Source organism: Equus asinus, chromosome 1 (genome assembly GCF_041296235.1).
Source record: "Equus asinus isolate D_3611 breed Donkey chromosome 1, EquAss-T2T_v2, whole genome shotgun sequence".
Taxonomy (NCBI): Eukaryota; Metazoa; Chordata; class Mammalia; order Perissodactyla; family Equidae; genus Equus; species Equus asinus.
The window spans coordinates 173,364,721-173,435,319 of NC_091790.1; the positions used below are offsets into that span (position 1 = coordinate 173,364,721).

Sequence of the window (70,599 nt, forward strand, 5' to 3'; positions counted from 1 at the left end):
ATTTCTAGTCAAAATCCTAGAGTGTTTTCAGGGTAGATTTTAAGAAAGCTAAAATTTAAATTAAATAAAAATTTTTAAAATTGTCTGCGTATTTATCTTTTTTTAGACACCATAATAAATAGAAAATGATATATTTCAATATCTCATGAGACTCCTAGCTTTTTTTTTAAACCTGAATTCTCAAATGCAGAGAATTAGCTTAGGAAAATAACTGTAGGGGTTCGGCTTCAAAATTTACCCTTACTAAGCATTACAAAGTGTTCTCAATGTTTTTGCACGTTGTAATGCCTGTTCATGAACCTGAGAAAACATCTTTGTTTTACTGAAATTCCATTAAACCAGACCTACAGAGCTGAAACCATAAGAGAAAATACACTATGGAACAAATCCTAAAGCACTTACATGGCGGATTCCAGTAAAAAAATAGAACTGGTGAAAGTGAAATAACAAGGGTAAAATAGAGCCAATTTAGAAAGCAAATTAAGTATATTGGTGACTACAACCAAAAAACTCATGAAGAAATCCCCCTATTTCCATACTCTGTAAATCTGGATTGTCCAAGACAGTAGCCACTAGCCACATGCGGCTATTTCGATTTAAATTAATCTTACACTAAATAAAATTTCTTTCCTCAGTCTCACTAGCTACATTTCAAGCACCAAGTCTTGGACAGCGCAGGTATGGGGCATCTGCTTCATCACAGAAGCTCCATTAAGTGCTACTAGAAACCAGCAAAATCTTATTTTAGTTTTTTCTTATAACTTGTTAGAACAGATTTTTTTCCCAGCAAAAGAATAAGCATACTCCTCTAATTAACAACTGTTTTATTTGCTAGTTTATTGAGTGAACATATTCCAAGCTTCAAAATAGAGTTGGCATACACATGCATTGCTTTGAAAAGTTATCTCATAAGATGCTAGAGTTAGAAAGGACCTAGAGACCCATAAGATAGCCCGTTACTCTCATTTTACCAATGAGGGCACTCAGACAGAATCAAAGAGGAAAGCAACCCTCACAAAGCCACAGGAGCTGTTGGCTCCATGGCTAGAACCCAGCCTCCTGACTTCAAGTCCTTTTTGGCAATTTGAAAACCCAGGAGTAAGTTGTATCTACCCTGAGACTACACCGTAATCTGAATAAATCTTACAAGGTATACAAAGAAAATAAATGGAATGAAAAAATGGAGATTCTCTTAACATACTTTGTGAAATATTTAGCAGTACTCAAAATTAAGTTTCAAATCACTAGATTTGAAAAGCTAAACCTGTTGAACACAGAGTTTTTATGTATTTGATAAAAAAGTATCTATCTTCCCAAATTCATTGCAAAATTATATTACATGGTAAAGTAGCTTTGCTTGACTTTGTTGTCCCTGTGGATTGGAGCGATGTAATCAGTCAGTCCCTACTTCTGATCTGTGTTCTAAGAAGGGAATAATATTTACTTTTCATGAGTTTAAATTGATTGTTGTTAATTATTTGGGGACACTTTTTAATTGTTCTTCTCTTCATTTGAGAAAAAAAAATATTCGATGCTTAACTATAAAGAGACAGAGTAGCATTATACTCGATCTTGTGGTGTCTGCTTCATATCTGAAAGGTGACATAGCCCCAGTGCAAATACAAAAGCCCTTCCTTGAGATAATTTAAGGGAAAAGACACAAATGTAAGGCAAGAAATAGAGGTTTAATCCCATCTGGCAGAAGACACTATAGCAGGTTGAAGACTAGGGAGACAAGGGCAGGATTTAGGCAGAGGAAGGAGAGAGTTCATGGCACAGCAGATTAGGAGACGGGTTCTGACATGAAGGGCGCAGGGCAGAAAAGGCTGTCAGCCCAAAAGGCAGCTCAGGGGCTAAAGGGCAAAGTCAAGAGGGAAGCCGGGCAAGAGAAGGAACAGGAAGGAGTGTGGATAGAGATAAGGGCTACAATCTAGCCACCCATGACTCTGCTCCTCCCTCTGAAGATGAGACCTTGATATGAGGGAAATTAGGGGACAACCTCAAGGGAAGAGGTGGTAGAATTAGAAGACCTTGAAAGGAAAATGAATCCATTGGAATTCTGGAGAAAATGGGAAGGATGAGATTAAAGAAATCAGAGTTCAGAGCACAAGTGAAATTCAGATGAAAATATTCCAACCAAAACAAAATGTGCATATGGTATCATTTTAGCATTTGAGAAGAAAAGGAATTCCACAGGCAGTGATAAAGTCGATTTTACTTGATAAGTTTTGGAGCAGATCATGCCGCTCGTGCTCCTATTTTCCTATTTATGGACATCCTGGAAACATCGGGGTCGCCTCAAGCGTATCACACAAAACGCCAGACTTACCATGTTCCAGCGGCCTGACAGCCTGTAAGATTCCCCTAGGGCCACTGTCAGGTACTGCAAGAAACAGGCCATGCAGTTCAAAAGAGCAAATGGATAGTTTTCCCTTGGGGAGCCACCCTTTCAATGCCTTGTCGCCTTTCTTAGGAGCCCATCTAAAGGCCTGATGATCATCTAAATCTTCCCTTCCATAGCCCTTACCCTCCACATATTACAACATTCCACCAAATCTTATTCCCTTAGGATATCAAGCTTCTAGTCTAACGAGGAAAAAAAATATATGCTAATAGAAAGTTTGGGGTGCCTTTACAATACGTACACTTAGGACTACACTTAGGGCTGGCCCTACATCACAAGAGAAAACTAACAATTACATTAAGTACATTTATAAAGCGAGGAAACTCTGTTTTCTTCATACCTTTCTTCTTGTATTTATAGGAATCAGGTTTCCAATGTTCTCAGACTGAGCCCCTTTGGCATTGCATTTAAAAACAATCTCATAAAACTGAGGGAAACCCTGCTGTTTTATGTCTGTGTTCCTAGATCTAGGAAAAGGAAAATAATGGTTAAAAGAATACAGTCATAGCATGAGCAGAAAGGATTATTTTTCCAGAGCTTCTAAATCCCATGGAGTTATAGTGTGCCGCAGAAGTGCCTTAGAGCCTTTTATGGAGGGAGGACAAACGCTGGCAAGGGGGAAGCTCAGTGTGCATGGCTTAGGGCCCCAATCGCCTAGCTTCATTCTTCCTTTATCTGTTTTATGCACTGGAGTTCATATAAAAATATATTTTTTAACAGCTCTACTGATAAATGTTTAACACTAGCTTTCCAGAGAGTACAAAAAGCCCTGATATGTAGTGTTTGCCACTTTCCGTGGTGTCTATACTCCCAGTATGGCCGATCTCAAGCTGCCAAAACGAAATCTCTGAATGCAAAGTTGGGAAGAAATGCACACAGTCAATTCTCATGAGTTGGTGAGAGCCAGTTCCAGCAAACTTCTGCACAGCTCAAATCCATCACACATGCCAAACCACCAACAATCTCGGGCTAAATTACCCAGATCAATGTTTAAATCTCATATGCAAAAATTTGACTTGAGACCCTCTTCATCGTGACTCAAATGTTTCATAGGTAACAAACAAGTGTTCCATTAGACATGGAAATGCTAAAATCACATATTTAGGATGTCCAGCTTCAACAGGAGTTTAGAATTTATCAGTCCAACCATACTTCTATGCCTAAATCTCTACTATAATTTATCTTTCAGCTTGTGAGTAAATACCCCCAATGACAGAAAATTTACTATGTTTCAGATCACCCATTACATCTTTAGTTATTAAACACCCTTTCTTAAAATAAATCACGTATCTATCACCTTGACGCTCTATTCATTGTTCATCATCAACCACATGGAGCCAAGAAGAACAAGTCAAATTAAACTTCCACATTAACAGTCTCTCAGCTGGGATTCTAACATGTCCATGAGTCATCTCTCTCCAGTCCAAGCACCCCTAGTTTCCTTGACTGTTTTCATGACATAATTTCAAGCCCTGTCACCACCCCAGTCACTGTCTTCTGAGCTTGCTTCAACTTGCTTGTCTCTCTGCTTCTCCAGGCTTGTGATGAGTATCACAGGCATCATGTGACCAATTCAGAGTAAATCAGGACCAACCCCTTCTGTTTATTTACTTTATACCTGGCTGCTACATTATCATCCTTTTGACACAAAACACTTTCTCACACATGTCATTGCTAAGGCATGTCTGCCTGAAACAATCCCCTTAGAATCAGGTTCTTAAACCCAAGCACAGATTTTTACATTTATCACCATCTCCTTTAATCTTGTGAGATTTGGCTCATCACTCCTTCCTGTCAGTACTTTTTTGGTTTCTGATTCTCTCATCCAATGTATCCCTATTTATTTTCCTGAGATCCAAGCAAGGGAAAAATCACATGGTACCACCGGAAACTTCTCTTCCAGGGGATATCAATCTATTAATCAACATCATTTCCGTATCTTTGTTCTAATTCCCTTTTGGAGAGTTAAAAATTACAGACCAAGTTAGTCCCCTTTGTAGGTTTCTAAATGACCTTCAGCTGGTCATTATTACTAGCACATGAGAGATCTCAAACAACCTGCAAAGGGGATTGACCTTAAAGCATGTGCCCCTTACACCAGAGGGACACTCTTCTTCCAGTCACACACTCAGAAAAAGAAAGGATTGGGGAGAGTGGACAGGTTTCCTGCTGCCTGGTCTCCACCTAAGCTTGCATGTGTGTGCGTGTGTGTGTGTGCGTGTGTGTGTGAATTGTTCTTCCTGGTACTTGAGCTCTGTAATTATAAGAGGAAACTAGAAAACAGCCCCAGATCATGAAATCATCTATTCATGCTGCAAGGCAGTGTCTGTCACGCCAACATTATTCTAACACCTTTCATGCACCACAACTTTTCATTTGAATACTTAGAAGACTTCTTTGAGGTCAATGCCAAAATAAAAGAGTAACTGCTGAGATAAGTCATCAATTTGCACTATCTCAGGGGAGTCACGTTGGGACAGGAGCTCAAACAAAGGTAGAAGGTTGAATTCCCATTAGTATCAATTACATGCTATATAACAAAGATAGTCCACTAGTAGGGTGGTTATGAAAAGCTCTAAAACTACCCAAGGGTTTCAGACAGAGAATTCAAAAGTATGAGTGGATTTTCTGGCATATGAGGCACTGATTCTGGAGTGGAACTGCTCCCAGGTCAAGGAAACTCTTGAATGCAGAGGTTGGGGACAGGTAAACTCGGAGGCTAGTCTGAGCCCTTAGGTTCAAGTGCTTTGATCATAGGGAGCCCTTCAGCTCCTGGTAGCCCGATAAATACTAACTGTGGCATATGCTGAGAACTTGGGTGCTCCTTGTGGGATACCTAATTGTTTTCCTGTCCCTGAAGGTAATAATACTTTGCCACCTAAGTGGAAAAACAGAAAAAGAAAAAGAAAAAAACCTCAAGCTTAACTTTGTGCCTATCTAGTTCTTCGAAGGTAGAAGTTGAATGATGAACTAAAGGCTGAGTATCCCTCAAATGGATACATTCCAAAACTTACAGGAGGTGACCTTGTTCCTGGATAAAAGAAGGAAGTGAGTATGGCCCTTTGGGTGTTCAATCAGGGAGATTTGGGGAAATTCAGTCTAGGAAATGTGGCTGGTCCCAAAGAAGTGCTTGTCAGGGCCAGTGCCAGTCAGGAAAGGCAGAGAGAAACACATCTGAAATTCCCCTGGAAGTTGGAACTACAAAATGGCCATGGGTTTCTGTTGATTGTGTAGCAAAGGGGAGATAAGAGAAAGATTTAAAAAATGAATGGAAAGATTTTATTGAGTTTTCATAACTATTTTAATTTTACTAAACTCATAAAATAATTATTTTTAAACCACTTTACTAATGGCTTACTAAGTCTCAGAAAATTAAGAGATCACAAGTAGCAAATAAAGGAGTCAGAATTCAAACATCAGGCTTGTCTGACTCCAAAATCCATGCTTTCCCCTGTAAGAAAGAAGAAAGAGATGAGAGAAAAAGAAGAATGGGAAGGAAACATAACGTTGAGTTCCTAATACAAGCCAAGTACTATGCTTGGCACTTACATATATATTTATTTTTACTTTGTAGTCTTTACAGCAACAGATATAATTGATATTTTTGTTCTGCTTTACATCTGTAACTGTGGTTTCTTGTATAAGTGTGAGGGTCCCATAGCACATTAACCCCCTCCTATCACTTTTCATCCACCCCTAGACTCCCTTCCCCGATATGCTCAAGGTTTTCCGCCAGTATCTAAAGTATTCAAAGGCCCAGAACTTTCTTTGGAGCTACAATTCAAGAGAGCCATTTTAAGGCTGAGGAATTTCATAATTGACACTAGAAGCCCACTGCTCTAGAGGAAACCAGTGCTGCAGGAGCTCCCTCAAAAATGAGAGGCCACCGAACCAGAGAGGGCAACCAGAAGAGCTTCTCCTCCACTGCCAGAGGGCATCGTTACTGTTTTGTCCATGGTTGTATTTCTGCCACCACCATGCTCCACATCCCTTAGCTGTCAAGGAAGAGGAAAAGATATCTGTCCCCCTCGCCCCTGGTGCAAAGATCAGCCACAGGGACACCAAGCCAAAGTAGCCCAGGCTCCACCTCGCAGCCCTTTCCAGTAGTCCACATGGAAATCTCGCCAAAGCAAAAGCAAGCTCCCTTTGCTTCCCCCAGGCAGTGACTGTGACCAGCCCAGGAGCCCCTCTTTCTACACTCATCATTATTTTATTCTGGGAGTCCTATCACCTATCCCTATCCCCGGGCCTTGCTCAAGTCAACACCAGTCCACCCTGATAAGTTTGCTGACTTGAATCATACGAAGATTGGAATTGAGGGGCAGGAAGTAATCGTGGCCCCTATCGGCCCAGAAGTCTTCTGGGTTCCTTCTGTAAAACTACAAAATTACCTACTCTATTTCCAAAGAGTTAATTATTCACTTCATAGGGAAAGAAAAAAAGTTTACCCTCCATTTTGCTAGACTCTCTATACACAGATGAAGAAACTGAAGCTCAAGAAAGTTGTTAAATAACAAAGAAGGAAGAGGAGAAGGAAAAAAGAGAAAACATACCCAAGATCTTTCAGCTAGTTAGTGGGACAGCAAATTCAAACCCATGTGTGATTCCACTATGGCATGTGCCTGAAAGAAAACAGTTCTCTAAGATTCACAATGTGGAACATCCTTTCTTGGGGTGCTCCCCCGAGAACCCAGCTGCCATGCTGTGAGAAGCCCAAGCCACATGGAGAAGCCACTGGTAAGCACTGTAGTCCACAGTCCCAGCTGAGCCCAGCCTCCCAGTCTTCTGAGCCTGGGTACCAGGTGTGGACCCTCCATACGATTCCAGTCCCCTGTGATTCCAGTCACCTCAGCTGTTTGCATCTTCCCAGCAGAGGTCCCAGACGCCAAAGAACAGAGAAGCCATCCCTGCTTGTACCCTGTCTGAATTCCCAACCACAGAATCAGTGAGTACAATAAGATGGTTGCTGACCCCCTCCAGCGCCCAAAGTTTGGTGTGACCTCTTTGCAGCAATAGATAACCTCGGGAAGTTCATCAGAGAGCTTAGGAGATCAAAGACCCTAGAAAGCAAAGTTTTTGGTTATCCTAAACAAACAGCATGAAAATGAAAGTGCATTCTGTCACAAGTCATCCAAGTGCAAGTGTCTCATGTTATAATTTTTGGCTGAGGGACTCAATATACACATTACTAGGTTATTGTGAACTGAGTATTGTTCATGCTGGGCCAGGAAAACTTTTACTGGTGACAGTGGAACATTTGGATATGGAATTCTCTGCCATGGAAAATATTAAAAACATTCTTTAGTGAAAAACACTGATCATCTGGAAAAAGCTTTATCGGTATCTTACTTACTGATGCTTTTCATTTTCTTATGAGGCAAAAATAGTTTTCTCCTAAGTGTAGGTTACATTCGGAACTTTGAAGAAATGGTCCCCACTGTGCAGGATAACTGTACAAGAGATGAGACACTGCCCAAATTGTGGAAAAGATTAGATAAGGCTATGAAATGCAAGACAAAGACTCAAAAATATGGGATTGACTTTCATATTTTCTGTTTCTTTAACATATATGGTGTGTCAAGTATCATATATGTGTTGTGTGTGTATGAATTAATCTCTATGTAACAAAATAAACCTCTATTAAATTTCTTGGTTCTGTGGAACTAAAGCATAAGGATAAAATTTTAGATATCCCTATTTTCATCATTTTTTCTGTCATAATAGCAAGCAGTTAAAGTCAAGTAGGACGTATAACCTTTTACGTGTATTTATAGACTTGTAACCATACACATTTATTTATAGACTATCTCAGTTCATTTGCGCTGCTATAATAATACAATAGACAGGGTAGCTTATAATAACAGAAATTTATTTCTTACAGTTCTGGAGATTGGGAAGTCCAAGATCAAGGCAGCAGTAGATCTGGTGTCAGGTGAGAGCCCGTTTCCTTGATAGAAGGCCATCTTGTCACTGTGTCCTCATATGGTAGAAGGGGCAAGGCAGCTCTCCGGGGTCTCTATTATAAGGGTACTCATCCTATTCCTGGGGGCTCCTGTCTCATGACCTAATCACGTTCCCTAAAGGCCCCACCTCCAGACACCCTCCCACTGGGGCTTAGGTTTCATCACACAAATTTTAGGAGAACAAATTCAGTCTATAGCATAGGCTGTCTACTATCCACAGTAAAACATTTATCCGCGTATTTATTTATTGAGAAAACATATATAGAACACCAACTATGTGTCAGACATGGTTCTAGATCCTGGAAATGACAGAAGTGGACAGAAGAGATAATATCCCTTCTCTCATTAAGCTCACATTGTGGTGGGGGGGAGTTAAATGATGAACAAGCAAATAAATAATATCTATGGCCTCTGAGGATTCAAAGGAAGAAAAGGGTTAGATACAGAGAACTTTTGAAACATGGAGTCACCCAGCAAAGTGAAGTAGGGGTTTTTTCTTCAGCTGTCCGGAATATCACCTCCCTTCCCCTGAGCAGTTTGGCCTCCCTTTAAGGGAAACCCCACAGCTGGAAGCACTGCCAGCCTCTCACCATGGAAACCAAGGAGCAAGAGCCTCTCTCTCCTCCCCCTGCTGTAGCAGAGTAGGCATATGACTGAGATGTGGCCAATCAGGACTTTGATTCTTGATTCACAGATTCCTCACAGGTCTCAATGGTGGCAGGCTAACCAGACCATGCCTGCAAAGAGGAACTTCAGTGGCAGGCCCGGTGGCGCAGAGGTTAAGTGTATATGTTCCGCTTCAGCAGCCTGGGGTCTGCTGGTTCAGATCCTGGGTGCGCATATGGCACCGCTTGGCAAGCCATGCTGTGGTAGGCGTCCCACATATAAAGTAGAGGAAGTTGGGCATGGGTGTTAGCTCAGGGCCAGTCTTCCTCAGAAAAAAAGAGGAGGATTAGCAGCAGTTAGCTCAGGGCTAATCTTCCTCAAAAAAAAAAAAAAAAAGAACGTTCATGTGTAATAGTTAATTTTATGTGTTAACTTGGCTAGGCCATAGTAGTCAGATATTGGGTCAAACATTATTCTAGATGTTTCTGTGAAGGTATTTTTTAAATGAGATTAACATTTAAACTGGTAGACTTTGAGGAAAGCAAGTTACTCTCCATAATGTGGGTGGGCTTCATCCAATCAGTGGAAGGGCCTTAATAGAAAAAAGACTGACCTCCCCTGAGAAAGAGGGAACTCTGCCAGCAGACTGCCGTGGGATTCAAGGTACAACATTAACTTCCCAAGGTCTCCAGCCTGCCAGTTCACCCTGCATATTTTGTATTTGCTATCTCCCACAATCATGTGAGTCCATCCCTTAAAATAAATCTCTTGGATAGGTAGATAGATAGATAGAGATACACCTCTCTCTCTCTCTCTCTCTCTCTCTGTATATATATGTATCTATATATAGATATATAAATACACCACAGATTTACATAAGTATACATATAAATACACTACATGCTGATTATACACACACACACACACACACACACTCCTATATATCCTATTGGTTCCGTTTCTCTGGAGAACTCTGATTAATGTGCCATAGTTTTTTCAACCTCCAAATTCCTCGCTTCTTCCTCTTCCAAGCCTAGCCCTTTAGTCCTGTGTTATTCTGCAGGTTGACACCTCCACCCCTCCAATACTGATATAATGATAGACTCAATTAAAAAAATTGCCATAGATCAGTCACACAGACTGGCATCATAAAAATATAACCTAAACCTTACAAAATCCACCCTTCTCAGCTCATACATAGGTCCCGTGAATGTCCTTCTGCTCATGGTCGACAGAGGAGCCTGCAACCATGCGCCTTGGCTAAGACAGGAAGACCTTTTGCTTAATATCTTTGTTTTTTCTTCCCTGAAGCTTTTCCCGGACTCCTCCCGCCTCCAGTAAATCACATACCTACTCAGAACATTTTTGGCATCCTTCAGTAATTCTGGGTTGATTTACATGTTCTGATTAAAGCATTCCTTGTCTCCCCAGCTAGGTTCTTCAGAGCAGAGACCATGCTTTACACTCCCTCATGCCACCCACGGCGACCCTTCAGGGCCCTGACTGTGATGGCTGCTGGGTAACTGTCTCCTGAGGTGATGGAGGCACGATGCCTCCATGAAAGAGCAACTTGCAGCTTGAGAATTCCTACCTGTAGTAGCAGGGGCTGATTTGATTTACAGAGCGTCTTTCTCCCAATGAATTCTAAACATCTGAGCACATTACTTCATGTATGCAAGACAATTTTTTGGCACTTGTTTATAAACAGAAGTCCAATAAAGACAAAACATTGCAGGGACTTTTCCACCGACAGAGTCAGAAAAAGGTAATCTGAGAAAAAGGCTACAACTGTTCTTATTTTCAGTAAGTTGTGTTTTTATGATGCTAATCTGTGTGGTTGATCTATAGCGTTTTTCTTTAATTGGGACTATTATTTTGTCAATATTTGAGATGAAGATAAAAAGGAAACTGGAATGTCTGTCTGCCCACATATCCCTGACTGACTGACAGGGAGAGATAAAGAGAAGGGGAAAAGCACAGAAGGTAGGAGGGGCATTCGAAACTGTTCAGATCTGTTCAGAATGCCAGGAGAGAGCAGAATCAAAGCAACCAGAGGAGATAGGGTGCATCACCCCTCTTGCCCCAACTCCGTGTATTGCTGTGCAATAAAGCAATCGGGCAAAGGATTGAGGTGAGCGGTAAAGGTTTACAAGCTAAACACAGCTAAGATGTGATATTTGGCACGTTAAATGAAGAGATCTTCTTCCATTCCTCTTAAGCAGCATGGTGGTTTTAAAGCATTCCTAACTAGGCAAAAATGTTTCCAAGGCAGCTCCCATTTTCAGCTGGAAGTTAAGTTTAATAGTCACAAAATAAGAGGTTGCAGATATGAACCTGTATTTTTCGAAGTCTTCCGAGTTAGTAAGGGCAAGTCGAAACAAAACAGGAAGCAGAGTTAGGAGACTTTAATTTAAATTCTTGAAGTGTAAATTGCTCTCTGCTATGGGCACCCAACACAAATTTTAATTAATAAATTATTAATTATATGGCCAAAAAGATGAAAGGATCTAGTTCGTGAATATTGCTAGGGCAGAACTTAAGTAACAATGGCACGATGGGCTTATGTAGACTCAAGAAAGGAGCATTCAGCCCCCATTGTTTCAAACTCTCTTCTTTGAATTTATTACAAGAGACCATTAACCGCCAAGCTCAGATGCAAAAGGCAATGAGACAATAAAGGTAAAATTTAAGGCAGCTGAAAGGGAACTTGGCTTCCAGTGTAACTTTCCCATTAAATTACCATCATTACAGACTCATTTTCACGATGGCCCAAGTTACTGGCTTTTAGTATGAGACTCTAATAGGCAATGCAGGAAAATTCTTGTTCCGCTACAGAGCTGCAAACACAGTGATTACACAACTTCAATGCCTTGTACACACCGAGAACAACCATAAAACCCCATCATGAACAGCTCTCTGCATGTGGTGCCTAATAAGTGCTATAATGTGAGTTTCTATAGCTGCTTAGAACACGGCCCAAATGAGGCCCTTAAATGAAATCTAGCTCTTAAAAGTGCCACTTTCAATTCTTATCTAGGAAGTAGAGTTTATACCTGAGCTGCAGATATGTAAGGGCCACTGGGGCCTTGCACAAGTCACTTCACCTCTTGAGCTGCAGTGTTCTCCGGTGCAAAATGAAGACAGTGGTGATGATAATAATCACAACAAAAAAGATAATGATAATATCCAACACCTGTATATTCATCACTATCCACCACGCACTATTCTGAGCAATTCCTCATTAATACTCAGAGCAACCCTATGAGGCAGGTACTGGTATCAACCCCCTACCCCACCCACCCACCCTATGGCCTTAGGTCTCAGCCCAACGTAACCTCACCCCTTATAAATACCTGGAGCTGATCTCAAGTGTTGCCGGCTAAGGGAATAGGCCTTAAAATCTAAGATAGAACATAGCACCAAGACTCTACAAGCAGCATGTATGTCTGTGGTATAATAAGAAACATGTAATTTGGTCTTTGCCCTTGGTTTCTGGCACAGAGTTCCTAAAACCTTTGGAATTTCCTGAGTGATAGGAGTATTGTTTGTAATTCATAGTCAGCCCCTTTCTACCATACCTGAGTTGGTAACAAGGTGACTCATAGTGGAGCCCTTACTTAGCTTCAGGATGAGCGCTACTCCCCAGAAAGTCCAAGCACATGATTAGAGAGTTGGAACTTTCAGCCCCACCCCTCAACCTCTGGGGAAAGGACTGGAAGCTGGAGATTAAGCTCAATCACCAATGGCCAATGATTTAATCAATCGTGTACACAATGAAACATCCATAAAAACTCTTGAATAATGAGATTTGGGGAGCTTCCTGGTTGGTGAACACATCAACATGCTGGGACTGTGACGTACCCAGAAAGGATGTGGAAGCTCTGTACCGCTCATCCCCATACCTTGCCCTATGGATTTCTTCCATTTGACTGTTCCTGAGTTGTATCTTCGAGGATAAAACTGTAATTGTAAGTATAGCACTTTCCTGAGTTCCATGAGTAGTTCTAGCAAATTATTGAACCTGAGGGGGAATCACAGGGACCTCTCAATTTGTAGCTGACCAGGCAGAAATGGGGGTAGCCTGGGGACCCCATCTGCAGCTGGTGTCTGAAGTGAGGACAGTCTTGTGAGACTGAGCCCTTAACTTGTGGGGTCTGTGCTAACTCCAGGTAGTTAATGTCAGAATTGAATTGAATTCTAGGACACTCAGTTGGTGTCAGAGAATTAGAGAATTGGTTGTTATTGGAAAAAAAACAAAGAATATCCACACTGGCTAATTAACTGGCTAAATCAAGCTCAGGGACAGAGATGGATAACTCTAAAGTGGAGTAGTATAATCTGCTCTGCGACATGTGAACTAACCTGTATTTCTAGTAACTAGAAAAAAGAAACACAGAAAATTCTTTCTTGTGACATAATATAGGAATTTCCCCAATCTTGCTTGCCGATCATCTGACCCTACTTTGAATGAGAAGATATATCATTTACCGTAAAAGCCATATTTGAAATTTTCCATGAGGAATCTGCATCTTTTGAAAAAGTTCATTTAAAGACTCTTTCCTCAGAAGAAAATAGATACATATATTTTTGGGGGGGTAGCATTACAAAAGATTTTATGTGATCATGAAAATTATTATAACATTTCTTTTTAAAGTGTTCTGTCTACCCACTTATTGTCCTATAGACCACTGCAATATTTAGCTCTCCCAATGTCTAGTGAAAGATAAAGAATACTTGACCTTAAGTCACTACTTCTGTAGTCTAAAATACTTTGGTACGAGTGGGAAGTAGATGAAGAAATGGAGAAAGGAAGAAAGAGACAGAGGAAAGGTGGGAGAGACGCAGGGAAGGACAGGGAGAGGAAGTCTGCCTTCCCCCTACAGTGACCCACATAGCAGAAGGCTTCCCCATTGATTTGTAGTCATTCTTTTTGTCAGGTATTAATGTGACCTAATGAAACATCAGCCTCTATCTTGATCTGTTGCTGCTACAGCCCCCTCAATTTATTAGGCACTTGCTTGCATTTCAAAACACAGCCATGCTTTGAAGGATGACTGGCCTCCTCTGATCAAAGCAAATTTCATTAGCTGAAATAGCTTGACTTATAGCCGGCCTATAATACAGAATTGGAAAAAATTTTAATGTCTGTATAGAAATTCCTTCCAAAGATCTTTCAATAATGTTTATTTTTCCTCAAAAGACAAAAGGAAGACTGGGTAACTAAATAATTTCTTACCTAATTGGAAAACCTGGTGCCCAGAAATCATTCAGAAAATTTTCGTATAAACCCAAATAAAAAACCTTTGAAATGCTACCACATAAACTACAAAATCTCCCTTCACAGAGCTGAAAATGATTTAGAAAAACAAGCAGATTGCATAGCTAATTCTTTTTAAGCTCATGGTTGATAGGACTTAAATACGGCCAATTCTTAGTGATTTAGTAAATGATAATCCAAACCATAGATTTTTTAAGACCATGTTTTTCTGGAATCGTCTTTCCTTGGCTGCATTTTGGGCGTTTTACTGCTTTTAGTCTTAACCATTGAGTTTGGGTAAGGAATGCAAGATCCAGCTTGAATTTCTTTATATAATTACTTGGTTACTTGATTGGAAAAGTCCAAACACAAAAACGAGTTTCCAGATTCTCTGTCTTTATTTTATATTATTTCACTATTCTTCTGTTACTGTTTATTAAGAAAAAAAATTTAAGGGGCCCGCCCGGTGGCACAGCAGGTAAGTTCACACATTCTGCTTCAACTGCCTGGAGTTTGCCGGTTCAGATCCCAGGTGCAGTCCTACACATCACTTAACGAGCCATGCTGTGGCAGACGTGCCCCATATAAAGTAGAGGAAGATGGGCATGGATGTTAGCTCAGGGCCAGGCTTCCTCAGCAAAAAGAGGAGGATTTGCAGCAGATGTTAGCTTGGGGCTAATCTTCCTCAAAAAAGAAAAAGAAAAAAAATGTTGGAGTTATTTGTAACAACTTTACCATAGAAAATCTTAGATAGTCTCCTACTTAGGCAAAATGAAAGAAAGTGACTTTCAAATAACTTAAATAGTCAATCAGGTTAAGTTAAAAAGAAATAAGTTCAAGCCAGCCCTAATGGCCTAGTGGTTAAATTTCCACACACCCCATGTCGGTGGCTCAGGTTTGGTTCCCAGGCACAGAACAACACTACTTGTCTATCAGTAGTCATGTTGTGGTGGAAGCTCACATAGAAGAACCAGAAGATCTTACAACTATACACAACTACATATTTGGGCTTAGGGGGCGGGGAGAAGAAAAAGGGGGAAGATTGGCAACAGAAGTTAGTTTAATCTTCCCCTGCAAAAAAAGAAAAAAAAGAAAGAAAGTAAGAAATTCATCAATACAAATGCTATTTGACCTAAAATATTCTAGTACTTACATTTTTCTGTAATTTTGTCTTATATCTGTACTTTATTTTACCTGTGTAAATACAATATCCACTGTAAAAATTTTTAGGATTTTTCCCATATTCAATAACTTTTGCTATACACACTGTATATTATCAATAATTGGGAAAGTCAGAAGATATTTGCATTCAAGTCACTGAATATAATTGCATAAAGAGCAAATTTGAGAATTTATAACTGGGTAAATTCACTTAAAGATTTCCTACTGCTCTCAATAATTAAATAACTCAAATTTCAGATCATTAAGAACCTTGAGACTGAAGAAGACATTCTGCTCGTGGACTGCAGCATCAGCTCCTGCCTGCGAGTTTCCAGCCTGCCCTTCCTGACAGTCTGCCCTACCGATGTGGGACTTGTCCAACTGGTCCTCCCATTGCATTAGGTCAATTCCTTGTGATAAACATCTCCATGTATATCTCCTACTGGTTCTGCTTCTCTAGTTGATCCCTGATACATTCCCCAACACTCTTGCCATCTGTCTCCCCTCCTCTTCCCCATCCAACCCCCACCCCTTCCCTCTGTGAAAAGACTTTTCTTATATCCCATCCTCCAATCTTCCCAGGCACCATAAAGACCTATCATAGAGAGAGAAAAATCCATTAGTAATGAAGACCTAAAACCACACGGCATTTTTAACTCTTCTACCTAAATTCTCTCCACCCAACATTTCATTGTAAAATATTTTAAACTACAGAAAATTGGAAAATTTTTATGGTAAACACCTGTACAACCTAGATTCTACCATTAACATTTTATTACACTTGCTTCATCCATTATCTAGCCACCCATGTATCCCTCTACTCATCCATCAATCCGCCTTATTTTTTGATGCATTTCAAAGTAAGCTGTAGACATTAAGGCCCTTCTCCCTAAATGCTTCAGCAAGTACATCAATTTTAATATTTGTGTATAGCCTTTTTAAAGAAAAATTTCATACACATGAAATGCCTAAATCTGAAGTGTACCATTCAGTGGGGCTTTTTGTTGTTATTGTTGTTGTTGTTAAAGACACTATTTTAGAGCAGTTTTAAGTTCACAGGAAAAGAGAGAGGAAGGTACAGAGATTTCCCGTATATCCCCTACCCCCACACATGCATAGCCTCTCCCATTATCAACCTCCCCCACTAGTGTGATACACTTGTTAACACTGATGAATCTACATTGACACATCATAATCACCCAAAGTCCACAGTTTACATTAGTGTTTACCTTTGGTGTTATATATTTTGTGGGTTTAGACAAATGTATAATGACATGTATCCATCATTATGACAGATTATTTTCACTGATTAGACAGATTAGATGATTCACAGATTAGACAGAGTATTTTCACTGCCCTAAAAATCCTCCATGCTCCCCCTGTTCTTCCCTCCCCCTCCCCAACCCCTGGCAACCACTGATCTTTTTACTCTCTCCATAGTTTTGCTTCCATTCAATGAGTTTTGACAAACGCATCCAACTATGTGACCGAAACTTTATCAATAGAACATTTACATTACCCTAGATTTCCCCTGTGCTCCTTCCCAGTAAATCCTTGTCTTACCTCACCAGAAGCAGCCACTGATACAATTTCTTCTCCTCCATACTTTAGTTTCACTTGTTCAAGAAATTCATACATATGGAATCATAGAGTATGTACTCTTTTGTGTCTAGCTTCTGTAGTACAGCATGATGTTTTTGAGATCCATCCATGTTGTTGTATATATCAGTTGTTTGTTTTGTTTTGCTGCTGAGAAGCATTTCCTTGTATGAACATACCACAGCATACTGTACATTCCCCTATTGATGGATGTCTGGCTTGGTTTTGGCTATTATTAACAAAGCTGCTGTGGACATTCTTGTATTAAAAATAAACAGAAATCCAGGGCTGGCCCGGTGGCCAAGTGGTTAAGTTCGCATGCTCCACTGCAGGCGGCCCAGTGTTTTGTTGGTTCAAATCCTGGGCGCAGACATGGCACTGCCCATCAAACCACGCTGAGGCAGCGTCCCACATGCCACAATTAGAAGGACCCACAACAAAGAATATACAACTGTGTACCTGGGGGCTTTGGGGAGAAAAAGGAAAAAGATAAAATCTTTAAATAAAAAATAAACAGAAATCCAAGCCTATATTGCAAGTTTCATTCTCATAAAACAAACATTTATTGGACAGCTACTATGTGCAAAGCTCTGTTCTAGGCACTGATGTCAAGGAGCTTGAAACCCAATAGCAGAACAAATATGTATGTAAATTATTCCTGTATCAATAAAAGTGCTATCAGAATGGTATGAAATTGAGTGTATTTGGAGAGGTTTCAGGAAGAAGAGCATCAGTGGGAAAGCCTACAAAAGTGTGTTTGGATTAGATTTCAGAGTGTTTTTAATGGGGGCTGTCTCTACTGACTTCAGCAAATAATGAAAGGGAAATCACTGAAGGGTTTGGAGCAGGGAAGTGATGATCAGAACTGTGTTTTAGTTAGATTCTTCCAGAGCTTATGGCAGAATGAAGAGAGGATAGCCTGGAACTAAGATACCACTAGAAGGCCATTATACCTAAGTGAGGAAATGGAGAACCTGCCCAAAGATGGGGACAGTGAGAATGAAAGGAAAGAATAGATTTGTTACTAACAGACCCACAGAACTTGGCCACCAACTACTTTTCTAATGCATCCTCTAGTTATATTGTAATTCAATACATATATATGCATAAATTAACAGAAATAAATGTTTCACAAAAACACGCCCCTTACTATGTGTGATGCACGCTAATATTTTCTATTTTTTATTCTCTTTCTTTTTCATTTAAAAGCTGAGAGTAAACCACTAAACTGATTTCATAATCTGTTATGTTTAACCTGTGGTTTAAAAAACACTGGACTGGATAATAAAGAGAATGACTCAGATTCAAACCTGGGCAATTGGGATAATGGTGGTTTCGTGCATTTCAAACTATTTTGAGAAGTCTCAACTTGTCGGGGAATAAACATACGACTTAATTTTTTCCAGTAACTACCTTCAGCTATTCTCTGTCACTCACCTTTCATTCTCCTTGAATTCACCCCCATCCAACTTCATGATTTTTTTATTTATTTTTTTAATGGACTTCAGGAGTACAACATTGGATAAAGCATAGTACTTGTTTCATTAAATACTATCATCATTCATGGCCCTCTTCTTATTTATTTATTAATAATATAATCAATACCTATAAATCATAACCAGCCAACTGGAGAATTAGAACAGTGACAAAAATTACATCTATGTTCACCTCCCCATTCTTTCTCTTGCATCCTCTTATCTTATATGACTATTATCCCAAATATGTTCATCATTCCCCTGCTTTTTAAAAAATAATTTATTACAAATGCTAGTTTAGAACAAAGTGATCAAGCTATATATAATCTTCTATGCCTGCCTTTTTTTTCACTCAACATTATATTATCATTATTCAGTCCCATTTTTGGATATAGCTGAAATGAATTCATTTTCACTGCTGTATAATATTCCATGATATAAACAACTACCATTTATTTATCCTTTTTTATTTTCTTTTTCACCACGAACATTTTGGTTATCCACAGATTTTTGTTTATTTGTTTTTGCTACTACAAACAGTGTTGTTACAAACATTTTTGTACCTGTGTCCTGGTACACATATTCATGAGTTCATCTTGGATACCTATCTAGCAGTAGAATTACTGAGTCATAGAGTGTACATATCTTCAACATCATAAGATAATTCCAAAGAAGTTTATCATTTTACCTCGCTCTAGCAAGATATTGGAGATATTGTTGCTTCATATTTTCTTCAACACTTGGTATCTGACTTTCTTCAGACACTTTTTATTCTACTTCTTTAAATTCAGTCCTGGTAAGTTGTAAACCTCAATATCACACGATTTAAAGCTCTCTTTTGAACACCCTTTCCCACCGTGGCATCTGAGACCCGCAGCTCCAGCAGCTTGGGGTGGAGGTTGGGGCATGGCCTCTTTCACATACTTCCCTCACCCACATTGCCTGTGTTTCCCCTCTGGTCTTAGAGTTGGGAGAAAGCATAGTGGAGGCAAAAGTATCCTTACTTGATGGCTTCAGATCAAATTTTACAATTTCTTGTTGCTGCTAGGACAAGGAGAGAGAACGAGGTTGAAGAGAGATGGAGGCATGTGAAAGGGTGGGAAGTTGGAGAGGGCTGGGCACACAGCAGGTTCAACTGAAACCATTCATCAAGCTCTGAGAGAAAGTGCCTGACTCCTACAACAGTATGCTCTCTGCATTTAGAAGAAGGTGGACTCCTTAGAATCTTCTGTTTACAGCTGGGGTCTTAATCACAATTTTGAAATGAGTCCCACTCAGCACCTAATACCATCCTGTTACAAAGAAGAGGCAGCAGGCTGAAGGGGCAGAAGATCCACCTTCAGAACATTTTGGGTGTAAGTTGCTACCGACACATCCAGGTAGGGTTTCCTGGTAAGCAATTGGTAACAGGGTTCTGGACTTCAGGAGAATCATGGGAGCTAAAGACGAGAACTTGGAAATCAGCCACATTGCTAAAGTCATTAAAAGGTAGATATTACTGTAATCCATTTTACTAACGAAAAAAACTGAAGCTGAATTGATATAAATAACTTACTCAAGATCACATAATTAGCCAGAGGCAGAGAGGAGATCTGCCCTTGAAATTTTGTGATTGCAAAATCTATGCGCCTTTGACCATATGACAACATCGAGTGAGGGATAGCACAAAAAAAGAAGGGAAGGGGGCACCTTGAAAACCATGGAAATAAGATTGCAAATGAGATTTATATCAATTGAATTAGTTATCCTTTATACTATTTGCTTCCAAAAACTCAGAGGATAGAAGGATTCCCATGTATGTTGAGATATGACTGTATCCTAAAGAAAAACCATTCATAAGCAACAATGAAGGTGTGCGGCGGGCATAAAGTGGATCATGGTATGAGAATCAGCTAATGAAGCAGAGATGAAAGAGAGGCACAGAGAAAAATAGTGGCAGTTCTCATCCAAGTTCCAAACACTACCCACGGGGAGAAGGAACGCTGGCCCGTGAACTCAGCCTTTCTAAATCCAGACCAAGAATACACATGCCCATTGTGAAGATCAATTACTTAATCTGCTCCTCGTCTTCCTGCCCTCCTCTCACTATACAACCTGCTGAAGGTAACTTGGCTTCCTTACACTTTGTCTTAAAGAGAGAACATATTGACCAGAAGACCAGAGTATCCAACCCCTGAGCTTCTTCCATATCTCACTGCAGGTTAATTTATCAATTTTATAAGCATCAGTTTCTGGTGAAATTTTCCACGAGGGTAAGATTTACTAAGTCAATTTTGGGAAGATGATATCAGATTTCTAACCCCACAAGACTCTGGGCAATGGTCATTCCACCATGGTAAGGACTGGTAAGGCTCTGTGATCATCCAGTGCCTTCCACTCCACTGCCCACCTCTGCTCTGGACTTCTCTGTCAAGTAAGGAGGCACTGAAGCTGGCCAAAATGACTTTACAAAAGAAGAATAAGGAAAGAGCCAAAAGTGTCAGGGCCACAGGAAGGAGAATGTGATGGTTCAATGAGCAGACGGTGGGTATCCATTGTGGCAATTGCTACCGAGGCAGTAGACATGAGCAAAAAGAAAAACTTCAACTATTTTCTGTATGTGAGTACATTGTGATGACTAAAGGATATATTATATATAAAAAGCTAATGGATAGCAAATGCAAGAACTGCTTCTGAATGAGGATGTTGAATGTGGATTATTTAAATGTACTAGGTAATTTAGAAAAATATTATTTATAATCTTTGAAAGAGAGTAAAAAGGAGTAAAATTAAGTGCTTTGACTTTTTAAAAGTATGGCTTATTAATTCACTCAATTATACACAGTCTTGGCTTACACATTGAGCGACGTGAAACCAGCTCTACAAAATGAGGAGAAATCAACATGCTCTCCTGAATGTTTGTCCAGGTAGAGATGCTTCGTGTGAAGATATGATATTCCTGATAAAACTGTACATATTGATCATACGGCTAGGGGAAAAACAATTTTCAAATTACTGATTTCTGGATCACAAAACACAGCTTTCCCCTAAATAACTGTTTAAAAACAAAAACAAAATCTTGCCCTTCTCCTTTGCAGCTTCAAATTTTTCAAAGTAATAGCATCTCAAATGCAACTAAAACATAAGCCAGACGACCCTTGATAAACGATGATGTGTCTGATGGGACCGACGCCGTCATCCCTTCCGTGTCCAGGACCAGAGCTCGTGTTACGTGAGGTCTGGATGGGGGAGTTAAATTTTCAGCCCTGATTTCCCTTCCCACTGTACTTATGATTCTCTCAGATAATCTTTATGTAGAGCAGAGACAGGAATTTGAAGAAGGATTACCTAACAATCTCAATTGAAAAAGAAAACTGCATAAGCCCATATTTCATTTGCCTAAACATGTGGCTTAGACTATCACATTGCCCAGGCTTAGACAGCAAAGTGAATCCTTCCCTACCGATTAGCAACAAACAAATCTGGAAAGGCTATGCTCCTTCCTCCAGCTGAGGTTGCAGGTGCACAGGCTGCTCACTAAGGGCGACCAGGCTGTAGAACAACAACAGAGTATACTTCATGAGCCTGGCGTTTTCCTTATGCCCAGACAAGATTATTTGTTAGGAGTGTCCTCTATGATCTCAGGGTAGATCGAGGGAAAAAATATATTTAAATGATGAAGATAGTGTCAAAGATCTGAGCTTATTAATAATCAGGGAGAACTCAATTCTGGACCCAGTAACTACAGACAGTTCATTTAAGGGGGATGCATGTGTATATCAAAAAGAAATCCCTGTGATGGCATGTTCCCTGATGTCTGAACCTACACAATAGACAAGTCCAACAGCTGGCAACTTCAGTAGTGTTTCTTTAATTTGATTTGAATGCTGTACTCTCAATATTGACATCTGAGCTTTATCTTGACTTTCTTTTTTCGGCATGGCCTTCTCGAGGAGCTGGTTGTCTAGGTGATGAATGCTGCACACCATGATAAAATTAAGTACTTTCGAAGTAAACAGTAATTAATACATTTGCTTTCTAAGTTTAACCTCTTCCCTGATAGGGACATGGGAATAGGGGCTCCTTCCTCATCAATTGTCAAAATGAGGTTTGGTGTTAATTCACCCATGTGCTTGTTCATTCTTGATGGGCTGCAATTAGTCCACATTATAAAAATACTTTTAGTAAGTTCAATTTAAAAAAAAAGAAAAGAAAAGAATGCTACATCATCTCTTGCCAATTGGTATATGACACATGTAAACCATTTCTTCACAACTCTTTTCATAACTTACCCATTCTCATTCCACTAATTTCCTGGAAGTATATATGCAGTTCGGTTTAGGCGATTATTGGTTTTTCAGTTTCAGCACAAGTTTCGGTCTTGCCCCAACCTGAGACCTGACATACCAGTCCCCCAATTATCAGCAATTCCATCGAGTTAGCACAGAGTTTTCTCAGTTACAGCTCAGTGATTCAGTGACAAGCAGCAGCTTGAGAGAGATGGGAATGCACAGCAGTGCAATGGCTAATCCTTTTATACTTTTAGGGAAAATAATGAAACTGAAGAGAAACAAAAGCCATCTATAAAAGAATGAAAGTGACACCAGGATGTAAGTGGCTCATTAGGCTAGCACAGTGGGTTTTCACATTTGGGAAAAGGGGATTTGAAGGCCTGGGAATAAATGAAAAGGAATTGTTTTGAATGCTCATGCTATTATTCAGTTATGAGAACATACACACATATACCACACACACTCACACCTTCACACGTTCAGACCTACATACCCACCGGAGAACACAGTAAATGGGTGTTCAGTGCCCAAGAAAGGAAAGGGTAGGAGCAGCAGGAGTAGGTTCGTTGGCAGAGCTACACAACAAAAGACAAACACGCACAGCGTGCAGGATGTGTGCTTGGCTCAAGTCTGTGCAATTAGTACTGCTATTTACAGAAAACTCCTTGTACCAGCACTTTAAAAGTAAATGACAACTACATTGAAACTGTTTAATCAGGATGCAAAATTGAACCACGGTAGGTTCCAAAGCTGATTAACTAGCTCACATTTTTTTCCCCCTTCTGCTAATTGCTAAGTACATTTGCTGGTTCCTGGCATTGATTTGCTAGATTCTAATTCAGGGTATGAGTTTAAAATATTAATCCACAAACTTCTCATTTTCTTTATTGGTCAATACAACTCATGAGAAATTGTACTCCATAAATTCTTGATCTTAATGCTTCCACTTTGATTTTTTTTTTCCTGATTCTTCCATGTATTTCATATATTTGTCCCCATCCCTCCCCCCGACAGGCTACATTTTTACTCTTTCTCCTGCTAAATTTCCTTAGACAAGAGCAACATCAGTCAGAAAAATGAGAATATGCGTAACAGAGATTAATAGATACCACTTAGAGGCCAGGGGCTCAGTACGATCGGTGTTCTGAAGAACGGAAACATGTTAGAAACCCAGCGAGACTGGTTCCCAAAGGTAAATGTGGGCCAATCCCTTCCTTTCTATGAATGTTTCCAAATACCTTTTTGGGAAACACTCGGTCTTACATTAATAAATATGCTTTCCTTTGGAGTTTGTGACTAATCTAATTTTACAAAGATGCCAATTTGCCTGTTTGTTGGGAAGAATGATATTAGTGCTTCAAAGAGGGTGATTGACCCCAGCAAACATATAATGCCTGATCCTGTAATCTGTTCTTTACAGACAGGGAATAAACTAAACTCTGCACTGTACGATGACCCACAATGATGATTCTTCCAGCAGATAATGCCATGAAAACCTCTGTATTCTACAGTCCCTTTTGAAAAGAATTATTGTTCCTCAAAGGGTCTACCATTTTAATTGCAATTTCATTTACACTACATCAGAAAAAAACCAAATTCACCTTTGCCAAAGAAAAGGCAAAAGTATTACAAGAAGTTGTACTTCCTTATTTCTAGAACAAATATTTCCCACAGAGAGAACAGGAATCAACTGAAATCAAAATTTCTTGGAAAAACTAATCAAGCCCTTAAAAGATCTATTTGATGCTAATATAACAGATATTTTTTAAACGCGACCATTTTATTTACAACAATTTCTCTAATTATTCTTACCACTTACAATTCAGAGAAATAAAGTCAGAGGAGTTTTGAGAAATAAAGAGCCAAGGAAACAGTATTTTTTTTAAGACCGCCTGTACTCAAGCTGCTTTACTCATATCATTTCTCTAGATTCTCAGAACAACCCTGTAGGGTCCGTGGGATTATCTGACAGGTAAAAAAACTGAGGCTCAGAGAGACCAACTAGGTTGTCTGAGATCACACAGACAATTTGACTTTGTAAAATTAAGTTGTGTATTCAGGATTCAAACCTGGGACTATCTGCCCTGAACAACCATTGTAGCCTTTCCACCACAAGACGTCATTCCCTAAAGTTCTCTATCTTCCTTTTCTCTTTTTTTCCAAAAGCAAACTTCTTATATCACAATGGCTAGGGAACTATTCAGGAATACATCATTTAATTTATTAAAGGTCTTCTTATGTATAAATCAAATTAATTTTTAAATGAACCAAGGGTGTATTCTTCTGCTATAAATTCTTTGGCAAATAATTTTAATAATGTTTTGTTTAAATTATTAAATCCTCTTATATTTAAGGTACATGTCCGAATTTGGACTTCAGTATAACAAATTCAAGCAGGGCACATAATAATTATGAGCAATTCTTCATATATAAACATAAGTGAAACCAGTGACCTGCCATAAGTAGGTAATATTATTCAAGGTGTTTTTCCAACAGCGGTGATGGATTTGCACTGATTCATTCTTTCTCTTTATTTTGCTGGCTCCCTTGGGACCATGTGTATGTATTTGCATTTGCTAGAAAGTCTGTTTAAGATTGAGAGCATGAAAATAGTGCAAAGTGAACTGGCCCACGAGGGAATTAAACCTATGACCTTGGCCTCATTAGTATCATACTCAAATCAACTGAGTTAACCAGCTGTATTTTCTTAAGTCCAAGCACATATTTATTTGGTCAATATGGGAGTCTCAACTTCTTCAAGCTCCTCGGGGACTTCAGCATTCATTCATTCATTCATTCATTCAACAGATACTAATTGAATACAGTCATGCATTGCTTAACAATGGGGATATGTCCTGAGGAATATGTCAGGTGACTTCATCATTGTGCAAACATCATAGGGTGTACTTGCACAAACCTAGACGGTATAGCCTGCTGCACATCTCAGCTATATGGTATTAATCTTATGAGACCACCATCATACATATTGTATCATACAGTTGATCGAAATGTCATTATGCAGCTCAGAATTGTACTTAAATTGAGCAAGTCTTGTCCTCAGTAATCTGAGAGCTATCAAGCAGTGCAAGGTGTGGCTCCTGGTCACCAGGTTACAGGTTAGATGATTGAGGGGAGAAGACATAGACATAAATAGACTCTTATGTAAAAGTTAAGAGCCTGGGCCTGGAGACAGAGAAACCTGACCTTGAAAGCTGGCTCTGCCGCTTACTGGTTGTAGGACATCTGTCACATAACAGTTTCTCTAAGTCTCCATTTCCCTACATGTAAAATGGAAGAAATACTATCACAGGTAGTCCTAAGAACTAGACGAGAGCCCATTCTTAAAGCCCTCTGCACAGCTGATAGCATATATTAAACACCCAGGTTGTAACTACTATGCTAAAGACTGGAAAGATGAGAATCAAAATTTTCTAATCTCCTAAAATTACTAAATTTGTCCAGAACTAAAGCTTATCCTATCCCAAGCTACCCATATTTTTCTTCCTCATTTCTACTAAAGGTGTCACCATTCCTCAAACCCCATCTCTGTAAACTCTCGTGTCTTTTCTACTTCTCCCTCAACTAGATACCAACATCTCAGCACTACTTCCTGTCACTTCCTTTGCCAATACCTTTAGTTCCCCTCTGAGCCACCTCCCCAGCTACTCCCCAATTAAAGTTCTTGGTTCCTGGGCTGGGCTAATCCCTTGCCTACTTCAGTAGCCCCCTGATTTGGTATATTTCTTTCCAGTTTATCATTCGTCCAATCAGCAGTCCATGCAACTGCCCCTAGCAATCTTACTAAGCACAGTGCTGGTAAAGTCCTGACTTAGCCTTCATTGGCATTCCATTTCCATTACTCACTAAATGGTCAACTGCCATACAAAAATTCCTCTCTTTGTGCCTCCATTTCTGGTAGTACCCTCAATATTTGCCATGAGTCATAACGCATAGAGGTCAAACTTCATGGTCTTCTGGTCTGTCTTCATCTTTCCACTTCAGTGTCTTGGCTCCTTTCATTCTTTAACTCCTGAAACTCTGTCTATCCTGCATAGCCCAACTTAAATGCATCCTCCTTCAAATCAAACCAGTTTTGGTGCTTTCGTCATGAGACAAGCTCTTCCTCCCTCGTGTTCCAATTACACTTCATTTGTTGTTTCACACACATTCACTGCAGTATACCTTGTATTGGAGTTATTTATATATGCCTTTCCTCCATTTCTAAAGTAAACTCCCTGAAGACAGTCACAGCATCTTATACATCTCTCTGTCCTACAAAATTCTAGAGCAATGACTTATTCAACCTCCATGGTCCAATAGCCTGACTCCTTTATCCACTTTTAGCACTAACACTGTATATGATAAGATTCTATAAAAGATCTCCTAGTTCCTAAAGTCTATTGACACATTTTAGTTCTATTTTTACTTTTTCAAAAATTTTTACTGGCCTCTCTGCAGCATTTGGCACTATTCACTCCTTTCTTTCTTTAAATCTCTCTTCTGTTAGCTTCCATAACCCCACTCCCTCCTAACTTTACCTCCTATAATCTTCCTTATTCTCATTTTCTTTCATGGGATTCTCTTCCTCACCTAACCCTAAAATACTTTTATTCTCATGTTTTAATTATCAGTCATGTCCTCTTTTCATTCTACATGCATCTTATTGATGCACAAAATTTGACCTAAAGCCATCAAGTTCTTCGCCCAACCCTCCTATTCCTTCCTTATCAAAAAGCATCAACATAAACTCAACCACTCAAGCCAAAATCCTGTAAGTCATCTTAGAAGTTCCCCCAGTCTCATGCCAGCTATCAATCTCCTGCCTCTGAGCTCCAAATCCACCCTTCATTGCTTTACTTCTGATATTGAAGCTGGTCCCGGTGAACATTTCCCCTTTGCCAGTTGGCCCAAAGTTAAGCTTGTCAGTGGAGGGAACTGAAGAAACATCACAGAAGGAAGGGGCTTCTCTTCCTGGTTGCAGTTTTACTTACTCTCTTCTTGATCCTGTGCTGCCGGTCCAGTGTAAAGGGCACTCAGTGGTACTCACCCCCAGAGAGTTTCAGCAGCCACCTTGTGGACAGCTCCGGTGAGTTCTACTGCTGCCACAACTAGCTTCCCAGCAAAGTCGCCATGAAGTGGCTCCCCAGCAAGTTCAGCAACACTCCTCCAGACAGCTTCCCAACAAATTCCACCAGCACCCAGAGGCCAGTTTTATGGCAAGCTTCATCAGCACCCTAGCAGATGGTTTTCTGCTTGCCAGCCTCAGGCTGCTGGACTTCAGTAGAATTCTTCACCATCCAGTGGGCTACAGAAACCCTCTCCATTGAGATCTAAATCTCAGCCTTGGCGGGTAGGAACATTTCCAAATTTATTCCTTCCTTCTGTGCTCTGTCTACACCAGGGGCAGTGGCTGCTGCTTATATCTGCTATTCCTGTATTCTTTAGACTTCTCCTTACCTCTTAGTAGTTAATCCTCTGTTATTAGTTAATAATTCTTTATATTAAACTTTCCCTGTTGGAATCACTGTGTAGTTTCTGTCTCCTGACTGAAGCCTGATTGATATCCCTCCCCATCTCAATTCCATCTCCTGAGCATCTCTCAGATTTATCAACTTCTCTCCAGTCCCAGACTTCCTGCCTAACTTTAGACCTGTGTCATTCTTAGTTTGGTCTTTAGTATAAGCCTCTTAAGCAATTGCCTACTTCCAGTTTAGATGTTTTCTAGTACTTCTTCCTACACCAGAGAAATCATTCTATAATGTGCAGTAGGTGTGAATTTTGAGTCACCAATTGAAATGTGGATGAAATATCAAATTATTTTCCCTGAAACCTAATTAAATCTAACTCTGAGCAGAAAATCTTATTCTTAGTTATTATTGAGTTTCTTCTAATCTTCCCAACCCTTCTCTCCAGGATTCTGTGAGGATCCAAGAGTCTTATGTAGATTAAAATATGATCCCTTAATGGTGGGTGGCATAGCTAGTTCTCCCGAAGCACAGGAATCTTTGCTGAAGCTGGTAGACCCATTACCATGAGTTCAGCCTTCTAAGGGAACCCCACCCTACTCCCTTCCCAACCTGTGCTAGCTTCCTGGGATATTATAAGGGACTGGAGCACAGGTCTGCATGGGCCCTGAAGACCTCCCCCCCGCCCCACGTTGGGAGACCTCTTGCTTCTCTCCTCTCCCTCTGCTTAACAAGGTGAGCCTTCCTCTCAGTAAGATTTATTTGTTCTGGTAACTCTGCTTTTAGACACTAAGACACAAAATTCCTCAGGCCAAGAAACACAAAATCCTGGCCACTTTCTAGAAATGAAAAAACAGAGAGAAATACAGGGAGAACAAAACAGAAATTAGTATCTCACACAAGGTCAGAATCTTTCTAGTCTAGAAAAAATATTCAGCCCTTTATGTTTCTGGCCAAGACATCTTGAATACATGCTGTATCCTCTTAAACTCCTCCTTTCACTCTTTCTACAAATCATCTGAAACTTTGAACAAAAGATTTAGGGTTCAGAGACACAATTTCTCAGACTTTGGTACTTTATTTCTTGCTACAACTGTAAGGCAATGAGCACAGAGCTAGCAGTCTGAATTTTGCAGGTGGGGTAGGCAAACAGTAGAGAAAGGGGGAAATGCAGGGAGAAAATAAAACATAGCTAATGAACATAGCTAATATCTCAAAATATTATCCCACGAGACATTCAATAAACCATCCTTTCACAAATGCAAATTCAACTTGTCCCTCCCCAGCTTATCACATTTCATTATTTCTCAGTTATCCTTAGGACAAAATTGGGTCTCCCTGCATTTGATCAAGTTCCTTCCCAATGTGGCTCTTGATGACTTCTCCAGGCTTACCCCCTCCACAGGCTCTGCACCAGTCGTACCTAAGTATTGGCCATTTCCTCCCTTTGCCTTGTACTTTTCACTAAGTGCTCCATCCTAGAAACACCTAGATTTGTCTTTCAAAACTCAGTTCAGGTGACACTCCACCAAGAAACCTGCAGACATGACCCCCTACAACATCAGCCACTCCTTCACAGTGCTTCTGCACACCCCACACATTCTGCAGCCACAGCACCTGTGTTGTGTTTTATTATGAATGGGATTTTACATTTCTGTTCACCTTTCTTTTCTGCCTCGCCCTCTAGATTGTGAGTTACTTGAGGAACAGGCAGAATATCTCTTATCTCTGTAGCTAAGAACAAAGATTGCTCTTGAGAGTTTCCATGTTTGTTGAAATCATTTTATTAATTCCTTTGGGTTGTTACAAAGAAATCTGATGACAGGAGTGCCCTGAAAGAGGCATTGCTCCATGAGGTGCCAGTACTGAGTTATCAGATATTCTTTCATCTTTCTGAGTACACACTAAACTCACCTTAAATTTCAGCTATAAGGACGGGCCTTTTAATTACTTCATCTTTTCAATCCTACTTATAACATCTGCTGTGATGTAGTCTTTGGAACCTTCTAAATATAGGAAACCACAGAACTTCTCATTCTCTACATTTTTGGAAATGAGGAGTGTGTTTTGGAATACGATACTCTAAAAAGGGCATCTCTTTCTGATGACCAGTTTGTGGACTTGCTAATGATTTGCATTTTTAAGCTTATAGAGTTTGAATTATTGAGTTTTCAGAAGGGGAAGATATTTTCCCCTTAAAAATGAGATGTTAATATTGTTATGTTGTTTGTGTATTTTGGCAATCTTAAGAAATGCCATCTGGATTAACAAAATGAGATATATTCTTAGGGGCTGAAAAACAGCTCACAATTCATAAAATGCTAGTGCGGAAAATGTAAGTTACTTCAAAAAACAACAATAATTAAGGGTAGTAAGTTAACTCAACATGTGGCAAAAAATATGGTAAAGGACTCAATATAATTTGTTCAGTGCTTGGTTAACCAAAAGTGAGGTTATCCAAGTGCATTTCATTTTGCATACAGCCCCATTTCCGTTTGTGATTATTAGGTAAACTGCTCTCACATTTTTGCAAAGCAGCAGTTCTGCCTGGTTCAAAACTTGGCTCTGCTACTTTCTAGCTGTGCAAACTTAACCGCTCTGCACCTCGGTTTTCTCGTCTGTAAAATGGGGACAATAATAGTATCTACCTCAGATGGTTGTGGTGATAATGTAATAAATAATTTCATTCAAAAAATATTTATTGATTGCCTTCTGTGGACTAAGCTCCATTCTAGGCACCTGGGATACAGCAGTGAATAAAACAGGCTTATATTGTAGTCAAAATGTGCAAGGCTTAGAACAGTGCCTTGCACATGAAGCATGTAGAAAGAGTTATCACTACTATTATTAATACTGTGACCAGAAAGTAAGTACGTGCTGACTGGTATGTATGCGCAGTCCTTAAGCAATTGTCCAGGATTTCAAGTCACTTCTCTGTAGCCTGTCACACCCAAGGCTAGTGGATGAGAGGTTGCAGACCACAGCCCACCTGAGCCTGGGGTGGGGGTGTGGGGGAGGGAGGAAAAGAGAGGAGATAGTTTCATCTACTTTAAGAAGCTTAATATTAACACTAGCAATTGAGTTTCATGGGGTGCATTTTTTCCCTTCACGAAAGCCTGGGGAAGAAAGGATGGAAACATAAAAAACTCAACTCAGGGCACAGAGACTGAACCAATCCTGAGAGGTTCTCTTTTGCCAACAGCACTTCAGGGATGTTCTAAAGAGGCTGCAACACGTGGTACAAGAACCTGAAAGGCAGCCGCGGGAGGGGTGTGGAGGTTTTGGGAATAAACAGATCTGCCCAAATCCTCCGTTTCCTCCAGAGCTTTGTACCAATTTAACTTCACATAGAGCGCTTTTCACAGAGAACGGCCGCTACAGGTGGCCTGCAGTGTGCTTGCTACTATCTCAGCTTTCGATTGCTTTTGCCAGTAGTTGGTCTTTCCCCTTCACAGCTTTTATCCATCTCTTCCTCCTCCCCAGTGCTTGATTTACAGACTCTCCCTTACACTCTTAATTATTTAATAGGTCATAATTTTGGAGAAACTTATTACTAACGTGATTTTGTAAGATTCTTCTAAACCCTTTTGAAGACAGGTACAAATAAGAAAAGCACAAGATTTTCTGAACTTTATCATATCAAGATTTAGACATGATATGGTGAGTTCTTATTCCCACTCTGCACACTGTCATGGAGGGCTCTCAATGCCTCCAAGCTCCTTGTCACATGAGGCCAGATGGACAGGGCCACTAACCAGTCGCTGTGTCTATACAATCCATCCAGACCTTGGTGAGAGTCTCCCAAATAAGACCAGGTGTTCCTGAGAAGTGCAATTCAACGGACCCCACCCACCTTCAGTGATTCCAGAGGGATCTGAGTGTCCTTGTGCCTCACATTCCTGCAAACCTTAGTCACCCTCCAAGACACAAGCCTCTCCAATCATTTGTCTGCCCCAGGATATTTAATCCCAAAATACTTTTTGCTTCCTCTCCACTGACCCAACTTTCCTGTTCTTCTCCCTCTCACGCCTTCCATGGGTGCCCCTAGAACTCCTTTTAATGGTTAACAAACTTCACCAGCCTCCTCACTAAACATTCCTTCCCCTTCCTGGCCTGCCCGAGAGAATAGTCTTTCTCTATACCCTCCCTCTCAAGCTGAGTTGGGAGGTGGGGTCAATGTTTTCAGGAACTTTCCCATTCTTATGAGGCTTGTGGCATTTTGCTACTTCTCCTGGTTCCTATTCTCTACCAGCTTCCAGTCACTTCCCCCTTTTCACCGAAGTCTTAGACACACTGTCTCCATCCACACTTGGAATCATAATTCTGGGAAAAATCAATGCTCATAAGAACAAGCTGGCCAGCACTTCAGTCACCCAACACTTGGATCCAGTCATCAGCCAGAGCAGATCCATCTTTTTAAATTATAAACGTGGTCATATGATAACCTGCACCCCCCTATTCAAAGCACTTTCACACTATTGATTCTCTCCCCAATTAGACTGTAAGCTCCATGAGGGCAGAGATTTTTGTCTGACGACTTTACTGCTGTCTTCCTAAACTTTACTGCAGTGCCTGATGTAAAGCAAATTTCAAGTAAATACCTGTTAAATGAATAAACGATGGCCTGTGTTTGCCTCGATGGACAAAATGGCTTCCCAGAGGCAATACAGTTTGAGAAATTCATGAAATCAATGGGACTTGAAGTAATTTACATTCAGTAATGTGGTAGAAGTAGGTGCCAAGCCACCCATGTATTAGCTGTCCTTGCAACACTTAGTAACTAATGGCCAAAAAGGAGCAAAAGACCATTTGCTGGGCTAATGAGAACTTTATCTCAAAGGGAGTTTCCAGTAAAGCTTTCCTGACAGTGTTTATAGCCATTTGTTATTTTCCTATCTTCATGTAAATTGTTCTGATTGGCAAAGAAATTGCTTTCTCATGAACTAAAACAAGACTGATCCTGTTGGAAATGGTCTGCTGAAGACTGTCCTGGCATGCTAGGTATCCTCTGGACTCAAACCGAACCACATCTCCCTTGTAAGATAAGTAGGAGAGGCAACAATTTACCAAAATAGATGAATTTAGCAAGTATACCTTGGGTTTGATCTGCTAAGATGTTTTAATACCACAAAGAAAAAAAATGAGATCTCCAACCACTTTATAGTCCTTGAGACTAATTAATTATTTGACCTTGGAACCTCATTAGTCAAATAGTTCTATTAATTAGGATATTCCTTATTTAATGGTGATTTAATTTAATTGTGACTTTTTAAAATTGTAATTATAGTGCAGGGCATTTATGAAATGTCATGTGAACTTGTGGTTACAGAAGTAAACTGAGATCCAGGGTTACTGGGACTCCAGTGCTGACTTCACAATAGTAGGCAAATACCTGGGAGAAGTTTCTCTCCTCCAGAAAAAGCATGAGCTTCCTTCTGGGTCTTTCTGTGCAGCCTCTAGGAACACCACAGAGATTCCTAAAATTAATACTTACCCATACAGCATAAATACACAATAATACTTCAGTTAACCGCTGGGACCAAGAAACAGGTATTCTAATCAAGCAGCTTTTTGAAAATAACCTGTTTTTATTATAGAACAGATCCAGGCAAGAGCTTCTTTACATAGGACTTATAAAAGAGTGAGCAGAACAATTCTTTTTCAGGCTTAGAGTGATGTTAGTGCATCCCCCAGTCAGGCGTCTTGAGAAATACAGAATTTTACCAACCACAGACCTTCAGTCTCATAACCAGACCTTCGAATTTTGGTGTAAAAATAATGTCAATGAATTTTGGCAAAAGTACATAGGGATTTTAAGGCAAATAAAATCAAACTATAACAGCAGCTACCATTTATTGAGCACGTATTAGGTGTCAGGCTCCTTGCTCAGCTCTTTGCATGCATAATCTTTCCCTAAGGTAGAAAGCTTCAGAAGTCCATGAAAAATGACAGGCATCTAAAAGAGAAAATTTGATTACAAAATATAAGCATGGAGTGCTGGCTCTGAAAAACAGTGGGCATATGGGAGGTATTATTAAAGTAATAAGCTTTAAAGACACAATCATAAAAATGTAAATTTAGGAGTTCAATCAATTTTTCCCTTCGGATCAAAACTGCAGTCTCTGGAGGTTGAGAGCACAGAGCTCCAAGAGCTCTGGGGAAACAGCAGGGCAGGCTTACCAATTGCACCCCCTGAGTCTCTCCTATAACAGAGATTTCTCTGTGTGGTTGGTAGAGTTCCTAGCCTGCTGTTGAGCAGGGGGGAAATCTGGAGTGACTGAAATACAGTAAGCATTATTATTACCAAGCAGATGCTAAGAAAGTAAAATAATAAACAGCAAAAATGAAATACAAGTCACAAGTGATTTTTGAAGATCCCAGCAGGAGAATAAATACAGCTTTAAAAAATATTTATTAAATAAAAAACTTAAAAACTTGAATGTGAAGCAATTCCATGATTATGCATGCACCAAATCAGTACAACCAATCTATACAATATCAACCATGAAATAACTATAATGATATTTAAAAATGATACCGAAAAAAAATTTATTTTCATCACAATAAAGGCCAAGGTACATTTAAATGGATCAATGGATGATGCGAAAAGTGGTAACACAACTCATTTCACCATCTGGAGTACTAAAAGGAAATAGGATTAATAAAACAAAGATTGAAGTAGAGCACATCTAGTAACTACCACAGCTAACTGAAGTGTTAAAGTATGAACAGTAATTAGCAAAAGATCACAGTCACGAAAGAGATTACCTGAAGTTATATGTTGAATGTTGAGAAATATAAGTAAAAGAGTTTAATTCCAGTTGTAAATTAGTTCAGGTGCTCTTTAAGCTATTTCTACTTAAGTGATATGAACGATGCCTGACTCGGCAGTCAGAGTTTATTTCTAACTGTGAGTTAGCTGGCCACGCGTTAACTTCCTCAGCACAACAGTGTGAGCACCAGCCCAGGGAGTGTCTGTACAGTCCTGCTTAGGTTTTTCAGAAGAAAGCTTTTATAAGAATAGTAAAAAGCACACAGAGATATATGAAAACTGTTTGGCATTGATTTTTCTCTAAAATTTCTCTGGGAACGAAACCGCCCTGTGTCAATGACAGAAAGAGGGGAGGAGTTATCCTCTGCTCACCTGAGCTCGCCTCTTCAAGACATGCAGAACAGAGAAGTCTCTTCGCATAGTCATTGGGAACCTCACACTTTGGGTCAGCAAGCTTTTTCTGGAAAGGGCCAGATAGTTAATATTTTAGCCTTTGTGAGACAAGAAGCAAAATCAAGGATAGCATGTCGATACATAACAAGAGAGAAAACCTATTTCCATAAATCTTTTATTGGCAAAATTCAAAGTATAGTGATGATAATAATTGAGTACAATTTTTTTGGAATACAGATCTACTGATAAGAAGAGTGAAATTCTGTTTTGGGGGATAATTCATTTAATTGGGCGATAAAAGTTAGTGCCTTATCACCAAATCAATTGCAAATATTCATCTGTAAAAACATTATTAGTTCATGGGCCATACAAAATCAGATGGCCAGATTTGGCCTGCAGACCATGGCTGACTATGAGACTTCTTAGTGATGCCACAGAAGAGTCAAAAAGCAGAAGCAGGGCCGGCCCCGTGGCTGAGTGGTTAAGTTTGCGCGCTCTGCTTTGGTGGCCCAGGGTTTCACCAGTTCGGATCCTGGGCGCAGACATGGCACTGCTCATTGGGACATGCTGAGGCAGCAGCCCACATGCCACAGCTAGAAGGACCCACAACTAAAAATACACAACTATGTACCAGGGGCTTTGGGAAGAAAAAGGAAAAATAAAATCTTTAAAAAAAAAAAGCAGAAGCAAAGACCAATAACAATAGAAATCGTAATTTACATGTTTTTGGAAATGTATTTATGTGCATCTTTATTTCACATTTCATTTTGTTTGAACTTCTCTTTGATTGGCCAAAGGCATTCGTTTGCCTTGGGGGTGGATTGGAATTATTTAGCAGATACGAAAAGAGGGAGAAAGAACAATGCTTAGCTACCGACTACTGAAATAAAATATTTTGGTTCCAAGCAAGGCCAGAATATTGAAGCCAAGCATAGCAGAGTGAAATTCTTTTTTTAAAAAATTACTTAAATTCCTATTTACATATCATGAGCCAGGTTTGACTGACTGCTACCTTCAGTTGCACTAAGCCAAAGAAAAAGAGTAAAGGTTATGTTTTAAGGGAAGTCTGCTACATGATGTCTTAGTCACCTATGGTCACATTAATGTTGAATAAGAAACCACCTCAAATTTCAGTGGCTTACAACAATAAGAACTTACTCTCATCTTCTTGGAGCCTGTAGGTCAACTGTGGTTCAGCTAATCTAGTCAGGGCTCAGTGGAGTGACTGTGTTTCAGGCTGAGGTACTGCTGGGCTGTGCTCCAGGTTGTAGGTTCACCCAAGTTTGCTCATGTCTGCTCATTCTGGGGCCAAGGCTAATGAAGCAGCAATTTACCAGGGCATGTTCTTCTCATGGTGGATTATCAGAATGCAAGAGGCCAGCCACATTGCACAAGCATATTTAAAGCTTCTGCCCATGTCATGTCCACTAACATTCCTTGGCCAAAGTTTGTCACATGGTCAAGCCCTGTATCAATGGTTAAGGGAAGTACACTCTGCCCCCCAATGGGATAGGAGGAGAGTGAAATTTGCTGCACAATAGTTCAAACTATTGCCTGAGGAGAGAAGAAAAACCCTGAGTGTAGAATCCTACGAAGTATGGAAAAGGAGATGAGAAAGAAAGTGAATGAGAACAATCCAGCAGACATTCCCAAAGTGTCAGTCAGGAAGCATTTGGCCCCACGTAACAGAAAATCCCACTACAGTGGTTTAAACAGGTTTTTTGGGTTTTTTTTCCCTCATAACAAGAAGCACTGACGTAGGCAGTTGAGGACAGATGTTGCTGCCCACGTCATCAAACATCCAGAATCCTTTTATCCTTTTGTTCTCCCATCCTTAGCCTATAACTTCCTCTTCTCTCTCTCTTTCTCTCTCTAATGATCCTAAAAGACTGCAGGATGTACATATTCCAAACAGGGTTGAAGGTGAAGAAGTCAAAAACCTTCTCCTCTTATGGCCTTGTTTTTTTCATTCAAGAAAGGAAATCCTTTCCAGTTTCTGCAGCATCTTTTTGGCCAGAACTGTGCCCCATGGCCACCTCTGACTGGATGATTAGGATAACTGAATATTTAGTTTTCCAACACTGATGTCACAGGAAGGCAAGAGAGGAGGTGGTTGGGATTGGAGACTGAGTGAGCTAATCCATCTTCTGTGCTATAACTTCTCTATCCTAAGCTTGTGGTAGAAAGGGGTTTGCTGTAACAATGCCCAGATAGGAATGGAAGTACACGGGAATGCTTCAGCAAGTAGACCACTCACCTGGGTGCAGCTGGGGGGAGGCTACAAGCCTGGAGTCAGGCCCTGCACTGACCTAGCGCCACATCCAACCTGGCTTAGAAGTGTTGGTGAAGGAAGGTATATAGAGAGATGCATGAGGTATGTGTCTTGGTTCCTGCCTGTGCATGCTCTCGGATCCAGGAGCTTCATCTGTCCCCATGAAAGAAATTAGGATACGGGGAGGGATTAGAGGAATAGAGGCCTGAGAGGAGGGCATTCTGGGAAGAAATGTTCAATGCTCAATCCCTTCTCCTATGATTCAAAATTATTAAAATAGGCTGTGACAGATCAACACGGCTTTAACCAAGTCCCAAAGACAGGAAAAGGCAAAAGATTCCTAAAATAAAGTTACTTGGTGGTGGAATAAAGCCTGGCCCAAAGAGCTGACCCAGTGCTGACTCAGGGAGTCAGATGAGAATGATGTTTCTGGGTTTGTGATGAGACTAAAGCTGGATTGCCCAGCCCTACCCTTCTGGATCAGGCTTGTGCCCCAAAGAAGTGGCTCTGAAAATGAATCGAAAGGGCTAGGAGGAGGGAAGCAGAGTAAGCAGAGGAAGGTGAGCATTTTCCCTCAGTGCCTTGAAGAATCACAGGGTGATTCTCTCCCAAGATGCCCTATGAAAGACCAGAATCAGTATCAGTGGCAATGAAGTCTACAAGAGGTATAGCTGCAGTCTATTACCATGGACAAGATTGTGGCTATGGACCTCATCTCATTTTCTGAGCATCAGCTGTGACCCCAGCTGTCTGGCCTAGAGTTTCAGCTGCTTCCAGAGAGGGGCGTAGCATCCTTTATCACTAGTGGGGAGGCATGGAACTAATCCAAACACAATTTTGAAGGGAGCTTCTAGCAGTTATCTCAGGAGGCTGTTCTCTCTCTAGGCAAGACCCACCTTATCCTGAAAGCCAACAGAGTAGGGCCTGCACAATAGGAGCAAAAGAAGAAGCCTTTTAGGGCTTTATTCTCTTTCTCCCCTGAAGAAGAGAAAAAAATAACTCATCATATCTTCTTACTAATATAAATGACAGCATAAATCTCAATTTTGTTTCTGGGGAGCATGAGTCAACGATATTTTAATTTTTGTGATTACAGGTAACGTTGGTCTGTAGCTCATAAAACCATTTGGATAATAATGGGGAAGAATATCTTTAATAGGGTGCAGTAGGAGCTAGTTTACGGAGAATGAACTTTCTATTAATCGACTTCAGCAATCCCTTTGCAGCTCAATTTTATATTTTCCAGAAGAATAATTGAAAATAATCGTTAAGAATGTCCAGGAAAGAAAACTTCCCTTAATTATCTTCTCCAATAAATGTGAGAAGCTGCCGCCTTGTAACAACGCAGTCAACCCTCTATATGATGATACTGTTAGAAACGAGGAGAGAGTGAGAAAGAAAGCGAGAATTAACATAAGAAAGAGAGAAGTGGAGCAAAGAAAGGAATAGCCTCCACAGCCTGCCTGTAACACTCCGAAAACAGGGAAGAGGAAGGCAGTACAGATGCATCCTATCTAGGTTCAAACCTCTGGTCCCCCCGTGTATCAGCTGTGTGACATTGGGCATCATGTAAGTCCCCTAAACCTCAGTCTCTTTATCTGCAAATTGGAAATAAGAGTTCCGACTTCATACGGTTATAACGATAATTAAAAGATAATAGATATAAAGCACTTTCCAGAATGGCTGGCAACAGTACTTGATAAAAATTAAGTGGCGTTCCTACATAAATAAATAAATAAAACAGTCCATCTCTACTCATTATCTATTAGATATCCATTACATCTGACATAATCTATAAAATGGGTTCTGCCTTAAAGGGATTCGCTCTCCCTCATAATCGTTTGGAGTCGATTTTTCCACCTATTGCTTATATAATGAGCCTATCCTTCATAAGTTCCTCTTCACCCAGTTCCTCACTTACCACGTCCCCATTCCCACGTTTCCTGGACCAGAGCTGGCTCGGCCACAAAGGAGGTAATGCCCACGCTGCCTGCTCCTCTCCAGCCCTCGAGCTCAGTACGGTCACTTTCATGGGCTCTTCCAAGGTGCAGATGCAGTCAGCCAGCTGGTGAGTCAGCCAAGCAGAGTCACAGCGGCCAGCCTCTCACCCTGGGTCATTCAGCAGTCACAAGGCCACAACGCCTGCCACTTAAGGAGAAGGGAACTCTTGAACTGGGCTCATCAGCAAGCTTCTTCCTTCCCTTCCAGCCATGTTAGAATCTCATGCTTAAAAATTTCTCCTCAGGCAACGAACAGCTGCCCCAAACTTGGAAGAAACTTGCTACTTGAAGAGTCTCCTCGCGGTGAAGATCCAAAACAGACTACGAGTCTATTGATGGTCACCTCTCACAGAAGTGTAGCAGTTTAGAACTGAACCAAGTACAGTCCTCTCATTTCATAGAAGAGGAAACTGGGGCCCAGAGAGGCTGACAGCTTGTCTGAGGTCCCACAGCCAGGTCACAGTGCAGCTGGGAGGGACCTGACTCCTGGTCCTGTATCTTTCCATTAGATCCTACTATTTTCTTCCTGTTTTGGCCCAGGGGTGAAGAGAGAGTGTTAGATTATGTCAAACATGTCCCTTTAAATAATACAATCTAAGCAGCTACCATATTATAGGGACTGTTGACAAAAAGAGAGAATGCCCTCCTACTTTGAGATCGGCACACATTGAAATAAGCAAATGTCTTACATTTAACTTGATTGTCTAGAAATTAAACTTATGTCTCTACAAACACACCCAAAATTATGAGGGGAGCAATGCTCACCAAAAAGTATGACTTTCATCTATAAAATTTACTTTTAGGATCCTGAATAGAGACAAGGAAAAATCTAAGATGTTGTCAACTCTTATCCACCTGGCGTGTGTGTGCGTGTGTGTTTATCCTGACAGTGCATGGCAGGTCAAATTTTTCAAGTGGTGAAGTTTCCTGCAAACAAGGAAAGGGCTGGCCCTGTTGTGAGTTTGCCCTAATGACTGCCCCTTCCTTTCCATCTGCCGTTGGTCAAGCTGCAACTCCAGCTGGGACAAAATCCAGTGCCGTGGGCTCGGCAGTCGATGTTGTTTAGGCTGAGCACAGATCATCAGGACCCTGAGTTTATCTAGACTTTGGTGAAATGTAGAGGTTATAATGTAAAGAAAGAATATATTATGTCAGGTCTGGTCAAATTCATTTAAACTCTAACCTACTCAACACACATATTATAAATTATAATCTGTAAACATTAGTTGACCGATTAATCTTTAACTTAACTACTGAGTAGATAATAGAACACAGAGTTACTGTGAGACTTGGGGTAGAAAATCTTTAATTTATTCTCCACCTACATGTTAACATTCGATGCAGCTCAGAACAAAGAAACATATATATATATAAGAAAGTTATAAAATAAAGGTCACAAAAAAGGGGTAGGAAAAGGCAAAAGACACATAATTTTATCAGAAATTTGGGATGAGGCAGTTGCCTGAACACTGAGTTTGTCTTGGGCTTCCTGACCACAAATAATATTGGTGAAACTAAGCTCCCTATTTTTACATATTTACTACCACATAGATAACATTCTGCTTACGTCATTTAATTCTCTTTGGTTCATATACTTTAAACCAAAGGGAATCATATGTGTAAAGGGTTTTCTGAATTGCCTGGTTGTAAGCCAAAACTGCTTAAACCAATGTAACAAAATTACGTTATGGACAAATTGAAGACCCACAATCACTTATCCAAAACCATTGGGGCCAGAATTCAGAATTATTCAGAATTTGAAAATGCAAAAAATTATATGGAGCCTGTGTTACATATCATTTCCAGAGCCTGAGGTGGCACCCTATAATCAAACATATGCCTATTTCTGAAATGAAATGTATGAGTCACACTTGGTATATATGAAGTGTAGAAATAGCCTCCCATCAGTTCACATCAGGTTTTGCCACCGATGGAGTCTGTCACAATATGAAAAAACTTCGTTTTCAGAGCTTTTTGGATTTGGGAACAGTGCATAAGGGGTTCACACATACTCACACGCACACACACACATATACACATATATGCACACACATAATAAAGAACTACACATGAGAAGTATGACTAGGGAAAGCTTTGCCTTTTTTCTTATTATCCGTTTGATCTGGAGCAAATTATATCACTCTGGGCTATTTTTGCAGCCACAAAAATAGGAGTAAATGTGGAATTAACCAAAAAGTAAACTGTGACTAAATGTTGTAAACATTGTTTGAAGCGCTTTTGGTGAATGAGCATAGCCAGGAGGTTAGGAGATCTGAGTGCCATGACACCTCTGCTGTTGACTTGTGATGTGACCCCTGGAAAGTCACTTCATTTCCCTGGTCCTCAGATTTCTCTCCTGTAAAACGAGGTAATCATTTGAAATGATCTCTAAGGCCCTTTCTAGATCCACAATCTTTGCTTCTAACGTTTTTCATTTTGTTCATGTCAACAAGTTTAATTTTTAAAAATTAATATCCAGTAATATATGTTTTAAATCATCTCTTGATCTAATCTATTTTTTTTGAGGAAGATTAGCCCTGAGCTAACTGCTGCCAATCCTCCTCTTTTTGCTGAGGAAGACTGGCCCTGAGCTAATATCCTTGCCCATCTTCCTCCATGTTATAATTGGGACGCCAACCACAGCATGGCGTGCCAAGTGGTGTCATGTCCGCACCCGTGATCCGAACCAGCGAACCCTGGGCCACTGAAGCAGAATGTGCGCACTTAACCACTGCGCCACCAGGCCAGCCCTAATCTGTCTAGTTTTACACAACTGTACATGTTAATCATCCTTTAGTCATTGAATTACAAGAGTTTTGGGCCAATCACTTCTCTGACCATTTCTAAATACGTTGTTTTACATACAAGCAACATAGAACAACTAAGCATGATAGTAAAACCAGAAGGCTCCAAGTCCTTTCAGCTGGACTTTGCGAAGCTCTTCGTATTATTTTTACATGCCTTGATGTCCTTAAAATAAGAACAGAAAGTGCCACAAGATTATTTCTCAACTCTGGAAATATTTGCGAGTAATTTTGCCAAAGTATTAGTCAGAAATGCTAATTGAAAACTCCAGATGGCAGTATCACAGTTACCTTGCCTTGCTAATTCTCCTCTTTGAAATCTTGCCCTCCTAAGAAAACACGTTGAAAAGAAATCTCTTTGAAACATTATCTTGAGCATGGAAATTAGCTTCTCAAGGGGTGGTTGGTTTTTTTTCAATTTTCTTTTCTTTTCTTTTTTTTTTTCCTTGAAGAAGATTAGCCCTGAGCTAACATCTGTGCCAATCTTTCTCTACTTTATATGTGGGACACACACAGAGTGACTGGTGAGTGGACTAGGTCTGCGCCCTGGGTCTGAACTCACAATCCTGGGCTGCCAAAGCAGAGCAGGCAGAACTTTAACCACTCAGCCACAGGGCCGGGCCCTCAAGGGTTTTAAAGAGAAAACTCATGCTTATGGCCTGTGTATCATGTCTTTTTTTGTAGTCACTGTTTTAATTTATAAAAAGTAAATTTTGGAATAGCTCGATGGTAGGAAACAGTGAATTTTCTATAAAAATATTTACCAGTTTTGAATCTTACTAAACTTCTGGCACTCAGGGCGACAATTACTGTGTTAGCCCATGTTCCCCTGGAGCCAAGCCAAGTTCAAAGTTTCCAGTGACCTTGAATGGGACTTTATACTCAGGTCAGCTGCTTGGTTATAAGAATAAAATAAGAATCTAGGTCAGTATTGCTTGTACTGACAGCATAACACTTTTAAAATTATTGTCATGTGTATTTCCTCCATGACTTATACTCTTGCTAATGTATATTTCCCCCTTATCTGCAAAATATGTTTCTAATGTTTGTGCACGCACACATGTACCCATTCACTAACCTCTCCAGCCTCTGTTCTCAAAACCAGCAACTCGTATCACTATAATCACTTATTTAATAATTGAAGGCCAGTCCTCCAAATCCTAGCTCAATTTTCCACTACTAATATGCATACTTCCTGCCCTACTCTTGTCTCTATAGGTTTAGAATGGAAATTGGAAAGAAAGAATAAGGATTAGAACATTTTATCTTACCCTCCCTTTTAACTCCTGTCCCAAGCTCTGCCCTACATTCCTAGTGTGTCTTGAACAGTGGCCTGAAATTAATGTTGGTTTATTTTAGTATGTATTTGTGACTGCAGAGACACAATTTAATGCATGATATATCCAAACACGTATTATTGTAGGAATCAGTTTTTCTTGTCTTTTTCCACTGAGTTAAGGAACATGTTCCCTGACACATGTAAGAAATATTTTTATGGTTGTTTTTATATTTTTACACATTGCAACTCATTTCCTAATCCAGCTTTTCTAAACTGTTTAAAAACAGCCATCACTATTTCTACTTATTGCTCCACTTTTTTGAGTGATAGTCTCACTTTATTAATTTCTTTTAAAGCTTAGTGAGCAACGTTTCTGTATAACTTCTCTGCCTTTTCTTCTAAGAGTATGGCCTTGAAAATATAAATATAGAGAGAGATACATATACTTATTGTAACTATAAACTATGTGAAGAAACATTTTGATAAGTTGAGAGAATTAAATGAGAAGATGAAAAGAAGGCAAGTTTTTTTCTCCCAGCTCTATTCTCGACCATAGATCCCATTTATACAGACCTCGCCTATATCACCACCCCACCTACCTCCCAATGCTTGTTGACTCCGCCTACTGGTCTACCTGCCAATGGGAGGTAAAGGAGAATCAAGGAATGACTGCTAAGGAGAGATGGAAACAAGGCTAAAACATAAAAGGAAATAGATGGGGGAAGTTTGAGTGGTAAGCTAGTGGGCTCTTGCACTCTTGTTACTAACTAAACAGTAATGCACAGACTTTGAAGCAGACCAAAGAACAGGAGAATCTTCAGCATCTGTGTTCCCTATCCAACAATAGCCTTCTCCTCCCCTCCAAACTTAAACACTTACTCAATTTCTTTACATAAATTTTCCCATAAAAGAGAACCAAATAAGCAACTATGAATAAGATCTAACCTAGACTGTTTTTATGAGTGAGGCTAATAGATCTGATCATGCTTAACTGTGATCGTAGATTTTGGTGGAAGAAATGGTGTATTGCTAATAATTTACAGTCTCTCCAGTGTACACTCAAAATAATGATAATAATAATAGATAACAACTATCGTATATATCTATATGCCATACACTTTCATGTATTCTAAACACTTCACATATATTAAACTAACTTACCAGTCACAACAATCCTAGCAGCATCCTTGTTGTACAGACAAGGAAACAGAGACACTAAAAGGTTAAATAACTTGTCCAAGGTCACCCAACTCATAAGTGGCAGACTCAGGGTCACACACACACGAGAAATTTTCACTAACTTGAGAAACTTGAAACTTACTAAAAAACAATCATGCAAATGAAAAAATAAATAACCATACACTTTGACAAATGGAAATTGGTTTCATATCCCACATTTAATTAATTCTGTTGTAATTTCTGAGAGGAGGAGTTTAGATTAATCAAACAAAAAAAATTTCAACCACATAGTGAGTAAACAGTCATGCAGCAACCATCTTGTGCCAAGAATTATCCTATGGAGTGAAATGTTTTCATCATTTCCTTAAAGTTAGACGATATACTATTTGAGTAGTCCCACGCTCCAGCAAAAGATGCACGAAAAAAGTGTGTGTGAGCATTATACATAAAACTGAAGCTGTATTATGTCCTCTAACAGTAAAAATATTTATCGGAACGCACATTAATCCTCAGCTGCCCCTTGTCAGCAGTATATTAAAATTACAGCCTTTCCTGACTTTATTGAGAATTTAAACTACACGTGTTATTTAGCTCTAATCTTACCACCACCTCAGATGTTATGTTTGTAAACTTATACCTCCTGGTTCCTTTTATAGGATGCAATTAAGGGGATAGCTGCAAATGGTTGTGACACAGTAATTTATTTTAGCATGGTGGTTTGATTTAAGGCTATTGATATGTTTGTTCAAAAGACTGAAGACTGAGTGTTGCATTAGACATTTAAAGGAGGTACCATAAAATCAAACTGCAAAAAGTACAATGGTCTATATGCCCATCATAAATGCACTGCCTTACTGTTATTTTGAAAACCTAAAATAACTTGCAGAAAACTTCACAGTATTAATTCTCCCTCTAAAGATGAACAAAATAACTGTACTAAACCTCTGGTTAATATTTTAAGCACAATATTAGAGTTTAAAGACAAATACAAACACTGGAATGAAGGTTTAATTTACATTTTTTTAAATAAATCTTTTAGAAATATTTCAAAGAAGTTAGGAAAATAATAATGCAAATACAGAGGACCAAAATGAATTCCACAAAACACTAAAGGACTGTTAAAGGCGTTACCCTTTCCCTCCAGAAAATTCATTTTGGCGTCAAAGAATCTGGAGAAATGCGAAATTTCTTTACAGGTTTCTTTCCTATAACTCATTGATAATTTTCATATGTTAATTGCCTTATGAATCTCCAAGAAGGAAATACAACATACAGTATTTCCTGAAATGTTTGACTTTAAAACCCCTTTTTCACAGATCATCTTGGAGGACTTGAGTTATACAGAAATCATTTGGGGATTTTTGTTTCAGAAAAAAAGGACTCTTGCCACAAATATATTTGCTGGCCTCTAAAGGAAAGATGCTCCTGAGTCTGGGCTCTCCCCTCTTATAAGTTTTCCACTTGACTCTCAGCTCCCTTAAGGTAGAGGCAGTGTCATCCATCACTGACTCCCCAGCCTAGCACATTGCTTGATATATATTAAGGACTCAATAAATATTTGCTAAACATTTCTACTTAAGATATTGTCGTTACACTGCTGTCTCATTATCCTTTCCTCTTTTTTCTCCCATTCAGCTCCCTGAAGTTGATTCACTGACTGACCATTTAAGTGTGGGCCTTTCTGGTTCCTAATTCAATGTTTCCAGAGCCGAGATAGGATTAGATACCCAAACGTAGCTTCTAGGTACTCACAGTCTCCTTCATAGACAACCTGGGTGCCAGGAGCCAGAATTATGTGTGTGTAAGTTATACTCTCCCAATCCCCTTCTGGATTGGCATGGCCCAGAGATCTAGTCTTCTTCTTTGAATTTTTTGTCTTTATTTCTTTTATATAAAATATTTAAAATATACAGAAAATTGAAGAGAGTGACATTTTTTTTCCCCTGAAGATTTGCCTTGAGCTAACATCTGTTGCCAATCTTTCTCTTTTTTTGCTTTGAGGAAGATTAGCCGGGAGCTAACATCCATGCCAATATTCCTCTATCTTGTATGTGAATTGCTGCCACAACATAGCCGACAAGTGGTGCAGGTCTGCGCCTGGAATCTGAACCTATGAACCCGGGCCATCAAAGCGGAGCTCACCAAACTCAACCACCAGGCCATGGGGCCCGTCCTGAGAATGATATTTTTTAAACCCACTTCATGGCTTAACAAAATGTTAACATTGGCTATATTGAATAAAACATTACAGATATACCACTTGTAGCCCTCCTGGTCCTGTTCCTATTCTTCCATTCTGAAAGGTAACTGCTATCCTAACAAAGTCAGTGTGAATCCACAATATCTTTATTACATATTATGCAACCAGAGCAACACATAAATATTCTTTTATGTGTTATTAATATGCATAAACGATACCACTTATACGAACCATTCTTCAACTTGCTTTTTTCGTTCAACATTATGCTTTCAAGATTTATCCATGTAATACATATAAATCTTGTTCATTCACTTTAACTTCTATATAGAATTCCGCTGTTTGCATATGCCATAATTTTCTTACTCGTTCTCCTATTGCTGAGCGTTAGGTTTTGTTGTATTACACTTGTGAGGGGGGTTGCAGTGCCCCACCCAGATCCCTTTTCCTAGGTGGTGCATCCACCCCCAGCAGCTCGAAGTTTTGGCTGCTGATGGCTCACAGTTGCCCCTTTATTCAGAAATCCCTCTCGGCTGACAGGAGCTGCCTTTCCCTGGAGCTGACACTGCCCCACCCCATATACACACCCCAGTTATGACAGTAATGGAGTACAAAACGACCCCTTTACCTCAAGGGAGGAACTCTTCCTTGTGATTTTATGTCCCAGAACCCTTCACGGATCTGACAAAAACTCGACTTCTTCACCTGAGACCACATTCTTTCCTGGCGTTTCTCTATCTTAGCCCTGCTTCCCTCACTACTTCACGGGTTTCTCCTCAAGAGCAAGCCTGCAATAAATGGCACACACCTTCATTGCTGTCTCAGACTCTACTCCTGAGGAACCCGACCTCAGACAAGGTCCCTTCCATCAACGCTATTATAAACTGCTGTGACCATCCGCATGTGTAGATTTGCCAGGGGGTTGCTTGGTACACCAAAACTGCTTGCTAGTAGAATAGGCTTATCTTCAACTCAGTTAGATGTTGCCAAATTGCTTTAGAAAATAGCATCAATTTATACAACTAGTCCCACGTATGAGAGTTCCCATTTCCCCACAGTATCTCCAGCACTTGCTGCTGTCAGGCATTTTAAATTTTGCTACCAGGTTGGGAGGAAAACGATTCATCTATCTCACTCCTTTTTTCTGGGTTGTGTCCTTTATATTTTGCTATTTAACAAACATTTATATAGCACTTACTATGAGCCTCATAAATGTCCTAAGCACTTTACTAATACTAATTCATTTATTCCCCATCAGAGGCCCATGAGGTAGGTACTACTATGATTATTCCCATTTTACAGATGATGAAATTGGGTTACGAGGAGGTGAGTAATTTGCTCAAGTTTGCACAGATAGAAAGTAGCAGAGCTTGTATTTGAATCAAGGCAGTCAGTCTAAAAACTTCATGTGCTTTGTCACTATATTAATGCTATCTATTAATTACATCCTTTAGTAGTTCTTCAGTATTTATCTCTGCCTAGTGAGCCTCCTGAACTTTGGTTCTCTAAAAAGTGTCTTTTTGTTAAAAGAAGAAATAAAAATAAAAAACTATATAACAGTTGTGGTCCACTGAATAATGCCTGCTTCCTAAGATACCCACATCCTAATTCCCAGAACCTCTGAATGTTACCTTATATGGCAAAAGGGCTTTGCGGATGTGAATAAATTAAGGTTCTTGAACTGGGAAGATTATCCTGGATTATCCAGGTAGGCCCTAAATGTAGTCACCAGTGTCCTTATAAGAGGAAGGCAGAAAGAGATTTGACTACAGAAGTAGGAGATGTGACAATGGTAGCAAAAGACTGGAGTGACATGGGGAAGGTTCATGAGCCAAGGAATGTGGGCGGCTCCCAGAGGCTAGAAAGTCAAGGAAACAAATTCTCCCATAGACCCTCCAGAAAAATCAGCCCTGCCAGCACTTTGATTTTAGCTCTGTATGACTCATTTTGGACTTCCAGAACTGTAAGAGAATAAATTTGTGTTGTTTTAAGCAACTAAGTTTGTATTAATTTGTTACATCAGTAACAGGAAAATAATGCAATAATCCACCCCAAAACTCAAGAACTTAAAAAACATGATTTATTCTTGTGGATCTGTGGGTCAGCTTATCTCCTCCACACTCAATTTTGGGTGGCTCTGCTCTTTGTGTCTCTCATCCTCCTTCTGGGACCAGTGGGGTAGCCCAGGCATGTTCTTCCCCAAGGCAATGGCAACAGCACAGAAGAAACTCACAACTGAGGTGTAGGTTTGAAACTGGTACATTGTCATTTTCACTTCATTCTGTTGGCTCCAGCAAGTCACATGGCTGAGCCCAGAATTAAGCAGTAGAGAAATACACTCCACCTCTTTTTCACTTCAACATTTAAAAATGCATTCCACTGAGCCGGCCCGGTGGCTCAGCGGTTAAGTTCGCATGTTCCGCTTCAGCGGCCTAGGGTTTGTCGGTTCAGATCCCAAGTGCAGACGTGGCACCACTTGACAAGCCATGCTGTGGTAGGCATCCCACATATAAAGTAGAGGAAGATGGGCATGGATGTTAGCTCAGGGTCAGTCTTTCTCAGCAAAAAGAGGAGGATCGGTGGCAGATGTTAGCTCAGGGCTAATCTTCCTCAAAAAGAAAAAAAAATGCATTCCATTGTTTCCTGAATCTAGTTTTGCAGTGAGAAAACTGGTTTCAGTCTAATTGTCATTTCTTTTAAGTTTTCTTCCATTTCTCTCTGATAGCTTTTAAGATTTTTCGTTTGTTTTTGAGGAGCCTGGATTTGTATTTGTTTCCATTTATCTCACTCAGATGTTGGTATATTTTGTCAAATTAAGGACTCCTATCCTTTCATGTGCCTGTGGGCTATTTGTATATCTTCAGATCTTTTGTCCATTTTTTTAATTGAGCTGTTTTTTGTTGTCCTTGTTAAAATGTATGAGTTCTTTATATGTTTTGGATATTAACTCATCTCATACATGGTTTGCAAATGTCTTCTCCCAATTGTCTTTTTGTTTTCCTGATGGTTTCCTTTGCTGTGCAGAAATTTTTTAGTTTGATGTAGTCCCATTTGCTTATTTGTTCTGTTGTTTCCCTTGCCCAGTCAGATATGGTACTTGAAAATATGCTCCCGTCTTGTTTCAGGTCTAGAAAATTTACAACTATACTTCTTCTTTCTTATTATCTCAGTTTTATGCTTCTGGAATTCTTACTGGGCCTTCTTATCTACCCTCCCTCTCTCCTCATCATTTTTTTATATCTCTTTATCTTTTGTGCTATATTCTGATTGATTTTTTTTTAGAATTGCTCCCAATTCACTAATCCTCTCTTTGCTATTTAACATTTGTTGAGTTTTCATTTCATTTACTATATGTGCTTTATAACTCTGCCTGTCCTTTTTCCATTCTATTTTGTTAATTTTTTATTACGGTTTTTATTCTTTCTTTTTATCTCTTTCAGCCTTTTTAATATGCCTATTATGTTTCAGATAATTCTATAATCTCTGGCTCTTGGTGTGCAAATTCTCCTGGTTATTGCAGCTGTTCCCTCTCCCTCATGGAGTTTTGTGTTCTGATTTTTTTTTAAATCCCCTGTGCTCCGTTTTGTGGGGTGATCCTTTCAGAGCTGTTCCACTCCTGTTTCTTCCAGAGACCTGGGAGGTTCATGAGTTCTAGTGCCGACATTGGTGTTAATTTCTCAATTTAGGATTCCTGCACCCCAGGAGTGGTGTAAATTCAGGACTCACACCTGTTTGTGCCAGCTTACGTTTCCAAATCCTTGCAGATTTCTTTACCCCACCCACCCGAGGCCTGCCCCAGAGGGTAGAGTTTCTGTAGAACTCTGCAGTTTTTGCAGAGTTTCAGCCTTTCAACACTCCCATTGCTGCAGGGGACCTTCCCAGTGTCTGTCTCACCTGAGCCTCATCTCCTGTCGCTGAACTGGACACTAGTCTCAAATCTCAGTCTGTTTGGGAAACCCCTGTGAGCCTCATGGCTTCACCTTCTCCTCGCAAATCTGACTTCATATTCCTTCCTCATTTCTGGTACTGGGGATTTTTACTTTCTTTCTCCCAAGTTTGGTCATTTACTTTTAAAAATGTACATATTTTCCAGTATTTCCATAACTAGGAGCAGGAGGAAGAGACTTTCACTGTCATTTCCTTTCACCATGTTGATAGGAAGTCTCTGCCTTGACTTTCTACTGCAGAGTGACATCTGGTGACCCTATTTACTTTCCCAGTCCCCTTGTAGCACTGGGACCCTATTCTAAATCCAGCTCCTACCTACTGGCCCTAATGTCTCCTAGCCTTTCTTCCCCACTGAATCCTCTACTCACAAGCACCACTATACGAAAGTCTTCCAGAACCAGTCAGATTAGATTAGATTTTCTGGTTAGATTTCCTCGTTGTAGCAGCCCTGCCATATTTGAACTCCTATTTCCAAGGTCGAGCCAGAGGTTATGACAGTGCTTGGATGCTAAACAGACTACCCTCACTCAAGGCCCAACTCTCCATCCAGGTTACTTCCTCCTATCCAGTCCCCAACCACGAGCAAAACCTATTGAATGCATCACTGCCAGCACATGGACTAGGCCTCAGCCTTCTACCCTGTGCTCACCAAAACCTCACCGAGAATAAAGTAAAATCTTATTCTAACAAATATCTAACTATCTGGAGCCCTTGATTAAACATTTCCAATCCTAAGCCTAGTGGCTAGAACTCTATTTTGAGGAAAAGGAAAAAGAAGCACATCTTGAGAAAGGAAGTGTACCCCAAGGATTTGTTCAAATAATAAATTCCCTGCTTGTGCGCTGAAGCTATATACATTCATTCCAATGTCTGACCATACAATGATTACTGACATTCAGAAGGATCAATATCAGACGCTGGAAATCCACAGTGGCCAAAGAAACATTAATATACTTTTTGTACTTCCCATGACACTAAAGATTATGAATACATTTTAAAAAGATTTTCAGTAAGAATTGAAAGTGAAACATTTAATCTTAAATTTAAAAAAATAATTAAACAAAATAGCATATTACCCAAATATTTCCACCAATTGAAGCATTCCTGTCAATACAATATTTCTATTAAGGTACAGTATCATCTAATGAAATTTTTCAGATTCCTGAAATTGTTCCCAGTAGATGTTTTAAAATTAGATATAGATTTAATTCACCTTGTGAAAACTTGCAGAAAATATTCTTTTGACATGATAAAAAAAATCAATAATGCCATTTGAAGTTGACTTTTTAAGAATATTGCGATCTATATCAGGAGAGGTACTATTGAAAAATCTTTGAGAATTGTAAAATAGAAAGAAGAATATAAGTAAATCCTAATAATATTCTTCTTGAATATCATTTTTGAAAAAAGAAAACTTACCCAAAGAAAAATTAACGTACATGAAGAAGCTATCTCTTAGCTTTTTTCCCTAGAATTCCTTAGAAATATTTGCTTACTCATGACTTCTACAAGACATTTCAGTTGTCTCCCTTCTGGGGATTTTTTTTTAAGAAAATTCCCTAAATAACTTTCTAATAAAGAAGCCCCTTATGTATCTCTGCCATGTTTTCTATTTGATTATTTTTTAAAAGTTATCCCACAAAATGTTTAGTAACACTTTCTGGGGAAAAAAATTCGATGATTAGAGCTAAAAGATTTCTAGTAGTAAACATAAATGCTTCTATATTTCTTACAGCTGATCTGTGTAACATTAAATATATACAGGATAAGTGGGTGCAGATATGATTTGATACATGATATAACTAAACCATGAAATGAGGTCTATGTTACTCTTAAAGATATAGCAAAGAGAATATTCTCTTAATATAAGTAATTAATGAGGCATCTGTTATAATATTCCCAACCTCAATAAAATTCTCTGCCTAACTATTTTAATGTCCAATCTCTCCGGTTTAGAAAGCATCTAATATAATTCACTCTCATTGTAGAATAAACCTAACTATAACATATTTGCAGACCATTGATATTTATGGATCAGAAAGAATGCTACAAAAAATACTAGATATGCTTTGTTTTTAACGGGAACATTTCTAATACCTACATAAAATTGGATTCGCTTGGGAAGGCCTAGAGATTGGTTAGGTCTTTCCACCCAGGTTAGTTTATTGCAGTAGCTTCTACTAATGATAGTGCTTGTTTGTGACTAAATTTCTGAGAGTTTAAGTTGCTTGCAGCAATGGTAGAGTCCCTCAGACTTTTCAGGCCTCTGGTAGTCAAGACGTCACTGGTGGGTGGGCAAGGAGGATTCTCCTCATGGGCCAAGAAAGGACAAAAATCCTCTCCTAGTCTCTTACAGGGGAATGATGTGAGCCTCCACAGATTTTCATTTGTACATATGACCAAGGACCAGTTTCAAAAACCTACTATCTTAGCCAGGTGCCCTGGAAAGCAGAGAAAGAAGCTAAAGCATATGTGCACCTACTTTATTACACAGCACAATCCAGCAAAGCAGGGAACTAACAGCAAGAAAATTAGCGGAATCAGCTTCAATTCCCATGTCTGTTGCAGGTCCCATAATAAGGCCATGTTTGATATTCATCATCTCGTCTTCCCTCCTCCACCATCCATTCTAGATTCCTTCATTCTTGGCCAGCACTTTGGAGGGTCTGGCAATCTTGCCTAGTGAGTGGCCCTTCCATAAGGAAAGAACACCCTTCCTTCCATAGGTTGTTAGCTCCTCCTCATTTCTAGGTCACACATATGTGGGCACCAAACAGATCTCATAGTGTCTTCTTCCTCACTATCAACAAGGAAGCCCCAGGGCAGAAGGTGAGCAGTGCATGGTCAAGCATAAGGAGAGGTGCTGTTGAGTTGTACTCTCTTGAAATCAGTTAAAACCCTTACTGAGATGGTCACTGCAGTGGCGACTGGAGTGGACCAAGAGATCAAAGACTCTTGGAGACAAGTGACATACAAAGGATCTAAAATGGTACAGAAGTGTGGTACTTCTAGTACGTGAGTTAGTAAGCATTAAATTTTCCCTTCTTAATCTAAAGGTAGCATATTCTCTGAGTTATTTTTCCCTTGGGAAGTGGGAATGAGTAGGGTAGGTGGTCAATAGGGCCTTTTGCCTTATCTAAGTATTTGCGGAGCGGTGTCAAAATACTGCATACTGGGGCCAGCCCAGTGGTGCAGCAGTTAAGTTCGCACATTCCACTTCGGCGGTCCAGGGTTCGCCAGTTCAGATCCCAGGTGCAGACATATGGCACCGCTTGTCAAGTCATGTTGTGGCAGGTGTCCCACAAATAAAGTAGAAGAAGATGGGCATGGATGTTAGCTCAGGGCCAATCTTCCTCAGCAAAAAGAGGAGAATTGGCAACAGATATTAACTAAGGGCTAATCTTCCTCAAAAAAATAAAAATACTGCACACTATTGCCTTAGATGACCTCTAAGCTGCTTATTTACTTTACTTATTAACAATCAACTTATTTTTATCTTGACTCTTTTTCAAAAGGATTTGAAATGGCTTATAACAAAAGGCAGACCAACATGATAGAAATATAAAATGGCCCAAGCATATGAAGGAAATAGAAATATGTTAATCGTATGTTGACACAATTGCAAATGATAGAGCTACAAATTTGGGTCAGAGTTGTACACTTCAGAAAGCATGATAAGTTATATGGTTCTTGTTATCAGAAAGGAGGAAGCCTGCTTTAGGAGAATCAAAGTTTTTCCTGGCACTGAAATCTAAAGAACTTTCTGATGTGGAGCTTTATAGAGGGAACATTGAATGATGTAATGGACAATGTTCTCAACAACATTTTTACAGCAAATGCAGAAGTTGATTTCATTTTATAATGAGGTGGGGGAAATTATTATTTCAACAACTGGCACTATAATTTCTTTAAGGGAGAAAAGAACTTTTGCTGGGAATAACACTTGGGGTAGAAGCAGAGCCCTCTAAGGGTCTGGTGTGGTCTGTGAAGGTTTGAGAGGAACAGGAAAACAGTTCTTCCTAATAGGGAAAAAGGAATTTGGAGGTTCCTAGGGTAGTTAGGAAATGAGTGGATGAAGAGCTGAGGTTGGAAGGGAAATGAGGAAGAACAGAAGCCACTGAAAAGGTGAAAGGCTCTGTGAACAAGTGACCCTCATCACCCACCGCCATCCCTAGTCTTCAGTAAAGTTTGCTAAACTAATAATTACTTTGGGTATTTCAATACATATACTGAAAGTAAACAGTGCTAAGTTTTGGTCAAATTGGAGTGGAGCAAGATGGCAACACAATGTGAGGAATCCAGAAGCCAAGAAAAAAAGGAAACCAGGAGTTTGTAAGCCATCTGGTATTAATGAGAACTGGACAGCAAAAAGCAATGCTGATTCACGGTAGGTCCACAGGCTTTCGACACCAAATAAACAAGTGTTCACTTCAACAACTCCTCATAAAAGCCAAACGCCTAACAGTGCCAGCATGATAGACCATCCCTCCTCTGAAGGCAGATGACAAATTCCTTGTGAAAGAGGCAGGTAATTGTCACCCAGCATCCATTTCCACCTGCTTTTAAGTTATAGAACCTCCCTGTTTTTAGCTAGCTACATAGGGTACCAGCTAGAGCCATTTCCTAACAGAACATTCAGTTGGTTGTGGCTTGTTAATAAATGGCCAATGTGATGCAAGCAGAAAGGATATGGACAATTTCTGGATCAGATTCTTACGAGAGGCTACTTGCCCATTGCTTCTAACTTCTCCCATTCCTGAAGTCTAGAACACAGACATGGTGGTAGCGAGCCAGCTTTTTTTTTTTTCTTTACAGATTTTATTTTTCCTTTTTCTTCCCAAAACCCCCTGGTACATAGTTGTATATTTTTAGTTGTGGGTCCTTCTAGATGTGGTATGTGGGACGCCACCTCAGCATGGCCTGATGAGTGGTGCCATGTCCGTGCCCAGGATCTGAACAGGTGAAACCCTGGGCCGCCACAGTGGAGTATGTGAACTTAACCACTCGGCCATGGGGCCCACCCCAATCAGCCAGCTTTGACCATGTCGATAAGGACAACATTCTAGTCTAGGAGATGGCCTAGCAATGATATAGAAGGAACCTGGATTTCCCGGTGAACTAGAGCTGCCTACCCTCCCTCCCTCAATCACCTATCAACTCAGGCTTTTACATGGGAGAAAAATAAACTATCATGTTTAAGCCACTGTTATTTGGTCTCTGTTAAAGCAACCAAATCCATATCCTTTACTTAGAATATAAATTCATCTATTGATGCTACTCCAGTCTCTGGGTGTAGCCCTTAAAATCATGAAGTACAAAATATCCTCTAAACTCAGTCCAAAATTATACCTCATCAGTTATAACAATGGTTCCAACACTGATATACTGCAAGCATTTCACTGGGTTTATTTTTGCTATAACCAAGTGTGGTACTGTCTATCAGATAGAATGTTTTGCTGAGTAGACCGTGTTGCTCATGTTAGAGCAGGGTTCAATATGCTGCAAATAAGACATAAGAAGCATGCCATAATGTCATGCTGGCACAGAGAACCCACACTTATTGAATGCCAAAACTGTCTCTCATGAGTATAGGAGAGAAGGCAGTCAGAGCAGTAATAGCTCTATTCACACAGAAACACAGTGAGGAGAACACAGAGGAGAATCTGTGGGTGCTTTTACAGATCCTGTGATATACTGTTAATCCCTAGAAATGATTACAATTATTGCTGACTTTTTTTACAGCAGTAATTCAGTTAGAAAATGGATTTGACTTTATGCAACAGAAACCCAATTGCTGTGGTTTGACCACATACAGGACTGTTTATATCACATTTCAAGAAATCTAGGGTGGATGTTAGAAGACTGTTACAGTGATTCCACAAGGCCATGAAAGATCCAACCTCCCAGCCTTCCAGCTTTCCTGTCACTGATCCTTAACATGTTTCTTTCTTCCTTGCGATCATCTCTGTTAAATGACAAGGCTATTGCACCAAAGACATCACATTCTCAATCCAGGCAGGAAGAGGGGAAGAATGAAGAACAAAAGAAAAAGCTGAGGTTGCCGTCTTAAGGTGTTTTCCTACAATTATTACCTAATGACTTCTGTTTACAATGAATTAGTCGGAACTGTGTCCCATGGCAATCCTCAAATGTAAGAGAGTTCAGGGAAGTGTGAATTTTTACCTGGGCACATTGCTGAAAAATTCAGAGATCTCTTACTAAGGAAGAGGAGAGAGTGGATACTGGGTAGGCACCCATCAGTGACTGCCACGTACTGTTACTAAAAATTCTGCTACTCAACCAGAAATCAGGAGCTCAAAAAGATTAGAGCCACTGGAATATAATATTACAAACATTTCTAAAACACTCATCAATCCATTCTATTACTTCTTTTCAGGATACTCTGTCATTTTTTCATAGGAAGAGTGACTGCTACTGCTTATTATGTTAATTTTTATTTCTATTATTGTGTCTTCACTACTAGTTAGAAAATGTTTAATAGTGGAGTAGATGAAAGACAGCCACAAATTTTTTGACAGTCATCCAATCAAGAGGTGAGGTTTATGTCCCCTTTTCTTGAATCTGAGTGGGCTCTGTAACATGGCAGAAATGGTGCTGTGCCAGTTCTCAGGCCCAGGACTTAAGAGACTGGCAGCTTCCTCTTCCTGTCTTTTCAAATACATACTCTTGGAAATCAGTCACCATGTTGGGAGGAAGTTCAAGCAGTATCATGAAGAGGTCAACAGGGAAATGAACCATGGCCATTGGCCTATCGCCCTGGCTGACCTCCCAGCTCAAAGTTGGCACCAACTTGCCAGCCACTTTAGTGACCCATTCTAGAAGTAGATCCTCCAGCCTCAGTTGAACTGTCCTACCTGACAACCTATGAACCAGAAATGAGCTGTCCCCTCTGAACATTGCCCAAATTTCAGATTTGTGAGAAAAATAAATAATTGTTATGGCTTTAAGCCTTAAGTTTTGGGGTGGTTTGCTATATGGTAATAGATTATTTTCAGTGAAAGAAATTAATGATGCCCTAATGAAATGTAAATATAGATGAATTTCTAGCTGTCAAAAATTGTGAAGAATATAAATATCATCATGAACATGCCACTTATCTTTATTTAGTACAATAAGCCAGAAATGTATTTATTATTGATACTTGACTTTGTAGTTTATCTAGTTATACTAGATAATAATATACACAATGGCTAATTATAGCTTTTGATATAAATATTTGGTGAAAAAATTGGGGAGGGTATATTTCCCACTTACATGAGAGAAAAAAGTATTTATGAAGCAAATGAAAACGATACCTGAAAAGCATCTGATACAGTAGTATCACCTTCCTGAGTTCCTAATAAACTGTGAACTCTAAAGGAATTTAGAATAGAGATCACTTACTTTTTTTTTTAACAATGTACAGCTACATCTGTTGGGTTTTTCCATCTAAAGAAATCAGTTACTAAGCACTCAGCTGATAAGCACAAGAATGAGACAGAGTAGGACAGAGTGCAATGGTCAGTCAAGATGGTTTATCTGTCCAATATATTAGAATTGTACAATTTTAGTTAAAATACTTTTTTTTCAGTGTTACTACTTTTGTAATGCTTAGGACTTTCAGAGGATGAAGTCATTTCAAAGTAGAACTCCCTAGTCTGTTCAGAGGGACAACTAAAAAAATTTTCTTTATGCTTTTTAAGCTGGGGAGTCACACCCCCAAAATAAAACTTTTTAATGCACTCAGCATATAAATAAAATTACAGTTGATTTCTCAATGAGACCTGATCCTTGAGTGGGCAATTTGATATAAGATCTGAAAAAACTGAATCACTTTTTTCCCCTCTTGCTTTCTATAAAGATATCCCTAAGTTAGATGTAGTCAATGGTTTATAACCAAGATTCAAATTAATCGTGTCTTAAACATATTCACAGGCAGGCATTATAAGGTTGCTCATGGCAACTCTGTTCTGTGAGTAGTTCAGGAGCTCAAACTCCTTTTGTCTTGTTGCTCCTCCATTTATGTGGTTTTCTTCACCCACATATCCAGGGTGGCTTGCCACCACATCTACATTCCAAGCAATAGGATGAAAGAAGAGAGAAAGAAGGGCATGCCCTCCCTCTAAGGACGCAACCTAGAAGTTTCACAGATGAATTCTGCTCACATTCCATTGGCTGGAACTTAGTTACCACAGGCCACATCCAGCTTGTAAGAAAGGTGGACAATATGTAGACTTCATTCAGATTGGCCATGTGCCCAGCAAGAAATTACGCATTCTATTGCTGTGAGAGAGAAATGGAGATTAGATGCTGGCGAACAACTAGAATGCCTTCTATCAGGAGCACTCATTTGGGAGAAAGAATGAATCTTCTGGCTAACATTTTATTCTATATAAGATCTTTGATTTGAATGTTCTGCCCAAATGAGCACCAGACAGATGTTTTACCTAAACTTCTCTGACCAAAATTTCATAAAGAATTCTGCACTATGAAAAGAGATGATGCATCCTTAAGTCATCTTTATGTATTAGCCATAAAATACTATAGTAAATTAAAGAAACCAGAAGTAGTTGATTCAGACATAGCTAATAGATATTCAGGGCACTTTCATCTTTGCTAAGCAACAATTTCTAGAGTGCTCTACATGTGTGCTTTTATATAATTTTAACTCATGTAATATCTTTCAGCAGACAATCTCAAGAAGCTTTTATAAACATTAATTAACTGAACTTCACAACACTCTCAAGAACCGAGTATTAATACATCCATTTACATGGCAGGGAGCCAGATGAACATTATAATCAAGCACTATGGAGCTTACTTGGTTCAGCCATGCAAGGACATCAAACAGGCAGTACTAGAAATTCAATGTTAATCTGAAAATTGGGTAGTTAGCTACTTCTAGCCTGGCAAATGATTATTCCTCTATATTTAATACAACCAAAGCCACATTACTAAAACAAACATAAAGCAAAACTCTTTATCCTGAAATGCTACCTCAGTTTAAATGTGACTGACGTGTAATCTTCTATCTGTAAATCTAACTATAAAAATAAAATTGGAAAGATTCTCATCAGATAGACTTTTCGCACCAAGCTTGATGCAATTTGTTTCTAGATTAAATTTGAAGAAACAGCTGCTAAAAAAAGAGTTATTCAGTTCACAGTCAGGAAAGGATAGCACATATCAGATTTCTTTCAATGAAATAATCAAATTATATATGAATGTATATTATGTGTATTATCTATCTGAACCTATCTTAGAGTTGTTGTCATGAAGAAATAATAAAAATATGGCAAAATGCATGATTACTGTGAATGTGCTATCCAAAGAACTAACTTCTTTGGTATGGCATGAAACATACCAAAGAGATGTTACAAATCTTTAAAATCTCAAGATTTTTTACATTGCTGTTGTTATTCATTGCATAAATTCATTAAATATATTTCATATGTTCAAAGGAATTTTTCAAATACACAAGAGGACATAACCATGGTCCCTTATAGAGGGAGATAAACCTATTTCAGTCACTAAATAGAAGTTTCAACATTACACTTATTTCTGGTAATCTCATCTATCTCTGAAAAAAAATGAGGTCTTAGCCTCAGTTTAATAGAAGCTAAAATATAGAAATAAAAGCAAGAGTGTCATTTTCATAGGAATGGACAAGTGTCCAGCACAAGATTTACTGGTGACAAACAGCACGAGGACTAATGAAATATGAACCAATGACTTTTAACTCAGACTTTCATCAATAATCTTTCCAAAAACCTCCTTAAATAGTTTTTTTTAAAACTCTTCAAATAAGAGCAATCTGAAGTTTAGATATAGGACAATATCCTAAAAGATCTTTTGAAGTAGCTGATTTTCCAAATCATAAGAAATTGAAAACAAATTTTTGGAAAATTTCTCCCAGAACATTTACCCCGGCCAGGCTAATAAAGAGGGGGAACTGGGCTTCCATTCCACCTGGCTCCCCCTTTCTGGTGGACTGACACGCTCAAAACATTAGAGTTTTAAGCCAGCTAACTAATGAAAGCCATTTGAAAGTTAATAGTTTAACCTTATGGGTTATTTTGTTTGGTTCTGAGGGCGTGGGGAGTACTTTTCCAAAGGAATATCAAATTTAACTTTAACGACTTACCCAGGGAAAAGAATTCAGGTCATCAAAATCTGATAAACATGCAATGTTTCTGCTAATAATAAAGGTGGAATAGAAAAGATGGTAGTCATTTCTGATAGAAGAGAAAATAGCTTTATCCAGAGATAGAACTCTTTTTAAGAAAGATACGTATACGTGTTTTCCTATACACGTGAGAAAGGTTTTGTTGGTTTTTTGTTTGTTTTTTAGTGACTATAGACTTTTGCCTGCAGATGTGTTATATAAAATTCATTTTCTCAACAGTTTTTAAGAGTCTTCTACTAAGTACACACGCAGATGAGCAAGACATGGTTCTTGTCCTCAAGAAGTTTATAATGTAAAATGAAGATAGGGAGGTATATTTCCAAGGAGAATAAATAAGTCCTGCATCATCAGAAAGGTACAAATAACACGTTATGAACTTTAAAGGGGAAAAGCTTGAGTTTCTTGGGAAGATCAGAAAAGGCTGTATGAGCAAAGAAATATTTAATATGGGTCTTGATGGATGAGGAGGATTTTGGCAGTTGGAGTCCGTGACATGGGGGAGGGAGGGCGGTAGTGGTGGAAGGATTCCAGGTAACACAAACAAAAGACACAGGACACAGAAAAGTCTATAACATACTGAGTATGAGACTCATATAAAGGAGAATGTAGAGAGCCAAGTAATAGAGTATGAATTCGGAAAGATAGGTCAGAGTAAATACTGTTTTTCGTCTCAGCTTGCAATATGTGCATTAAAAGTGTTGGATACAAACTCCTGAGATTGGACTTGATTTTAAGAACTTGCTCCATACGCTTTTTATCACTAACAGTATTCATTTAATGTTTGTGATAGTGAGCTATGCCATATAATTGTACATTAAATGCTCCAAACATTTTATTAATTGTGCACTTGAAATGATCATAGATATATTAAAACCTCATTATATTTAACAAATAAGAACCACATTGGCTGGGTATTGTCTCTGATCTTTTTCTCTTTGAATATAATCAACTTAGAAGAACTTTAGAATCCATAAACGGACCTTAGAGGTACAGGTCACTTCTTACCAACACTTTTCCTGGAAATGCTGAATGAGCACAGTATTAACTGATTTAGGTTTCACTTCCTGTCTGTCCCAGGCCTTCTTCTAATAGAAGTACTAATTAGTATTGAGATAACCCAATGCAAGATCAGCTTTTAGAGCCAAAGGTAATACGAAAGATTACGTGTACCCAATTGCTTGTTTTACATCCAGGAAATAAAAATCCATAGTGACTCACCCAAAGTTACCCAGTAAGTTACCCTAGCAAATTTTCAAAGCTAAAGATAAAATAGATAATATTTAGAGCAAGGGAGAAAGAATACTGAATTTAGCAAAAAGGTTTTTTTTTCTTCTACTTATATTGTCAAAAATCATTTACTAAAGTAAGACCTCCTGGCTTATTTAGAATAATTAGGACAAATACATTTGACACCGTTTCCCTCTCTTACTTTTCTTTGTCCACACTGGCCACTTTGTTGATCCTCAAAGATACCAAGATGCCTGGCATCTTGGTATCTTTGCATATATGTATATATTTGTGTATATATTTGTATATATATATGTACATATTTCATATACATATGAAAAAAATTAGAAGATAAATCCTGCAGGTTTAACACTCAATTCTGGAGTCTCAGAAGAGAGAGCAGAGAAAATGAATTGGAGAAAAAAAAATCAGGATTTAAAACAGGATCAAACTTTTCAAGAACAAGAGTGAGACTAGAAGATGATGGATCTTTCCACCCAAACCATCAATCATGAGGGTAAAATAAAAACACATTCAGACTTACAAGGTTTCAAAAAATTCTCATCACATGCACCCCGTTTTGGGAAGCTACAGGAGGAAGTGTTCCACCAAAAATAAAAAAGTAAACCAAGGGAGAGAAAGACAGAGGACCTGGGAAACAGGTGAGAGGTGATGGAAACGTCAACCACCTTGCTACTGACCTCTCGGTTCACGCCTTGGAATGTGGCCTCACCTCATCCCTCAGTCCTGACACAAAGTGCTTCTTCCTGACTCTCACCTTTGCCTTCCCCTCCTCAACCTTAATCAGATACTCTGGCTATGTTACTGCGGCCCTCACAGGCAAATAAGTAAATCTTTCATTTGAGCTGGCCTGGCCTGTAGAACCTTAGGCTGTACCCAAGCCCTCAGGGGTGGGTTTCTGTCAAAGTTACTTCAGCTCAGTGACCAAGTCCCAGACAAGGTCCATGGGACTTGACTGATACAACCATGAAAGACCACAACAATTGCATATTTAGCACTCTTCCAGTAGGATTATGCTAGCCTTCAAACACCAAGCCCTTGTACGTGTTTTAGAATATTACCAAAATTGGGGATCCTTCCTAGGTCAGGTTTCATTTCACTTCTTTTAATTATAATGAGAAAGTAATTTCAGGATGTCAAGAGACTAACAGGGTGACGTGGAGTCTTGCTTGCTTATGCAGAACAGGAGCCCTGGCAGGCATGGCTCAGTTAGTCCCAGGGCAGCAAGGGGGCTTCTCCCCACCCTGCAGCCAACAGCCATGGGCAGAATCAGCAAATGCCTCCAAGGAAACAGGTATACTGTGAGTCCTGGGTGACATCCAATAGCAACTTTCCTCCCCCAAGCCCCTGAGAGGGGTTTACTGGTACCTCTGATCACACACTTTATCTTATTTGTAAAAGGTTTAATGGACACACTCAATCCTAACATTTTTGCCTCATTTGTGGCACGAAGTAGTGGCTACCTTCCAAATATCTAATAGAAAATAGCTAGCAAGAATGGTCTCTGGACAAAGAGAAAATTGTCGCAAAAATTTGGCACATATTGCCTGACTCTCTGTGTGGTATGTATGATATGCACTTTAGGGAAGAGACACCGATCTCGGTGTGACTTCCTTAAGAATAATAGACTCTGTCACAGTTTGCTAATCCCATTTGTTTCCCAGGAGAAGTGAAAGATTATTAATTACACGGTACGGGTCGGGGGTCATCAGACCCATAAAAGGGGTTGCGATATGAAGGCTCTGCCCCCAGAACAATCTCCAACTCCTGCTATGCCTGAAAAGCAGTCTGAGAGGACACAGCCCAATTTCCACACTTGCTATGAATTTTAAGAATTTTGTAAATACATAGATAGGCAAACAGATTGAAACAGTGTTATTTCTGGTTCCTTGCCTAACCAAGCAAATGTAAAGCTGGTGATCCTGTATTTGCAGCAAGGCAGCCCCTTCTGAATACATTTCTGAATCTCATTTTTTTTTTTTTCGCCTTAATGCTTTCTGATCCACAAAGTAGAAGACACAAAAAAACCACACAAATTAGTATATCATTGGGTTATGCTGTCAACAAAAAAGGCTAATTGTAATACAGTGCAAGATATGCTAAATTAGGAGTATGAAGTGCCATTGGAAAACAGATAAAGCAACTTGTCAACCTGCCTAGGGTGTGGGACAGGGTAGGGTGGGAGAGGGCCAGTCACGGAAGCCTTCCAACATTAGGTTTGGATCTTGAAGGATCAGTCAGAGTTTGCCATGCAAATATAAGAAGGAAGGCTATTCCCACCGAAGGAATAAAGAATGCCAATACCATTGCCTTTGCTGGCAAAGGCTGCCAATACTGCCTCCTTTGCCACTCTCTTCTTGGAGTAGGAAACACCCATGTTCTCCTTTGCCAGCTTTGGAAGAAAGGCAAAAGGCAGAACGAAACAAGAAAGTACTCCCCAGAGCACACACCTTTCTAGGTCAAGTCTCATTTCCCAATACTGACAACAAAGTCAATACTTCTTCATGACCATCCTTGGACTTAAACTCCACCCTGTCCCAGGGCAGGAGTAGATGGAGAGGAGCAACCCAAATGTTCATTCTAGAACTCAGTCCTATTCTTGACCTGCTCATAATGGGATCTTCACTGGGCCAACAGCATCAGGACCTCTGTTCCACAGCTGCTTTTTCAACAGGAGGCTCCATCCCACTTCACCCCAAGAAAGGCTCCAACTGCCAACAGGAAGAGATCTTTTCCTGCCACAATTTGCCCTGGTCCTCTCTCCAAGGCTCCTAAGATCTTTCACACCTGGCTCTCTATGGCCCAGATAGTTCTAAAGTACTGGATTATATTAAAATGTTCACATACAAAAAATAATAATGATTTCTTTCAACAGAATAAGAACCAAATGTTGAATTTTCTTGAAATTCCTCTTAGCTATTCTGACATTTTTTTCCTATTTGGACACATTAAGATCATTATTTTGTACTAGTGATCACTATCAGAAAGTCAGGAAAAAATCAGACTCTCAAAATCAAAACAATTTCAAGGAATAAAAGTTTTGAGTGGAAAATGGAGTGTTTTTAATACACTTTGGATTTAGCTTTAAAAAGACTCAATCAGGGAAGCAGAATCACTATGAGTGATATGTAAGAAGGAATTTATGATAAGAATGAGTACTTAATTGTGGGAAGAGCTGGGAAGATAAAGATCCGAAAAACATAGTTGAAGGAACAGAGAAAAGTCACAAACATGTAAGGACTTGCAAGGAGCTCTGGAAGCCAGCACATCCTGCTGGTGAGGTGGGACTGCAAAGTCTATGGAAGATTGTTGGCTTTTCATGGCTGCCATCTCTATGAGTTGTCAGTAAAGCATCTGGTGGATGCCTGAGGTCACTTTGGGTGGACAAGGCCAGCATCAGGAAGCCAGGGAAGAGTAAGAACAAACTGGAGCCAGTGGCACTCCTGAATCCATCTCTTAGCACCTACAGGAGACAATAACCTTCAGAATATAATGACGGTGGCTTCTCTTCTGCTTCCCAGAGCTCATGCAGCTTCCCTTTGGGCCAAATCCAATCTGGAATTACATGGAGAAGGAGAGTCTCAAAAACGTAGTCCCCAACATAACTAAGTAGAGGATAGATCAATCCAGCAGACTGGTATTTTGACTTAACTACCGGATCTCCAACAGCTCATTATGCAGGGACATGTAAATACTCCTCCACAAACTCAACAAGTCCAAAATGAATGCATCGCTGTGTCCCAGACTTCCATTAATCAACAAAAAATAAATAAAACAAACAAAAAGCAACCTTTCTGAATATCACTCAATTTCTATTACCTCTAAGTGGCCCTGTACGTTCCACCTCCTAGGCATCTATCAAATTTTCCTCCCTGCCCTGCCTCCCAGCGGTCCCTGCCTTACATCAAACTTTCATCATTGCTCTCCTGCATTAAAGAAATAGCCTTCCCTCTTGCCATCCTGCCTGCAGTCTCACCCAGCTCCAAAACTTCCATTAAGTCAGGGTGACCTTTCTAAAGCGCACATTCTAATTATTTTACTTAAAATATTTTAGTGACGCATCACCTACTATACAGATTTTCTTCCTTGGTGTGGTATACAAGACCAGTCATATTCTGATCCTCACCTACTTTGGTAGCCTAATTTCTTGCCTCAGCCTCCAAACACATTGTACCCCAACTGTTCTGAACTACTTGCAGAACCCTGAATATATAATTATTTTAAGCTTGTGTGCCTGCTCTCTCTGTTAAGAATTCATTTCCTCACTTCCATCTTCCTGCAGATACAGTTGCCAGCCAAACTTCTGCTCATTGTTTAAGGTGTGGCTTAAATGTGGCCTCCCTTGCAGTGTCTTCCATGTTTCCTGGCCTCCTCCTGATCGCCACAGTTAGGCCATGACACTCTCCTAACAGTGGTTAGCACTTGCCACATTGTACCAAGTCTGCTGATTTACATGCAGGTTTTCTGTGCTAGACTATGTGTTCCTCCATGTTAAGGACCACAAATTATTCATCTTTGTAGCCTGAGATACCAACACTTCCCTGGCACACAATAGGGGCTCAATAAACATTTGGTTAAGAAATTAATTGATGGATTACAAGAACCGACACGTTTAAATAATTTATTCCATATTTATAACAGCTTCCATACAAGTTATGATTCCCATGAAATATAGGTTTATATTTATTTAAAAAATAGGATTAATTTGGGGGTAATCCTGTAAACGTAGACGGCCAAATATTGAAATTCAGTCTAAATCTTGAAACACCCCTAAATCATATGACTTCATTGATCAGATTAACAAGGTTATTTCTAAATCTCAATTTCACTGGTGCTGTTTAACATGCTTTTGACCTGCCATCAGAATATAGAACAACAAAGGAAACATCTGGTTTTTCTTAACTTTGGGGTGACAAATCCATTTGTTAACAGTAGCAATGGGAGAGCCGACAGAACTTGATAACAGCTCTAACATGGGGAACTTGGGCCAAAACAGATGGCCCAGACACTTCAGGGAAAGCTTTAAAAAGATGTCTCTTCTAATTCAGGTTACACGTTCTTTGAAAGTTCCTTCAACATAAGCATGAAAGTTTGCAGATGATTTTATTGGCTCTGACAGTTCTGTCTGGAGGTTAGTTTGCAATTGTCTCTAGGGGGTAGTTTGGTTGAATTTTGTTTTTCAGAGTAAGTAAAGGCGGGAATGTTTATAACAGACCAATGAACTGGAAGTCCAAAGCAGTTTGCATCACTGCTGACTCTCTGAACATGACCCGTGACCATTCCCAATTTGTCTGTGCTCTTACGTTTTTAATTCTTCATGGGCAAACCAAGGTTAATGAAGAGTTACTGCCATCTCTTCTGTGTTTTGAACATACATTAATAGTAATTATGTTTAGACTCTGAGGTTGTCAAACAAAAGGTGGAAATCTAGCCAATGCGAAAGTGTTGGAACCATCTCTATTATTCCTCAGAAAACACTAGTTACATGTAATAGTTAGAGATTCTAGTCAAACCTTTCAAACATTCTATCATTGTCAGTGCCACTAAGACCTATATATTCCCTCTCGAACTGTTAAATTTTGTAGCCCTTTCTAAATTGCCTAATTTACTATTGGACTCATCAGACATACTATCCCTAAATTGATTATTAAATCAATCAATCATTGGGATACAAAAAAGAATTTTAACATATTTGGACAAGGCAGTAGTTAATAAGAACCACATACTGGAGTACTTTCTTTCTAGTATAATGTCCCCTTATATACAATATAATTAGTAAATTGCTTGGCATATTTGCTCCAAAAGGACTAGCTCTAGTAAAATTTTGGTTGATATTTAATTTTTTTAAATCCTTTTCATCAAACTGTGGGACTGTTTTTATAGCTGAAGAAACTGATCCACTGGGGCTAAGTGTCAAAGCACTCACAGAGTTAGGGGTAAAACCTAGAACTGTAGTAATTACACAAACATGCACACTCACACATTTTTAAAGGGCTATCCATAAGGAAATACTGATTAGTGTGGGAATCACATTTATTTTTGTGTATTGTTTCCCAAGATCGGCTAATCCATTTGTGTTAGCGCCAAACAGTTTAAACTAACAAATAGAATGGATACGCTAGTTGGGAAATAATGCTATATACTATGTTGTATAAAATTGAAAGATTTTTCGCATTTTCTTTCCCAAAAGGCTTTTACCAATTTACCACAAGGCAAAAGACAGAAAAGGAAAAGAGAGGAAAAGAAATGAAAGACAAATTAACACAGCTTCAGGGAGGGGAAGTATTGATAGAAAAAAGGGCAGCCTTCTGGGACTTTCTGCAAGTCTTTGCCTCTGTTTCTCATCTTCTGAGAGGACAGAGACTCTCCTAAACACCCTCTCTTAGGAGTCCTGACTCTCTGTCATCTGGTGCTTCCCTCTCTCTCTCACATTCCCTGGGTCCCCAAGGAGAGCTCAGGGGTTATAAAAACAGAGACATTGGGGAAAGCACACCCCAAGTCGTTTTCACAGGCAGGAGGTCTACGTCCTATGCACCTAGAGCCCACCACCCAGGCCACCTGACTGCCGGGGTCCCTCACTCCACCCCATGCAGTGTTTTACAGATGGACAATATAGGTGGTGCCAGCACCTTTATTCTGCACTGCAACATCCAGGCCCCAGGGGTCAAGCAAACAGAGGGGTGACCGTGCCTCAAGTTACAGCTGACTTTGTGGACAGAAAAGAAAGGAAAATGAGAGGAAGACTTAAGTTCTGCTGCTCCATGTTCAATAACTGCGTCACTCACCAGAGGACCAGTGACAGTTTATAATAAACGGGAAGAGCAGGAGTTCTGGAAAGAGACAGACTTAGGCCAGTTGTATGATGTTGAATAAGTTACTTGATCTCTATGTGCTCATTTCCCGGGATGTAAACTGAGAAGGATACCTGTCTTGGATTTTTATTATGAGGTCACAAGTAGAACTCAAACACATGACTGATACATGATAGACATTTAATAAACGAGAGCTAGATATATTATACCTTGGCCTGATTTTAGGAGAGAGGCAACAAGCTGGATGCAAAAATTAACCAAGTTACTAACAAAATTACGGCACCCTGTTGGAGATAGTAATTTATTTTTAATTTTCCTGCCTTTAGTTTCCTAGGCCTTCTGATTAAAATCATGATACTTGTAGCTTCAAGAGCCTAGCAGTCTTGTACTTGTCTTCAATACTGAATATGCTTGGTCATATTTTTAGATAACTTAGCATTGCATGTTTTATTTTTAGAGAGCCCAGCCACAAGCAAATGACCAATATAAATCAACATAAAAGGAGTTCATATTGAAAGAGACTCATTCTAACCCCTTGTAGCTGGCATTTCCTTTCTTTAAGGCAAGGTTTCCCAAAGTGTGTTACCTACTAAACTAATTTTACAGAAGATGTTACAAGGCAAAAAAAAAAAAAAAAAAAGCATGCTTTTGGTTTAGTTTTGTTCTGTTTGGTTTATCCATGCGAATTTTCAGAATCTTCAATATTCTAACATGCGTGATGTATTTCTAAAAAGGTAAGAAGAGTCCTACATCCCCAAATTGCATTTGCCTACAGAAATGATTTGAGGAACCATCACCTAAATTATTATTCTTGCCCTTTTGTGGAGACATTTTCCATAGGTACAATAATAGGAGTGACAGGGCAAGGGAAGGAGAGAGAGAGTAGAGAGAAAGAATCCAAGAATACATACTCTAAAATAGGGGTCACAGACCGTAATGCCTACAAGAGAAAGTGGCATCAAGATTGGAGGTTGGCTGGACGGACTACAAGAAAAGACAGTAGGATGACAGCAACCTGCAGAACCTATGTTCTGTCTACTGCAACCCAAACTTTTAAAAAACATTGTGTGGGCCTATGCAAGTCTGTGGGCCCTATCCTCCACAGTTGCCAGCATGAAGGCCCTGTGCTTAAGAAGACGTCTTTCCTTTTCTTTCAAGAACAGTACCATGTGAATGAACAAAAGAGTACCTTCAAAGATCCAAATTTTACTGTGTTGAAGGGAGAGCAGAAAGGATGTGGCATATCCAGAGCAAGATGCCACTGTTCCTCTCCTTTGCCCATGGCTAGCATTAGGCCCATCTCAGGGT

The 70,599-nt window shown here is 39.6% G+C and overlaps 2 long non-coding RNA genes across 2 annotated transcripts; both read right to left on the reverse strand.

The window, feature by feature from the left end:
- Positions 1-14,612: 14,612 nt before the first annotated feature.
- LOC139045541 (uncharacterized) lies at positions 14,613-33,659 on the reverse strand. Its single transcript, XR_011504086.1, has 3 exons — positions 33,594-33,659; positions 16,955-17,456; positions 14,613-14,910 (listed from the first exon to the last, which is right to left on the reverse strand). It is a non-coding gene; the product is annotated as an uncharacterized lncRNA (long non-coding RNA).
- Positions 33,660-33,774: 115 nt separating this feature from the next.
- On the reverse strand, positions 33,775-40,164 carry LOC139045540 (uncharacterized). Its single transcript, XR_011504085.1, has 4 exons — positions 39,560-40,164; positions 35,346-35,433; positions 34,382-34,478; positions 33,775-34,157 (listed from the first exon to the last, which is right to left on the reverse strand). It is a non-coding gene; the product is annotated as an uncharacterized lncRNA (long non-coding RNA).
- Between the last annotated feature and the right edge of the window lie 30,435 nt (positions 40,165-70,599).